Source organism: Schistocerca americana, chromosome 8, assembly GCF_021461395.2.
Source record: "Schistocerca americana isolate TAMUIC-IGC-003095 chromosome 8, iqSchAmer2.1, whole genome shotgun sequence".
Lineage (NCBI taxonomy): Eukaryota > Metazoa > Arthropoda > Insecta > Orthoptera > Acrididae > Schistocerca > Schistocerca americana.
The window spans coordinates 323,725,329-323,797,417 of record NC_060126.1 but is presented as its reverse complement, the minus strand read 5'-3'; positions in this window follow the sequence as shown (position 1 = coordinate 323,797,417).

Below are 72,089 nucleotides of genomic sequence, written 5' to 3'. Positions count from 1 at the left end.
AGTGCTCAGAGCCATTTTTTTTTTTTTTTTTTTTTTTTTTTTTTTTTTTTTTTTTTTTTTTTTTTTTTTTGCTATCAATGATTTCTGGAGTCGTAACCTCCACAGGGGGTCCAGAACGTTCAGCATCACTTGTGCTCATATGACCACTCCGAAAATTTTGAAAGCACTTATAAACTGTTCTAATCGAAGGTGCAGACTCACAAGGCCGTGGTTGCTGACATTGGGGTACTTCCTGCCCCTCCCCATATGGCGCCGTCTGCGCAGGCGAGTAAAGCTCCAACTGTTGACAAGGTACTGCATTCTAAGCCCCCCAAGACAAAGACGCCGAAGCTTCTCTTTAGTCTCCTGAGGCGTTTTGCCTTTCATAAAGTAATGTTTAATCATCACACGAAATACTTTATCATCCATTTTTTGACAATCACTCGACTTCCTTGATTCACACGAATGCCAAACACAAAGGAATAGACCAATATGGCTGAAACTTGGTTTGGTTCTTTCCAAAGATGCTACTAACTAAACATGACCTCGATACGCGCCGGTGGCGCCATCTCTCGGACTTTGCACGGACTTTTCAAACGCCCCTCGTAAGTCATCTCTCGTCTTGCTGTTGGTCTGTGGTTATTATTTGATTGTATCTCATTGTAACTTCGTCCATACATAGAAACAACTGCAACAGCATAGCAGAGCAGGTATCTGAAAGAAATATGCTGTGATATAAACAGAAATCACACTTTTATTCAAAGGCAATAATTACATTGAAGTCACCGCGATTTATGATGGTCCCCTGGATGTTACCAAAGACGGAGGATGGTTATTAATAGCTTGTGTGACCATCACGGACAGCAGTGCATGCTCTGTCACGTGCGCCCATCCTGGGTGCAAGGTATGGCAGGAGTTCTTGTGGTGAGGCGTCTCATTCCACCACCAGCGCTGTTATCGAGTCCTGGATGCTCGTTGGTGCGTGTGGACGTGTTGCATTACGTCTTCCAATCGCGTTCCATACGTGTTCAATTGGGCTTAATTCGTGGAAACGGACAGCCGAGTCCATTCGTCGAATATCCTCTCGATCCAAAAGCTCCTCCACCCTCGCTGTTCTGTGCTGTCGTTCACTGACATCCATAATAGTAAAGTCAGCACCGAATGCACCCCTGAAAATACGCACATGGAGAAGGGCTACAGCGTCACGGTAACGTTGACCAGAGACTGTACTGTGTTCAAAGATCGGTAGTTCGTACACCAATGTAACATTATGCCTCCTCACGCCATAACGACCATGTTTTACAGTGTTCCTGGGTGCCGTTCGCGTTCCTACCTCTCGCTGTAGGGCGGTACATCCAGAATCACTACACTGACTGAATCTGCTCTCACCTGAGAAGAGCAAGCGACCCGGCTCCTCTTTGGTCCAAATGGCTCTGAGCACTATGGGACCTAACTTCTGAGGTCAACAGTCCCCTAGAACATGTTGTTGATGTTGTGGTCTTCAGTCATGAGACTGGTTTGATGCAGCTCTCCATGCTACTCCATCCTGTGCAAGGTTCTTCATCTCCCAGTACTTACTGCAACCTACATCCTTCTGAATCTGCTTAGTGTATTCATCTCTTGGTCTCCCTCTACGATTTTTACCCTCCACGCTGCCCTCCAATGCTAAATTTGTGATCCCTCGATACTTCAGAACATGTCCTACCAACCGGTCCCTTCTTCTAGTCAACTTTTGCCACAAACTTCTCTTCTCCCCAATCCTATTCAGTACTTCCTCATTAGTTATGTGATCTACCCATCTAATCTTCAGCATTCTTCTGTAGCACCACATTTCGAAAGCTTCTATTCTCTTTTTGTCCAAACTATTTATCGTCCATGTTTCACTTCCATACATGGCTACACTCCATACAAATACTTTCAGAAACGACTTCCGACACTTCAATCTATACTCGATGTTAACAAATTTCTCTTCTTCAGAAACGATTTCCCTGCCACTTCCAGTCTACATTTTACATCCTCTCTACTTCGACCACCATCAGTTATTTTGTTCCCCAAATAGCAAAACTCCTTTACTACTTTAAGTGTCTCATTTCCTAATCTGATTCCCTCAGCATCACCCGACTTAATTCGACTACATTCCATTATCCTTGTTTTGCTTTTGTTGATATTCATCTTATATCCTCCTTTCATGACACTGTCCATTACGTTCAACTGCTCTTCCAAGTCCTTTGCTGTCTCTGACAGAATTACAATGTCATCGGTGAACCTCAAACTTTTTATTTCTTCTCCATGGACTTTAATACCTACTCCGAATTTTTCTTTTGTTTCCTTTACTGCTTGTTCAATATACAGATTGAATAACATCGGGGAGAGGCTACAACCCTGTCTCACTCCCTTCCCAACCACTGCTTCCCTTTCTTGCCCCTCGACTCTTATAACTGCCATCTGGTTTCTGTACAAATTGTAAATAGCCTTTCGCTCCCTGTATTTTACCCCTGCCACCTTTAGAATTTGAAAGAGAGTATTCCAATCAACATTGTCAAAAGCTTTCTCTAAGTCTACAAATGCTAGACACATAGGTTTGCCTTTATTTAATCTTTCTTCTAAGATAAGTCATAAGGTCAGTATTGCCTCACGTGTTCCAACATTTCTACGGAACCCAAACTGATCTTCCCCGAGGTCGGCTTCTACCAGTTTTTCCATTCGTCTGTAAAGAATTCGCTTAGTATTTTACAGCTGTGACTTATTAAACTGATAGTTCGGTAATTTTCACATATGTCAACACCTGCTTTCTTTGGGATTGGAATTAGAACTTAGAACTACTTAAACCTAACTAACCTAAGGACATCACACACCTGCCCGGGGCAGGATTCGAACCTGCGACCGTAGCGGTCGCGCGGTTCCAGACTGTAGCGCCTAGAACCGCTCGGTCACCCCGGCCGGCCTCGTTGGTCCAGTCCCTATGCTCTTGGCATGACCGCGGACAGTGCTGCCCATGTGCTGGTGTCACTAAAACACAACCTAGTGGTCGTCGGGCTAAGAAGCCACGTCTGTGCAGTAGCACTGTAAGGGTGAGACTGTATGCATTGCAGTCCAGTAAAACGTGGTTGCAATTGCCACCGCTGTTTGACGTGGGTCCCTTCTTGCCTGTTGCACCATGTAGCGGTTAACTGCTCCTTTGATTTACCGTGGTCAACCACCCACTCTCCTTCTGGCAGCAGTGCTTGTGGTTGGGAACACTCCTCATGCACGTGTAACAATGTGGTAAGCAAAACCAAATCCGTTAGCTATACTCGTCACACTTCGTCCTTCTCCCATTTCCCGTTGTGACATCATCCAAACGTCTCCGTGACTTGTTGTAATTAACACCACTATACTGCACAGTAACTGCACGCTGACTGACACGCACTGTCTTTTCCCACTGCTTCAATTGCTTCGTGTTGCCGGGTCAGTCCCACTTGGCCCTATACAGGATGAGTCACTGTTGCTACCTGGAATAACTCCGAAAGTATGATAGTTGTTGAAACATTTGTGGGACAAAAGTTCGATAAGTGCTGAAGTGATAAGGAATACCACTCAATCCATGGTAACATGATTGCACCACTGTATTGATACCAATGGTCATCACTCGAAACACCTTTTGTAAGGGGACGTTTATGCCACCTTTGTGGCCTTCGTTGACGTTCAAAGACCTTACTGTTTCACATCATTGGATTCGTCTCACTAGCCGCTGTTAGAAAATAAGTACCAAACTATAGCATTCTATTTAAAAAAACAAAGTTGACCTTCATACCTCTCACGTGACCGCACCTAGCAATAAAATAACCAACGTCATATTAAGGCCCCCGTTGTCCCATGCAACATTTGACCCACAAACGTGTAGTCACGTTGATCTCACGCCATCCCTTTAAATCATTTACACCGAGCATTTAATATGTAATGTTACTTTATCTATCTCATTCTTTAGTTCTGCAGAGCAGTACTGTATGATTTGGCCATAGTAGCGTGTCCTTTATTTGATGGTGTACCAACGTCTCCCGGAGGTAACAGGGTAACGCGATAGGTTTGTGTCCGTCCCGTCATGAAACTTTAAAAATCGGTCAAGCACTTTTACGCAAGGAGAGACTGTATTAGGAGCGAGTTTAGTGCGTCGCAGTGGGTTTTAATGGGACCGCACAGCTTCTTTTAACGTGATATCTGCTCACACTGAAAGCAGTTGTAAGAGGACGAGGGATGCAGCGTCTTGCGGCCGTCCTTGGCTCCTGTAAATCGAAAGATTCGGCAGGTGTCAAGAAATGAACACTGGCGAACGAAGATTTTATGACTGTCGTGCCGAAGGATTTATGGCGAGGGATTTGCGGTTACGTTGCTAAATGCAGACCTCATACAACAAGACACTGAAGTAACTCCGTTAGTCAACAAGGGTGAGACAACTCACTCAGTAACTGAACGAGGTATTTCATTGGGCATGAAATAATGGCTGTTGGTAGCAGTGTTCATGTCGATATTACAAGAAGGGCGGCAGGGTGTTCATATCTCTGCGCTTGTCGCTTTTTCTTATTTTTTTAAACGTTTCTTTCACTTTTCGTCTACTGACCACAGAAGCACGACTCATTAGCATGGTGCTAAACATTCATGGCATTTATCGTTGCAACGAGCCGGAAGGTTATAGCTGTTTTATTTATATGGCGTGTCTGGACTCTCATCAAAAGAGAAAACTAGACACCACATGTATTGACTAATTCTAGTGAACTTTCACTACATGGAACGAATTTAGGGACTGGACCTCTCTAACATACAGGATGCGTATTCTACCATTTAGTGGTAACCAGTCATGAACTTCTTACTCAAAAACTTACTTCTGAATAAACTTAAAGTGCTGTCCACTAGCCGACTGTGTGTGCTGTAACATTAACACTGGAAGGAAATCTGAGAACTTGATGGATCGGTGCCTGTTTCATATTGGTTTATCGGCATTAAATTACTAAAAATGCTTAGCTCAGGCTAAAGTATGTTGTTCCGTTAAGTTAATGTCATTCAGCTGTAAATCACTGGCCCAAAAACACAAAACATAACCACTGAAAAAAATTATTAATGGTCATTAATGCGTGGCTCATTTGCATAAAAAAGCAACTAAAAGGTACCATTAAAACCACCTTAGTGCAATCTGGCAAGAATGTTACGCATAAAATACAGTACGTAGTAGACTTAGACCAAATGGATCAAACATTTAACTGAAATAATAAATGTAATTCATATTCGTTTTCAACCATGAAGCAGTTCAGTAAAAGGAAAAATTATGAGCAGCATAATTTAGGAACAGACATTGAACAAAAGGGGTAATAATACGCTAGCAGAAGTTAAATTTAGAAAAAAGTTAACGTATTCAAGCATTTTGTGACTCTAAAAGCGTGTACAGTTTTTTGCGGAAGTCGTTTCATAGAACAATTAAAGCAGCTCGCGATCACATTCCACATCTCACCATCGTGTCGTCCTCCCCCGGTTCCAGTTTCATATTGTCTCCAGAAACATCTCCCTCTTTAATGCTCAGTTTTCGTCAACAACCCTATTATTTCCAGTAACGCTGTCTTCCTTCGCCTGAGCCAGCCCTCAGCGTCTACTCACGCTGACGACTCTCCAGTCGTACTCTCCATTTGACTGCCAGTATAATCTTTGTTTTACCTTGGTGTGAGAAGTTATTGTGGTCGTTTTACATTTTTCAGATTCTGCCCCACTTACAGGTTACAGAATTTTACATAAATTCCTCGCATTATAGAAAGAAAAGAGAATTTTTTAAATAAAAATATAGATATGGACTGAAGAGAATCTGTATATTTGCAAGGTCTATGGGCCACGTGGGTTAGAACGAAAAAATGAAAGGTGGCACAAACACGTTAGAAGAACAGAAGTAGCAACAAACACGCCGACATAGGCAGTTTTCAGGGTAACCAATCGTGAAGGCAGTGGTTAAAACATTGGACACGCATTTAGCAGCACTTTGGTTCAACTTCAATTCCAGCCACAGAGGTTTATGTTCTCGCGGTTCCATGGATAACTTACGGTAAATGTTGAGATGGTTTCTTTGAAAAAGAGGCAACTTACATCCTTCTTCATCCTCTCCCAGTCCCATCCTGCGCTCCGTCTCCTATACACATTCACGACTAGACCACCACATCAGACGAACAGAACAAATTCAAACAAATCTTACACCCAGAGTGTCACTGAGTAGCATCGACATTCGTTTGCTCGAAGCTGGGCTAGAAACGATGTTTTTCTCTAGGGATGAATGGCTCAAAACTGTGTTTAAACAGTGAGAGCACTTTCAGCCTAGATGGCAGTGATAAAACCCAACTAGTGATGTGTCGACGAGGACAGCGACAACTACCGTTGCGCATTAAAGAGCGACGTCCGTGACCAGATCTGGCCATCATGTTATAGGGCCGGTCGGAGTGGCCGTGCGGTTCTAGGCACTACAGTCTGGAGCCGAGCGACCGCTGCGGTCGCAGGTTCGAATCCTGCCTCGGGCATGGATGTGTGTGATGTCCTTAGGTTCGTTAGGTTTAGTTAGTTCTAAGTTCTAGGTGACTGATGACCTCAGAAGTTAAGTCGCATAGCGCTCAGAGCCATTTTTTGTTGTAGGGGGCATAGCCAACGATCTGTATACATACCTGTTGTTTATCGCGGGAGCATGGAAGTGCAGGTAATGTCCAAAATGCCAGACGTCCATTTTGTTGGCATTCGGTAACACGTCAGAAAGAGGTGTTCTTCCAAAATGCAAACGCCTTCGCCACACAATTTTTACTTTAGCCAACACTCTCTCCGTGATGTTAGTCACCTTCTCCGACCAGTATGACCACCCCAGCTGTCCCCATTGAGAATGTGTCGACTTTCATGTTACCGTGTCGTTTCGGCGGTTTCCATTGTTGGCCATACCCATTGCCCCAGATGTGAACATTAGGCAGTTCCCAGCTGTAACAAAATAAAGTGAATCGGACGGTGTGTTGAAAAAGGTCATGCGACAATGGATCGGGTAAGTTCCTAAAAAGTAACGACGATCTGACCCTCGATGCTGGACGTTCGTGAACAGTGGATCGACAACATACGTGATAGACAACCAACTGGTGCCTGAACTCAAAATTTCTCAAAGGAAAATAGTTGCACTTCATAACAACTAACCTTACTTCGAACGAATTGCTATTAAATTTTTGGAGTATTCTGGCTGACCGACTATTTAGTACTAGGATGCATAAAGTAACGACTGTTTGACGAGCATTGATAACGTAAAACAAATTATGTCTGTTGACAATACTGTGACACAAGTTCGTAACAATGCACAGCAGACCGTAGTGGAATAGAACGTGTAAACAACCTCATGCCAGAAACTTCCCACCAGATTAAAACTGTGTCCGAACCGATGCTCGAACCTATGATCTTCTAAGTTTCACGGGCAAGTGTTCTATCGACTTTTTTCCTTCATTCTGTTCGTTATTGTTCTCGTGATTTGGTCTGGGTGGACGTCACATGACACTCCTTCAAGTTGATCGTTGAATGCTCCACTCAGTTTTTTTTAGATAGCAAATAGCCCTCTGACCGAACACATCGAGCGACGGTGTCGGCTGCACCAAGACTGGGCTATCCACGTACGTCCCCGACGTACCCTCACAGCTTTACTTCCAGCAGTACCCCATCTCTTATTTTCCAAACTCGACAGAAGTTCTTCTGCATACCCTGCGGGACTAGCACCCCTTGAAGAAGCGATATTGAGGAGATATCGCTTAGCGGCAGCCTGGAGAATTGTTTCCAGCATGAATTTTCAGTTGGCACCTGAGTCTATGCTGATCTGGAACTTACCAGCAGATTACATGTATGCAAGAGAACTTTGTGACGTTTGGAAGGTACGGGATGTGGACTGGCGGAGGTACAGCTGTCAGGGACGAACGTGTGTCATGCTTGGACAGGTCAGTCAGTAGAGCGCTCACCTGCGAAAGGGAAAGGTCCAAGTTCGAGTCAGCACCAGATTATCTGCCATGAAGTATGAAATCAGCACACACTCGGCTGCAGAGTAAAAATTCTTTCTGGGACCTTATGCCAAATTTTAACTCGTACTCGTAAAATGCATTTTAATACGAGGGGCGTTGAATAAATAATGCAACAATTTTTTTTCTTACAGCAGGTTGGATCTATTTAGGATTCCACTATTTTTGATACAAAACCCTCTTTTCCACCATAATCTTCTTTCAATACGACCTTACTCCACCTATTTAGGGGGCCTATATGCCCGCATGGTTCCACTCTACTGGTCGCCACGTCAATAACCTCCCCATCATCCACGTGCTGCTTCCCGTGGAGCGAATTCCACATTGGTCAATGAGATTGAAGCCGGAATCTGCGAGATCCGGTTTGTAGGGTGGATGAGGAGCAACAGTCGAGAGAAGTTTTGTGAGTGCCTCTTGGGTGCGCAGAACTGTGTGAGGCCTTGCGTTGTCATGGAGAAGGAGAAGTTAATTTGCATTTTTTTTTTTTTTTTTTTTTTTTTTTTTTTTTTTTTTTTTTTTTTTTTTTTTTTTTGCGACGAACATGCTGAGGAAGTTTTTCAATTTCTGAAGGTAGCGCAGTACACATCAGAGTTGATCCATCCACCATGAGTATGTCTGCACTGCCAACCTCCAATTGTGCTGCGAGGTGTTTGATTGCGATTAGGCGATCACCTCGAATGAGAGTGTCCGCACGTTCCAACACTGCAGTAGTCACAGTTCTGTGCGACGGGCCAGTACGCGGGAGATCGGACAGGTTTACGTGATCTCGTTGCGATGATGACAGATGCTTACCCTACGACTGGCCGTGCTTTTGTTAAGACTCTAGACATTCTGCAAGCGCCTATGAATATCTGTGATGCTCTGGTTTTCCATCAAAAGAAACTCAATGACAGCTCTCTTCTTGGAACGCACCTCCGTTACAGACACCATTTTGAAGGCTAAGTATAGTGCCGCCACCTGTCGGTAATTCATGAATCTATGGGGACTGAAGCAGGAATATTTCACGATGTCCCACAACAAATTCCGTTTGTTTTCAATCGAAGTTGGCCGAGAAAATAAAGTGTTGCATTTCTTATTGAACCCCGCTCGTACAACAGACGTTCGAAAATACACGCAATTCTATGTCTGAAATCGTATTTCCAGTGCATTAAAAATGTGGCTGAAGCCAATTTGTTGGATGTCCCACCCGACAACACAATACGACATTTACATTTCTTTACTACACTATCAGAATACTGCTGCGCGGTGTGAGATCCTTACCAGGCAGGTCTGACGGAGTACATCGAAAAAGTTCAGAGAAAGGCAGCGCATTTTGTATTATCGTGAAATATGGGAGAGAGCTTCACAGAAATGATACAGGATTTGGGCTGGAAATCATTTAAAGAAAGGCGTTTTTCGTTGCGACGGAATCTTCTCACGAAATTCCAATCACCAACTTTCTCCTCGAAAATATTTTGTTGACACCGACCTACACAGGGCCGAACGATCACCACGATAAAATAAGGTAAACCAGAGTTCGTACGGAAAGATATAGGTGTTCAATCTTTCCGCGCGCTATATGAGATTGGAATAATAGAGAATTATGAAGGTGGTTCGATGAACCCTCTGCCAGGCACTTAAATGTGATTTGCACAGTATCCACGTAGCTGTAGATCTACACACAATCCTATATGGTTGTTGTCATTATCTATTCAGAACTGCTAAGGGTTAATTTTCTTCTGAAACATAGCTAGTGCAGCTGCGATAACCTTGACACAGCGCGTGGCCTGTACCGAATCCTATGTGGATAAGCCGCCTCCGACGATTGTTGAGAGGGGTAGGTCGATTTGCTTACGGCCTATTACGAATACTGGATGAAGCTGCGCCCCTCCTCTCTTGGCGGAAAGTGATGATGCTGCGTAACATGACTTGGGTAATGAAATTCTATAATGTCCTTTCTACCTTTCCTTTACGTCGCCGCCAGGGCTTTCGCCGCGGGCACGACGGCGTCCATGTGGGAAAGCACAGGCAGGCGAGGCGCTCCGGTTTGCATAACCGCTGCCGCGCATGCGCAAGAAGAGTTGTCCGTCCAGCGCGTTTTGCCGCTCCCGCGGTTTCTTGTGGATCCGCGGCCGCCACTCCTCCAGCTGCGAACAGCCGCGGCAGTCCGGCGCGGGCCCGCTTTCCAGTGAAAGTCGCCCAGCCGGCCACTCGTCCCGGCAGGGTGGGTGGGACGGGCGAGACACTCCGCCAGTTTCACTCTCGTTTGTTTATCCGCGCCAGCGCCGGCGCGCACCGCCAAGGCTGCGCCGACAGGAGCGCCCTTGGGTATGGAGTTACGGGGGACGCGCCGTTAGGATCAGGTGCGGGAGAAAGTGGACGAGTTTGCGTACCTTTCGGTCGCTAACCTCGCCATTGTCTTGTAGTAAGCACTTCTCGTACTGCATTGGTATATTGGTACTGCTTTTTGTGGTGTCACCGCCAGACACCACACTTGCTGGGTGGTAGCCTTTAAATCGGCCGCGGTCCGTTAGTATACGTCGGACCCGCGTGTCGCGGACCCAGCGCCGCCACACGGCAGGTCTAGTCTAGAGAGACTCACTAGCATTCGCCCCAGTTGTACAGCCGACTTTGCTAGTAGCGATGGTTCACTGTCTACATACGCTCTCATTTGCCGAGACGACAGTTTAGCATAGCCTTCAGCTACGTCATTTGCTACGACCTAGCAAGGCTCCACACTCAGTAATTAGAATTAATTCTGAACAGGCAATATTGTGAATCATGTACCGTTATTGTGAATCATGTACCGTCAAGAGCGACGTTCATCATTAATGGGCTAAACTTAAGTATCAAACTATTTACGTCCGCTTTCTGAATTCTAATTCCTTGTCATGTTCCAGACCTCACGTCAGTATAGTTCTTCCCTCCTCACGCCAGCCTACGTGAGCTAAAACGCGTGCATTTCGGCCTCCTGTAGTAACACGGTGTTGGCTCTTCAGCCACTTTTAGTGTATTAGTAGCTGACAAATCCGGCTATTCAGTTTCACAACTTTTTATTAGCAAACGGAAACAAAAAAATGAGCTGTATTTGTAGTGAAGTGTCGACTGATGCGTGAGAACATCATTGAAATCATTAGTGCAGTTGTACAAAGAAATATGCGTAATGCTCAAATGTATAAGTACAGTATCCAGATTAAGAAACATAAGCCTGGACACTTTCTGTACGCTGGGTGTAGCTGCTTCGCGTCTCTAGAAAGCGATTTTGTAAGCGTCTCTATGGCAACGCCTCTTCATAGTTACATAAACGGCTATCGTTTCCGCCTAGAGCCGTTTGCGCTTCGCCGTTGAAAGCTATCAGAAGTGCTGCCAGGTGTTACAGATTTCTTTAAGTTGTCTCGACTGTAGGAGTGACTTAGTAGTAAAGAGTATGTATTAAAACTTCATGCATGATAAGGCATTTTTTCACGCATCTCAGTGTTTATGACGACATCCGGGCGATCAAAAAGTCAGTATAAATTAGAAAACTTAATAAATCACGGAATAATGTAGATAGAGAGGTAAAAATTGACACACATGCTTGGAATGACATGGGGTTTTATTAGAACCAAAAAAAAACAAAGTTCACAAAATGTCTGACAGATGGCGCTGGACAGCAAAACGTCAGTGACTGCGTATGACAATCGTGTATAAAAGGAGCTGTAATGAGAGAGAGAGAGAGAGAGAGAGAGAGAGAGAGAGAATCAGATGCGCCATGCGCCAGCAGTTGCAGCATGTTGACGTTACCTGAATCTGTATTATCAGAATGGGGAATGTGCTAGTTCAGCGTTACGATCCTATCGCCATAGGAAGGGGATTCGAACGGGAAAAGGTCCGTTGACAAATGCAGCTGTGGCGAGAATGATTTCGAAGTTCGAAGCCACGGGTTGTTTAGACGACAGATCCCGTAGTGGCCGACCGAGCACAAGGCGTAATGCTTCTGAGACAGTTCAGGAAGAAATGTAGACTGTAGCGGGTTCGTTTATGCACGGGGAAGTCAGCGCTCGTGCAGTCGCACGTCGCACCGGCATTCCATACACTACTGTTTGGTTGGCACTGAGGCGTACCCTCCGACGCAATCCGTACAAAATCCATCGGCGTCATGAACTGTTACCTGGCGATTTAGTGAAGCGGAGGGCATTTGCGGTGTGGGCGTTTCAAAAGATGGCGGAAGATGACGATTGGTTGAGTGACGTGTTGTGGACCGACGAAGCTCATTTTACGCTCCAAGGGTCTGTCAACAACTGCAGAATTTGGGCTACCGAAAATCCTAGAACTGTCTTGGAAACTCCACTGCACGACGGGAAAGTCACGGTGTGGGTTGGATTTAGCACATCTACTGTTATCGGGCCTTTTTTCTTCAAGAAAAGCATGATTCTGGTTTTGTAAGTGCTGCCGTGACGGGTGAGAGTTACGCCGATATGTTACAGAATCGCATCATCCCCAGCCTGGCTGATAAACACCTGCTGGAACGTACGATGTTTATGCAGGATGGCGCTCCACCCATATTGCTAGACACGTGAAAGATCTCTTGCGCGCGTCGTTTGGTGATGATCGTGTGCTCAATCCCCACTTTCGTCATGCTTGGCCTCCCAGGTCCCCAGACCGCAGTCCATTCAATTATTGGCTTTGGGGTTACCTGAAGTCGCAAGTGTATTGTGATCACTGACATCTCTAGGGATGCTGAAAGTCAACATCCGACGCCAATGCCTCACCATAACTCCGGACATGCTTTACAGTGTTGTTCACAACATTATTCCTCGACTACAGCTGTTGTTGAGTAATGATAGTGGACATATTGAGCATTTGCTGCAAAGAACATCATCGTTGCTTTGTCTTACTTTCTCATACTAATTATTGCTATTCTGATCAGATGAAGCGCCATCTGTCGGACATTTTTTGAACTTTTGGTTCTAATACAACCCCATGTCATTCCAAGCATGTGTGTCAATTTGTACCTCTCTATCTACATTATTCCGTGATTTATTCAGGTTTCAAATTTATACTCACTTTTTGATCACCCGGTATCTCTTGACCTACGTATCGTACAATGATATACAGTGTTCAAAAGAATTAGGAGAACACCTGTATCAACGTCCGATATGATAAATCTGTTTTGATACATGTGGTATCTGTGGTCTTAATGCATGGGTTTAGTTCTTCGCTTTCAATGTAGGCAACAATTAAAATCATTCGACATCTGTTGGCTCTGTTACGCATTACAATGACTGGTGAACCCTCAGAAGCGAATGAGTACCAGTGCCCCAGTGTTTTTAGTGGGGTACACAGATTGCAGTTGTCATTTGTGGACACTCTTCTTTAACCGAGGACATGCAATACGACATGTTAATGTAGTGCAACTTGCAAGGACGGTCTGTTTGATCAAAAAAGGATGGATTTCGGTCGTGTGGCTGCAGGTTCAACTCAATTTATTGCTACGAATTTTAGACGTGTTATCTGGAAAGTCTAAACAGGTCGTACATATTCGTTAATCATGGTGACATACAATGTTTTATATTATGTATGTAGCAGTATATCATGTTAACAGCAGTCACTAGTAATTTAATGCAGAAATAAAACAGAACATTTGAAAAATAAGATTCAATTAAAAATAAATTAAAAAAAATAACATAAAATAAAAGGAATTAACTCCAGTCCCAAGTAAATAACTTCCATCTTACATTACCAGAAATATTATTGGCAGCCTCGGAAGAAATCAAACTTTGCCAAGTAACTACATCGGTACTACTTCCAAACCTATTGTTGCTACATTATTCAGCATTGCCTTAGCAATCCTTGAGTCTACACATATCACTATGGATGGCAATATAATTGTTTCTTTTCTTTTTGTTTTCTGTTTTTCTTCTTATTTATGTACATACGTTTTTGAAGTTTCTCTTGATTACATTTATTTATTTAAATTTATTTTATTTTATCTGTAATTGAGGAAACGCTTCTTCTGACCTATTATTACTTTGATATTCAGAGTGCCCACTTGATCTTATAGGCTGAAAGTTAAACAGCTGCCTTTTAGACATCCGATGTGCTATCATACTGTTTTTAGTCCACGAGTTTTGGTTTTGCAAAACGCATTGTGATTGTCTGCTTTCTCTCTTTGCCTAAAAAACTGGAAGTCTGCGAACGACGTGATCAGAGAAACCTTCCTCTCCCTATTCGTAGATTGGTGTGTTACTACATCCCACCCAATGCAGATGTTTGGGATATGGACAGTACCCTGTTATTAGGTGTACCATACCTCAAGGAGGAGCAATGTCGCACAGTTTTAGTCTGTTCCTAATGTTTGGAAACATGCCATAAACACACCTTGCAGTACTCCTAATGTCCCAGTCAGACGGCCATTCATCTAGCTTCCGGGCTCATAAATGTCTATTATTAGTAATATGCGTTCCTGTGATCTTGTACACCAGATCATATTCCTCACGCCCCAACCGATACAGGGCTGCCCTGTAAAGTAGCACGACATCCATCGGACATATCCCGAGAATCACGAGTAGACCATCTACAGGTGTAGTGCGAAAGGCACCGGTGAGCCTCAGAAGTATGCTCTGCTGAATTCGTTGTAGTATTGTTTCGTAGCTGTCTAGTTTAAGGCGATGCGCCCAGACGCTGGCACCAAAGATAGCTTCGTGACTTGACTGCACCATATGCAACGGTAATTTATAGCCAGCAGTGCCAGCACGGTAGACTCATGGATAATTTTGACCGCTTTATAAGTAACATATTTTAGATGTTCTAGAAAGTTCCTTTTCTCTCCTTTGGCAGCTTTCTGAAAGTATTTTCTGGTCTAGAAGAATGCCTAAATATCTACACTACTGGCCATTAAAGTAGCTACACCAAGAAGAAATCCAGATGATAATCGGGTATTCATTGGACAAATATGCTAGAACTGACATGTGATTACATTTTTACGCAATTTGGGTGCATAGATCCTGAGAAATCAGTACCCAGAACAACCACCTCTGGCCGTAATAACGGCCTTGATACGCCTGGGCATTGAGTCAAACAGATCTTGGCTGGCGTGCACAGGTGCAGCTGCCCATGCAGCTTCAAAACGATACCACACTTCATCAAGAATAGTGACTGGCGTATTGTGACGAGCCAGTTGCTCGGCCACCATTGACCAGACGTTTTCAATTGGTGAGAGATCTGGAGGATGTGCTGGCCAGGGCAGCTGTCGAACATTTTCTGTATCCATAAAGGCCCGTACAGGACCTGCAACATGCAGTCGTCCATTATCCTGCTGAAATGTAGGGTTTCGCAGGGATCGTATGAAGGGTAGAGCCATGGGTCGTAACATATCTGAAATGTAACGTCCACTGTTAGAAGTGCCGTCAATGCAAACAATAGGTGACCGAGACGTGTAACCAATGGAACCCCATACCATCACGCCGGGTGATACGCCAGTATGGCGATGACGAACACACGCTTCCAATGTGCGTTCATCGCGATGTCGCCAAACACGGATACGACCATCATGATGCTGTAAACAGAACCTGGATTCATCCGAGAAAAATGACGCTTTGCCATTCGTGCACCCAGCTTCGTCGTTAAGTACACCATCGCAGGCGCACCTGTCTGTGATGCAGCGTCAAGGGTAACCGGAGCCATGGTCTCCGAGCTAATAGTCCATGCTGCTCCAAACGTCGTTGAAGTGTTCGTGCAGATGGTTGTTGTCTTGCAAACGTCTCCATCTGTTGACTCAGGGGTCGAGACGTGGCTACACGATCCGTTACAGCCATGCGGATAAGATGCCTGTCACCTCGACTGCTAGTGATACGAGGCCGTTGGGATCCAGCACGGCGTTTCGTATTACCCTCCAGAACCCACCGATTCCATATTCTGCTAACAGTCATTGGATCTCCACCAACGCGAGCAGCAATGTCGCGATACGATAAACCGCAATCGCGATAGGCTACAATCCGACGCTTTATCAAACTGGGGAACGTGATGGTACGCATTTCTCCTCCTTATACGAGGCATTACAACAACGTTTCACCAGGCAACGCCGGTCAACTGCTGTTTGTGTATGAGAAATCGGTTGGAAACTCTCCTCATGTCAGCACAATGTAGGTGTCGCCACCGGCGCCAACCTTGTGTGAATGCTCTGAAAACGTAATCATTTGCATATCACAACATCTTCTTCCTGTCGGTTAAATTTCACGTCTGTAGCACGTCATCTTCGTGGTGTAGCAATTTTAATGGCCAGCAGTGTACAAACAGTGCTGCGCTGTATAGGTATTCTGTGAAGTTCCAAGTTACGATTTCTGGCAACGGAAAGTATTCCCTTCAGAAGTTTGTATGTGGTTTATGAACAGCTACAGTCAATTTGCTGCTCTTGCATCATTGCTGAATCTGAGGAAGCACATAATTTGGCTTTTCCTCAAGTCTCGTCGTGAAGTCTGCAGGTGCCAAGGCCTCTCCATGTGTCATAGACTGTGACCACTCTTTAAGGAGACAGGGCATTGCAGGAGACGTGTTGGACAAGGTCGCCGACACATTACAACTCCATGTCAAGGCCGATATCTGGCCACTTCTGCGTTGCGGCGTCGTACGGATTAAGCCAGAGCACTGCGAGGCGATTTCAGAAGGGCTACTGGGACCGCTGCATTCGATCAGACTGCAATGAACAGTGAAAGTTCTGTTTAAATAATAAAAGTCCTCATTAATATAATTAAAAATATGACTGAAGTACTGTTTCTGATTGTAAGCTCTGAGTTGTAATAATAAAGGAACTGTCGTAATGAAACTTTTACTATCGTAATGTGAAAGCAAAGCTGCACTGTAATAATAATTAATTGTCGTAATAAAAAGGGATGTACTTCATACTGTAAAATTGTACAATCTTACTGCAAGAATTCTGAGCAGTATAAACTGCCTGAATAACGAACTTTGACATAAAACCTACTGTAATTGGTTTTGCAAAACTAATCATCAAAACTGTCTCTGAATGACATAAGTTGGCCCAGACTGGGTAAATGAAAGCATCAAAATATTTTGTCCTTACCTCTACTCTGCGCAAATCAGGATGACGCATTGCAGTACTGCTCTGACTTGCGCGCCGCTATGCTAAAGCTGCAGATTACTTTATCTACAAAGAGACACTCGAGAGGTGCAATGAGTTCTCTGTTCATTGCAAATCGAACTGTTTTTTGAACACTTGGTTCCATAATCCATTAAAAACTGTAAGAGAAAGGTTGGTAAAAAAATGAAATATGTGCATAAATGACAATACTAAGTTTCTGTATATTGTGAGAAAGTGCTCAAGGCAGATTTTAAATATAATGAACTTCTTAACATCCAAACAATATACTTTCCTATCTCTCAAATCTAGCAACTCTCAGTACAATAACCAAGTTAGTCTGATGACGCAGCAATAGCGAAAAAATGTAACATCATCATAATATTTACCTCTGACATTCCATTAGACTTCCTCCTTCACGAATCAGTTTCCATTACAATCTTGATATAATCATGTTGACTGAACAGTTTAGGAAGTTGAGACCTTAAATTTGAAAAATGCTATTGCCATTGCTTCCTCACTCTAACACAGCTTAATATGGTCAGCCGCACTCTAACACAGCTTAACCTTGTCTACCCACTGCGCCCTCGCATACATCAGAGATACTAGCTTAACTTCTGTGATACAGCTTGACAACATCGCTGCTCGCTCACAATCTATTCAAATACCAATATTATACATGACACCTATCAACAGGTTATGAGGAAGGATCTTATGACCCAGATGTCCTGTTCGAGCACCCCACTTGACACATCATCTTTCAGTTCGCCTTCAGTTGCGCCATTGCCATATCAACTGGCAACTTCGTCATTGGTGAAACATGTTATCCACAGTGAGTCCAGATGCCCCCTGATACAAGATGTTGGACGAGTTCATATGCAGAGACCCTTTGTGAGCAGCGCTTGTCAAATGTTGCCAAAGAATCTATACATTTCCAAGGTTCTGTGAAGTTGTAGGGAGGTTTTAGTGTTGAGTCCCAAGATCTTGTCATTGTCCACAGTCATCTTACTGTGAGGCAGTACATCAAACAGATCCTGTTGGGGCACGTGGTGGCTGCTGTATACAGTGGTGGTCCTGAATTCCCTCTAATACCAGGGTCTACATGGTGGGTGTGAGCAGAGATTTCTTGCAGAGATGGGACACTGAAGTAATGGAAATTTCAACAATGAGTCCTGACCTTAATCCCATTGTGCATATGTCACACATGCTTGATTGATGTGCTTGCTGGATATAAAGCTGATTTTATTGCATATTTAAAACATTTTTGGTAGTAATTTTTAACTTTAATGCTACCTTTTTTTATTCGTTATGGTAGATCCATATAAGAAGAACAAAAGCTCACATTCTGTCTATTACGACATAATTGTAAATTATTTATAGAATATAAAGCCCATCCAGTTTTTTCTGTGCATTTCTTCCTTTTCTATTAACAGTTTATTTGTCAATCTTCGGTAAGACTTTCTGAATCTATTGTTCTTAAGAAAAACTTCATTACTTGTTTTAAAATTAAATTCTTGTATTTCTTCTACAGTAAAACTTCATATTAACTTTAATCGATGACCTTTGAATCAAAATATTCTGACTAGCGATTACTTCTTCTTTGATTTGATTAAAAAATTCTTGTGGTTCCACATACAGTATTATCAGTATTACTAATTTCATAAGTTGTTAGTCTAGATTGAAAAGCTCAGTTTTTCTGTTAATTAGTTTTTCTTAAAAATTCGTTGTATCTAAAAAGTTATAAGCTGTAAATTTTTCTGATAGTTTTTTGTTTAATTTCTTGATATTTATCCACTAGAAGCGTTTGAAAATAATTATCAGTCACTTCATTATCATTACATTTTTCAATAAGTTCGAGTAATTGTTGTTTATGAAATTTAGAGTACATTGCTAAATTATTGGTATTGTTAATATTACCCTCGTATTTTTCAATAAATTTGATTTATTCTCATTCACTAAGTTTTAAATGTGTTTTAAATTTCTTGTGTTACAGATTTCATTAGCTTCTTTCAAAGATTTTTTTGCAAGTCTGTTATAATTATTATTAACATTGCCATTATTGTTAACAATAAGATCGATTGTTTGTTGTTCATTAAGATTAGCCTACTGTTTTAGTTTTTTGTATTAAAAATTTCATGAAACTCGTTGTAGGATCACCTTTGTGTCATTACAAGAAACGAACTAATAGGAACAAATAAAATAAATTTATTCAGTTAAAATTTAATATTTAAGAAAAAATTAAAATAATTAAAGGTTTTCAGTTAATATTCTGTTTTTTAAATCGTATGTCAAATTCTATTTACCATACAGGACCACATATGCAAGTGTATCATTACGAATAGATTTTTCTGTTTGTGTAGTTAAAACTTTCATCTTTAGAGACATATTTATATCATAGGTTGGGTAATTTTCTATAAAATTCAAATGTTTATATTAACAACATTGTTTAATTGTCTTACTCTTTTACAACTCGAAAATCATCGTAAGTGTTTAAAAAGTTGTTTGGTGGCGCCAGATGCCATAATTCTTGAGGGGAAAAATCATTTCTTCCATTTTTATATAGATATTTTGTAATTTAACATGATCGAATAAAGAAGACTCATTAAACTGATTATTTTTATGGCTCATTTGGAAAACAGAACAAATAAATTAAGGCATATCAAATTCTGCAAAATCATAACAATTGGTAATATCTAGTTCAAATTTCTGTTTCCACTTAATCTTGCACTCTATGATTTGTTGTTCAAAAATAGATAGTGAATATTCTGGTACATATTTAACCATTGGAATACGGATTTCCATCTATTCTATGACAATTTTACCTTCTTTTGGAAGTATATCTTTTATTTCAGCACCAGAATCATGTTTATCAGATCATCTAAGAATAGTATTTCCAGAACTTCAACGCCAAGTGAAAATTACTGGTAAATCTCATTCGCAAATTATTCCTTTAAAATCTTAAAAAAATACATTGTATAATTCTAATGGATAAAATATTTCATTTTTCTTACATTTCTTTTGCTGTTATTAAGAATATAACCTTCATAATTAATTTGTATGATAGAGACGAATTTAACTGAATGACAGTTGATGAAAAACCAAACGTATGTTCTATTGTAGATGGAATATCGTTTCTTTTTTTAAATTGTGACACTTTGAACAGTTTTGCTAGATATTTACCGATCAATTTTTTATTGATTTTTCCATTGTGTTTTGGATAATCTGTACCATCATTTCCAAAAATAGTGAAATTCATGTAAGGTAGTGCATGATTAGTATGAGTACATCACTCTCCAATATTTATATTGATTTCTGTTTTCTTGTTAGGAATTTTTAAAATATTTTTAGTTCACTCATTAACAGGTAAAGAATGAAAATGGTAGCTTAGAATCTTATTCATTTATAAAAGGATAAATTTTAAAGACATTTTTAAAACAGCTGTTACAACTGTACCATTAAGGGCAGTCAAATTATCATTTTCATTAGGTATAGGATTTATTAAATCCTGTATAATATCTAAAATTGGAACATTTATAGGATAATGTGGTTCAAAAGTTATTGGTCCATCAAATACTGCATTTGATTTAAATGAAGCAATAATATTTGTTTCTCCATGAAAATAATCAATATGTTTAACAAACATTCCATCAACTAGATTAAAGTTTATATTTGTTACTTTGAGTGGAATAATTTTAGGAACATCATTAGGAACTGTTTTTTGATTTGGTTCAATAATTTGGTTACTAAATCCTGATACACTTCCAATACTATCTTCTTTGTCTGTAAATAATTTAACATCACTCTCAATAATAACTCCATTTAAAATATTATTTTCTATAATGCACATATAAGGCTTTTTATGTCAATAAATTTTTCCACATTTTCTATCTTTTCTCCATTGGTATATAATTTATTATTTTTCAGTGTAATGTTTGGAGTTAAAGAAGTTGAATACAAACTGACTACTGACACATTTTTGTAATTGCCTCTTATAGGAAGTGTTCATATTTCATTGAGAACATGCGAATTATTACTTAATTGAAATAATGTACTCATTCCTTATTAATAAACAATTGCATACATGAATGATAGATTGGGAACCAAAAAAACGAATTCCAGAGAAAAGACTGAATAATATAAATGGTAAACTTATACTGATTTGTTACACTGTGCAGTACCTGATCCAAGTGGTTGTGGAAAACAACATTAATGATTGATAATTATACTTTAGCCCCTGGGCGATTGCACTGGAATAAAATTAATCATTTTTATGTTTATACTAACTGTTTAGATCAACCAAAATAACAGAATTTGGGAAATGGTGTGAAAAATAGAATGTAAATATAGTAAGAAGTTTGCTACTTTTATTGAAAGTACTGATGAAATTATTCTGTTAGATGAAGATAATTCAGCTATTTTATTTCATGGTTCCATTCTTGAAAATCTAGATGTACTTAGCAAATATTTACTAGAGGAAGGCACAAAGGACAGATTGTTTTTATTTAGCTCAAGCACGTTCAGAAATACTGGAAAATTAGTTAGAGATAATCTCAATTTTTAAAATATTTCTAGACAGGATGATATAAATTTAAATCATATTGATCATTAGTTCACTGGAGGTGATTTAAATTCTATGATTTAAAAAAATTGTATGAATAACATTGGGATAATCATGAATTCAGTTGTATTATAGTAGATAGAAAAATTAGTACCTGTAAATACAAAGAAAGGATTGAAATTTTTTTGGAGAAGTAAACATTGAACAAGAACGTTGGACATACACATGTAACCACGAATGTCAGCATAATGCTTATTGTTTTTTATCCCTCACAAATGTTTGTAAAATACGATGCAAATATCGTTAAAAAAACTAAACAAAATAGGAGAATAAGAGAGCAATTAAGAGAAAAGTTTAAAAATGGAAAAAACAACCAAGAGTGGATTACAAAAAATATAAACAAATTCGATCTGTTATAATTAATCGAAAATTTACGGGAAATTGTTTTAGAAGTGATTGAAGAAAATATAGAAGTAGGAAAACAGATGGTTCTTTGTTAACAAAGAAAATTATTATGATATGTTTCGAATTCCAAAAACATGAACAGAATCCTAATTTGAGAAGAGTTTATTTTATAAAGATAATGATATTGGAAGTCCATCTCCAGAAATCCAAAAACAACTCAAAGATGTTGTGAAAAATGTAGAAGAAAAGGGAAAAAAAATTCGATAATAAATAAATTTTATCTAAAATTACCTGTATTGGTCCAATAATATCAAAATATATTGTTGCTCTAAACGATAATAGTTTTGGTTTATGTTTTGCAAATGGTAAACATTATATAGGAGATTCAGAAGTTAAATTTAATAATGGTAACATTTTAATCAAAGAAAAATATTGCAAAGCAAGTGATGATTTAATGACATAGAAAATATTCTTGAGGAGTGTGATAAGGATGCTTAAGGCAAGTATGATGACAGGTTAGTATTAACAAAAGCTATATTTCTAAATAATGAACCCAACAACAATGAACCATGATCTAGTGAGCATGAAATATGATGTGTTAATCAGACAGTGATTGCAGACAAAATATGAAAATTGCTGAAGTTTTAGTTAGAAAATATACAGAAAAACAATAGAGGGATGAAGTTTGTTTGTCAATTAATTGATAGATTATTAGTGAAGAATTAGTTGGAAAAGAAAAGTTATCCCAATCAAAGAGTTGGAATATGAAAAACATGGACAAATAAATTAAGCGATTTTATTATTAATAATTCAAAAGGAATTCTGTATATGATTAGAGTTCTGAATAATCTTTCTCACATGTTTTGGCAATTGGAGATATACGGAAAAGTATTAGTTAATACTTTCATTCAGAAACTGCCTTTGAAAATATCTTTCTACTTATAAATATGGTGGTCCTGGAAAAATTACAAGAATGTTATCTCAAGGTAATAAGGGAATTAATCTGTTACACAAACCTTTTAAAAACATGAAATTTTCTGTAGAGATAATAAAGATTTCGAAAACAGGCACAAAGCAGATGGAGAACATAAAATGGCAAAAGAAAACATGTATGCTAAAGATTCTAGAGTTGGTGAAAAATTACCATCAAGAGTAGTGACTGGCATAATGTATGGAAAAAGAAAACTAGGAATCAGTTCTTAATTTGATGAAAATGGATGGGGTTTATATAATTATTTATTAACTTTCTCATCTATATAAATCAATAACTTTAGTATTTATTATACTTTACTTCCAAGTGGCAAAACTAAATGAAAGGAAGATAAAATTGAATTGAATAAAGAAATATTAAATGGGATCGATGATTTTTTAACTGATAGTCAAAAAAAAAAAGAGAGATGGGACGAAGATTCAAGATCCCCACTGCATGCTAAAAAACATGGTAGATGTTTACTTATAATGTTAGGTATTTCTGTTGTGAATTAAATTGTATAATATCTAATGAATGAGAAAGAAGGTTCTGGACTAACAAAACATGGAGGAAGATTTTTACCAGTTTGATTACCAATATTTGGAGCAATCAGTTCATTAGCTGATGGGTTATATCCTATTGTTTCATCCATTCATAATAAACAAAAAATTGCTAAGTAATTGATAGTTGAAAAGAAAGAAATAGGAATAAAAGAGTAGAAAAAGAAATATTCAAAGAAATAACCCATATGTATCCTAATGCATTAACTAACTTTGAAGCAGAAAAAACTTGTTAAGGAATTAAAAATTAAATTCTTTTGTGGTGTATTTATGAATGATAATTGGCTATTTGTCGAAGAAAATATCATTGTGGGATAGTTAATTTAGATGTGTTCAATAGTATTGGCACTCACTATATTTGTTATTATAAATCGAAAAATACGAAATTCATTTCTAATTAGTTCTTTGGAAATATACAAAAATAGTTAGTAAATTAACTAGGTAAAAGTGACTTATAATGCTGAAAGAATACAGAATTTTAACGAATTTATTTGTGGTCTTTTGTGTTTATTTTTATTAAAACTATAATCGAGTGGTAACAACTTTAATGAAATATAAATTTAATAAATGGACATTTTTGAGTCCAAAATAAAATGTAAGGATTTAACATCAACTAATGCCAAATTAAATCAGAAAATAAAATCAAATGTTAATACATGATTAAATTCATTAGAATCAAGTGTTAAAGAAAAAGTAGAATCAAATGCTAATAAATGATTAAATTCATTAGATTCTATGGTAGTTTCAAAAAGAATTAGATAAGCTTTTTCAATCAGCTAAGACTAACATTTCTTTCAAAGAAGAAGATTAGTAGAAGAGAGTGATCTACTTAGTGGTTATGATGTTGTTACTACAAAATATTTAGAAAATAAGTTAGTGTCAACTAAAACGGACAATGGTCAACAAATAGCCAATCCTGTTAAAAAAAACTGAATACTTAAGTAATCTAACACAATTCAATAATTATGTCACTACCTCAGATTTCAATGAAAACATTAATAAACTTAATAAAACTAATCTAACTACAATTTTACAAACAACAACACTGAAAAAGCGCTTTAGGATTACTTCACAAAGACAGATTTAACTCTGGTCATAAACCAATTAACTAATGTTCAAAGTAAAAGATGTGACATACAAACTAAATTTTCGTTTATAAAAGGAAATGAACAAAATGTTATTGCTTTGAAAATAATTTTAAGCTTATGATAATCATTGTTATTGGTGAAATGTAGGTGAAAATTTATTGCTTAGTAATTTCATTATTGCAATAAGAAATCATAAGTTAAACAAAATGAATTAAAAGAATTACTTGTTGATGGGAAGCAAATTCTATTATAATCGTTGTAAAAATAAATTTAGTTAGTGAACTGTTGTTAGAATCAAATGATAATGGTAGAGTGGAAAATAATTACTTAATTTTTAATCTGTATAAATGGAGAATCAGCCAGTAATCCACAACTACCACATAAGGTGCTTAAAGTGTAGAAAATCCACTGAAACTAATAAACTTCATAGTAGTAGTTAAAAATGGAAGTAAATGAATTGAAAGCCTTTGTTCAATACATAAAACTAAAAAGAGTAAATTCATTACAAATGTTGTAGGTAATCGTGTAAATTTTCCTGAATAAACTATTAATGAATTACATAAACAGCACAGAAAAAAAATAAAAGAAGGAGTGTCACTTCTCATGGCACTGACTGTTTGGCAATTGGATATAGTCGAAATGGGTTTAGGTACTTTAAGAGGAGTTCCAACTGTCAATAAAGTATGTAAATATTTACTAGCATTATTACTGTGTTTTAAAAATTTGCCTAGATCATTCCAGTTAAAGATGAAAAAGGCACAAATGTTGTTGATGCACATGAAAAAAATACTTAAAATATGTCACCCTAGACATTTAGACAGAGAATGCTAATGAATTTTATAATAAACATTTTCAAGAACTTGTGAAAAATACAACTTTAGTTACTAATCAACTTTTTATGAATTAAAAGCGTCCATCATGGATAGATTTAATAGTATGTGTCAACTGTAAATGTACTGATTTAGTAAAAATGTTTTTGAGGATATAGTAACACAAAACATTCAAATATAAAAGTGAATCCAAAAGATATGATTAAAGAAAATGAAAAAAAATATTATTGAAAACTGTTTCTATAACAAATTTTCCAGACACTAAACATTTATATGAAAGAGGTGATGAAGTAAGAATCTTCAATAAAGGATACACAGCTGATTGGTCAATGAAAGTATCTGAAATAGAGGATGTTATTCATTCTAATGCAATCAGTATAAATTCATAGGTTTTAATGGAGAAGAAGTGAAAGGAAATTTTTGTAAACAAGGATTTTTAAAACAAATTATCCAGATATCTATCTCACTGAAGAAGTTTTGAAAACAACAGGTGATAAAGTGTATGTTAAATGGTTAGGTTTCGATCACTCACACAGTAGTTTGATAGATTAAATTAAAATTGTGTTATAAAAATTCTTTCATATAAATGGAACTTGTTATTGAAAATATAACCATGTTCCATATTGAATATAATATTCATTCCATTACTCGGTTTATTAAAGACGATATTTTAATATTAGAATAAAAGTTAATAAAAACAATTGAAGGTAGGCATTGTTTGAGACTTTAAATCTGACTTATTTGAGTCAGATGACTTCAATGAGTTTTGTTTATTAGGTGGTTACAAAAATCTTTATAAATGTTGTGTACAATTTAGATATGAGAAAAAGCTGTTGGATCTTCCCTTTTATTGATGAAGTCCAATTATATTGTTAATCAATTGTTCTTGAGTGTAATCACTCTAAATATATAAAAATAATTATGTCAGCAAACAATGAGTAAAGTTTCTTTCATTCTTTGATATAAATTTATTGAAGTAGGATCATAGCTCAGTCTTGAAATCTCTCTGCTAGAAGGATGTCCATCTACAATAATGTTTAACTATTTTTGTAAATTTTTTCTATGATTTCTAATTATATAATAAGTATATTCACATTCATTATCATATAACATTAAAACTACAAAAGTTGGCTCTAAATGCTCATTAATTGTTTGAGGAACAAAATGAGGTAAATTTTTCAGTTATTATCTCTGAAGTGACATTAACAGTTTCTCTTACATTTTCTATTCGTTTCCCCTCCAATTTAATGATTTCATCAATTCTTTTATTTAATTTTTGAAGTTATTATATAGAATAACTTTTGTATTCTATTTGGTTTCTGTATGGATTTCATATTTCTTTTCTAATCCTATATTCAACATATTTGTGAATTGAAAGTAAAATTTCTTCATAAACCCAATCTTGATATTTTTCTGCAAAAGGCGTTTTGGAACTCATAATTAATGAAGAAATTTGAGGTTCACTAATTATTTTGTATGAGGATAAATATGTACTGAAATGATTCTATTGAAATTTTTGTATTTTTTACAATATTTTTGCTTAACATGGACTTTAATTCCTTTCTTACAACAGTTATATTCTAAAATATCAGTGCTGTGATCTGCACAAAACCAAGAATTATTCTTTTCATCAATAATCGTTAACATTTACTTACTATTGTACTTAATTTTGCTGTTTTTAAGATCTAGAAACGATGCCATTTATTAGAAAAATTTTAATATAATTTTTATATATAAATGGATACTTCAAATATGTAGTTTGTCGCTTGTGTGAAAAAGAAAAAGAAATTAATAATGAGATAAAAATAACAAAAATGAATTTACCTTCAAAAATGGGTTGTATTGATTTTATAAAAAGGAAATAGAAATAATCTAGAAAAAATTTAGAACATATAGACAAAATGATACTTAAATTGATGTAAAAATCTGTAAATAAAGAGCATAAAAAGCATCCAATATGCTCGAAACTGTCTCCAAAGAAAGAGAGAAAATGTTTAAATTATGTCAATAAAGATTGTATAGATGTCTGTTATCAAAAACACTTGGGTACCCACTCTATAAGCACAATCTCTCCCCATGCGATTATTATACCTTCAGTCCCTTAAAAAAGGCCCTGAAGGGTCGTCAATTCCTGTTGGACAAGAATGTGCAGTAGGTTACGGACTTCTTCACATAGCAGGACACAGTGTTTTACCAGACAGGTACCTTCAACCTGGCGCATCGGTGGGATGATTGCCGCAAGGCTCTTGGCGATTTTGCCTGACTAGCATAACGAATTTCAACAAAATTTTTTGGTCACCTGCTATATATTTACCAATTTCCAACTAGAGCTCAACACAGTTTATGTCAGTCACATTTCGACAGTACATAAGCTGTAGCCGCTCCCTGTCCACGTTGCAACATATTGTGCCTGAAAGTGTTAACAATGTAGGTAGCAAGGTGAGTGCTCAATAAAGACCAAAAAGTCGAAAACACACCTCTATATTCTGGAAGTCCTTCAGTGAACATCACGAGTTGGCTGATAATGGATAAACAGGCATGTGTGGCCAAAACTAATTTCTGATTGGCCACTATTGCACAAGTAAGTTCACAATGTTTTTTGCGATTAATACTGTAATAAAAGTTATAAGTAATCATATTCGCTTGTACATAAAAACTGTGAGCTACCAACATTTTTCATTCATTAGCAAATACAGCAGACTTCAGTAAAAAAATTTTCGTCCGATTCTTCACAATATTCATACTACATTGTCATGAAACATTAATAGAAACACTATCACTATCCACACAACACGATTTACATTACAGTGGTGGTGGTATATATGGGGTGCTCAACAGAAAGGTTTATCAGTGCCATACTCAACTGGTGAGAGACGAATGCGATTTTGCTGCATGAAAACTATGCAACTGATAGTAAAATCTAAAATGTAATCATCAGCCAAATAGAGACACTCTCGCTCACACACATGCATAACACCAAAATATGTATGCCTCAATACAAATGGTTCAAATGGCTCTGAGCACTACGGGACTTACCTTCTGAGGTCATCAGTCCCCTAGAACTTAGAATTACTTAAACCTAACTAACCTAAGGACATCACACACATCCATGCCCGAGGCAGGATTCGAACCTGCGTCCGTAGCGGTCGCGCGGTTCCAGACTGCAGTGCCTAGAGCCCCTCGACTACTCCGGCCGCTGCCTCAAGACAGCCTGTGGTTATAATAGACAGATTATAACTATACAACGTCTGAAATAGTGTAACAAAGGACTGTGCGTGGTTCAGTGATTGGAAGATAAAAGATGAAGCAACCGCACTGGAGACGCAGTAAAATCTCCTACTGTCTAGCTGCTCATGCAGTTCCACACACACTGACTGCTTGGTGTCCATGCTGGCGAAAATGACCAGCTCCGGCAATAATATGCCAAATCAACTTGCAAGACCCATCGCCCTCCTTATACATTCAAATATTGGCTATGGTGGGATGATAGCGCGCCTGCAATGGTCATATTAAGGATCTATTGACCCTTGAGTTGGACCTGTGTTGCAGTCCATAAAAGGGGTAATTTTGTGATAATTAACCTGCAGAAGCAGCATTTTGGAGCAATTTTTCGAATTAAAATCCTATAACGCAGAATTTGAAGTCTGTTTTTTAATTCTATGAAGTATGACGATATGATTAATGAATTAATTAATTGATGAGATTTTAAAAAATGAAAATAATTTTCAAAAAAACAAGGTTTACACATGGGTGTATTGTTACTTTCTTAAACAAACAGAAACGGACGATCCTCAGGTACCTGTATCCCACAAAAGAAGAAAAACTGACCATAGTAATTACAAACGTAAACATAATATACTAATCACCATTCTTGACCTAGTGTATGCACAGTGTGTCCCAGTTCCTTTAGGTCTGTGACTGTGAAAAATAAGTCATGGATTATGAGTATGTTCACAAAGTCATTGTATTTATTCAAAATAGTCTTCACCTTCATCAGTACACTACTTGTATCGTTTTTAAAGCATGTTAAACCAGACACTACACTCATTTTTTGGAATTGCATTCGGCACTGCAGTACAGCTTTCTTAGATGTCCTCAATAATTGCATTGTAAGTGTGTGCTGTCATTGCCAGCTTCAATTCAGGGAACAACCAGAAGTAGGCTGGGATCTAATTCAGCGAATACAGCAGGAATTCCAGGACTGTGATCCATTTGCTAACCAAAACCTTGCACAGTCTTCAGTTTGTGTGCTGGGTCATTGTCGTGGAGGATCGACCAGGAACCTGCATGTCGGTACTCGGGTCGAATTCGATCAGTTCTTGCTCACAAACTGTGGAAGACTTAAAAAACTTGATGTCGCCTTGCTGCTCTACTGCCATTTTTGGACAAGTGTCTGAAACATACTACTACATTCGCGATCAGGACGCCTGTTGCAGTGACCTGCGCTTTGACCTTTTACATGGCTTTTTTTTGGAACTTCACAGATTGTAATGCCACAACTCTCAACAAGATAGCATTGCAGTTTGGAATTTCACAAAAGCAGTCAAAGCAGTCTTAGCGGAACTAGGACACACTATCTACTTATGATATGACGTCATGAATCATATGCATGACAGATGATAATTACTGTAAACAAGCATCATGCCGTAACCATAAACCAACGTGTTGAACCCAAGTATAATTACTGCAGTACACACACCCCCCAGTATGTAACGTGGCGGAGTATGTAACAAGACTATTATTATTTGCGTGTCCAGGACAGTACAATACAGATATTTACAAATTCAAAATAATAAAATACAAGATAATATCTAATACATATATTAGAATTTATACACGTCAAATCGATTTTGTGGCCGATAATTCAGCAGTCTTGATTGCTGGAACACTGTGTAGGCTTCGGGCAACTTCGGGCAGACCAAGAGGTGTTCACTACCTTGAAGTTCTCCACATACAGCGGTTGTATCTCCAGTAATGAAGCCCCATCGCTTCAAGTTTTCTTTGCACTGCACCACTCTAGTTCGCACTCTGTTTCTAAGTCTTGCACATCTGGTACGGTAGTGGGAAACCAGCAGCAGGTTCTTCCTTTATGTTTTGTTTGTTACTTCCAGTTGCCTTGTTTCGCCGCAGTTCTATTAGTGAGTGGAAGGTGATGATCTAATGGCTTCAGTTGTTCGGAGAAACTTCTTTCTCGACTTCAGCTTGGGACTTAATGCTTCGCTCCCGAACATGGGATGCCTGGAATCATTTTCCTGTTTCTTCGTCTCAATCCCTGTCGCTGTTTTACGTCTGATATTCAGGGGTGCTAGGCTTATAAGATGGCAGATTTTGTCAACTGGATTCCCTCGTAGGCAACCAGTTGTAATATGACCTGTCTCGGTAAGAGCGGTGTCAACGTGCTTGGTGTGTGCGCAGTTCTGCCAGACCTGTGCAGCATATTCCGCCGCAGAGGAACATAGAGATAGGGCAGACGTACGCAGAACATTTGGTTTAGCTCCCCATGTGCTGTTTGTCAGCCTGCGTATAATATTATTTCTGCTGTAGCTTCATGTTCTCGCTATGATCTTTGGAAGTAAGTGTGCAGTCGAGCTTTACTCCGAGGTATGTAGGTGTGTCCGAGTGTTGTAGTTGCTTTCTCCTCCAAGTTACGTTCTAGCTTGCCTGTTTCTCAAGTGAAACTCCAGAACTGTGTTTTGGGTGGATTAGGCTTTAGGTAGTTATTGCTATAGTATTCAGCCAGATCTTCGAGGGCTACAGTCAGTTTCATTTATATCTCCTCGAGCATTCTTCCTTGGGCTGCGATTGCTGTGTTGTTGGCATATATGAAAAATCTTGTTTCTGATCCGACTGTTTGGCCAGTGGTATAGATATTGTATAGCAGCGGTGCCAACACAGTGCCTTAAGCAAGATCGTTCTTCTGGATTCTCCATCAGCCTTTTTTGTTGTTCCTCCTACTTTGTCGTAGAGTTTGGATGAACTGCGCTAATCGCTAGTCCTTGGTGATTTTATGAATCTTCCTTGCGAATTTGTTACGATTTACTGTATCCTACGCCGCTGTTAGGTCCAAGAATGCAGCGCCTGTGATCTGCCCCCTCTCATATCCGTCCTCATTAGGTTGTGTTAGGTTGAGGGTCTGGGCTCAACATGATTTTCCTGGCGGAATCCCGCCTGTTGTTTAATAAGGGTCTGATCTACATGTACAGATACATGGTTCAGAATCATTCTTTCCAACAGTTTGTATATGTGACAGAGAAGCGAGACTAGTCTAAAGTTCTTGGGGTTGTTAGATCATTTCCAGGTTTCAATATGGCTATCACTTAGGCCTTACGTCAGATTTAGGTATCTGTAATTTTGAGATGTAGTAGTTAACTAGGTTTAAAATACATTTTTTGTTACCTGATCCGAATCTATTTGTTCAACTCGTAAATCCCCTAGACCTAGAGCTTTGTTGTTCTTCATGCAGCATATGGCGTTCTCCAGTTCTACTAATGTGAAATGGCTAGCATACATTAAGCATATCTTTGCAACTTTGTCCTCTCAGATTATCTTTCGGTTTTGCCCCTTAGTAGCAGATGGTGAGGTTACATTAGTTATTTCAGCAGAAACCCTAGTGTGGTCACCACTGAGGTTCTTCAAGAGTTTCCACTCTCTATGGCTGGTATACTTCATGTCTGTGTTACTAGATTACAATTTTCTTCTAGAGGCACATATTGCAGACATCAGTTGCTCAACGGTTTGAATTGTTTATTCAGGGAAAGGGTCTTCACTGAATAGTTGTTCGTATTTCTCCAGCAGTGCTTTTGAAATTTTGTCAATTCTTGGGATATAGGTAGTTCCACAGGCCATAGGGATATGTTTCCGCGAGATGGTTTTCACTAGGGTGCAAACTGACCATACTTTCGTGGGACAGGTTCCACATTCCCCACTTCCACACCCAACTCTTCTGCGAAATTGGTCCACTGTGCTCTCTTAAAATTAAATCTTCTTATGAATCGGTCTTTCTTTGATACCACAACTGCTTCCACAATACAGATGATAAGTGGGTGCTAGAAGTGTGAGACTGGTTCCATAACATCTTTTTTCGATTGATGTACTGTATTTTCACTTGCAAAGATATCCAGAGCTCCTTCTCCTACTATTGACAGAGGGTGACTTCTTCGGATAATGTATGAGCTTCAATTCCATACTTTCGGACCAGACTTCGAGATGCTTTCCTTTTTTTGTCTCTTTTCCTGTAACCCCACAGGTAGCTGCGGCAATTGGAATCACCCCTGACTAGTTTCGTTTGTACTGCAGCAGAAGTTTCCTGAAACTGAAATCTGTCTTCGGTGGTTTATACACTGATGTTACTGTGCGTAATTGACTTTGAAAGTCAGGATTTCTGTATCTTCTTCTGTCGTGAGGTCCGTGGATAGGATAAGAAGGTCCGGTTCGGCAAATATTGCACTTCCGTACTGTGTGTTTAGTCTTTCAATGATCAGTTTCATGCCGTTTACCTTTGGCCTCCAATCATAGGAGCTCCTGTGGGTCTCCTGTATAATAAGAAAGTCGCAATTTGTGTGTATGCAGATGTCTCATGGCACAGATTCTTGTCATATGATGTCGCCGCAATGTTAATGTAGATTACCGTCAGACTGAAGCGGCATGTGATCTTCAGTCATAAAAACATCGACAAAACTGTTAGAACCGTAACCAAAGGTACTATAGAGGAAAAATGAATCCTCTTGCAAGTTACATTGAAGTGACAGAAGTCAAGGGATACCTTCTAACATCACGTCGGACCTCCTTTGGCCCGGTGTACCGCAGAAACTCGAACTGCGATGAACTCAAGAAGTCATTGGAATTTCCCTGCAGAAATATGAGCCACGCTGCCTCTACAGGCACACTTAAATGCGAAAGTGCTGCCGGTGCATGATCTTGTACATAAACTAACCTCTCGAATATGTCCCATAACGTTTGGTGGGATTCATGTTCGGCAGTCTAGGTGGCCAAATCATTCGCTCGAATTGTCTAGAAAGTTCTTCAAACCAGTCGCGAACATCAGTGGCCTGGTGACATGGCACAGCAGTCATTCATAGAAACGGAGTCTGTGAATGGCTACAAATAGTCTCCGAGTAGCCGAACACAGCCGTCTCCAGTCAATGATCGGTTCAGTTGGATCAGAGGAGCCAGCCCATTCCACGTAAACACAGCCCGCTTCATTATGGAGCCACCACCAGCTTACACAGTGCCTCGTTGACGACTTGGGTCCGTAACATCTTCACGTCTGTGCCACACTCTAACCCTACCATCACTTTCCACTGAAATCCGGACTCATGTGACCAGGCCACCGATTTCCAGTCTTCTAGGGTCCAACTGATGTGGTCAGGAGCTCATGAGAGGCGCTGCAGGTGACGTCGTGTTGTTAGCAAAGGAACTCGTATCAGTCGTCTGCTGCCACAGCCATCAACGCCAAATTTCGCCGCACTGTTCTAACGGATACATTCGGTATACGTCCCACATTGATTTCTGTGTTTATTTCATGCAGTGTTACTTGTCTGTCAGCACTGAAAACTCTGTGCAAACGCTCCTACTCTCGATCGTTAAGTGAAGGCCGTCGGCCACTGCTTTGTCCGTGGTGAGAGGTGATGCCTGAAAATTGGTATTCTCGGAACACTCTTGACACTGCGTATCGCGGAATATTGAATTCCATAACTATTTCCAAAATGGAATGTCCCATGTGTCTAGCTCCCATTACCATTCTGCGTTCAAAGTCTGTTTATTCCCGTCGTGCGGCCAGAATCGTGCCGGAATCCTTTGCACATGAATCACCTGAGTACAAAAGACAGCTCCATCACCGCATTGCCCATTTATACCTTCCGTACGCGTTACTACTGCCAGCTCTATATATGAATATTGCTATCCCATGACTTCTGTAACCTCAACGTATATCTCACGCACCAAACCGAAATGTGGTCAGATTTTGTATCCTTGACTCAGTCACCAAATTACTAGGACTAATTGAAACAATGTAGACATTATTATACCAACAGGAAGATAAAATGCCACTTTGTCAAACCAAACAAAATTTGTATTCAACTTACGGTTACTAATATGATAATTTCGGCTGCAGATAGGTCCTCTCAGATTTGTAGAGCAGTCTGAAAGCATGTGCTATCACCTTCACAGCAACTTCCTGAATTTGTACTAGAACTGCCCCTATTCTAAACCCGTTAGCATTAATGTGAAGTTCTGTCTCAGCGTTCTCTTCATACAATGCTAGGTTCTGGAGAAGATGTTAGCGCCTCCTTAAAGACAAGGAAAGATCTTTCTTCCATTTTATTCCAGGATAACTTGTCGTCTTTCTCAGTAATTCTTGCCAGGGATGTGCCTCGAAACAGATGTAATTAACGAATAGTGGTTAGTAAGAGCATATTTCGAGAAAACTTATATCATGAATGTGTCGAGGACTCAGAAAATGTATGATTGCTCTTATTTCCTCTGAATCGGAATGGACTCCATCGCCCTTCACTAGATGCCCCAAGAGTTTCATTTCTTGGGCAACGAAGAGGCACTTTCTCGGCTTCAGGAGGAGTCCTGTAGAGGACCAGCTTGACATCCAGGCGACACAAGCCGCCACTTGGGACGCCAGACTGAGAGGGGCACCAATGGTGCCGAAACTGCAAGATCACAGAAAATCGAAATCAGGATGGTTGGAAATATATTTGAACCGTCGTCCTCCTGAAAACGAGTTCAACGTGCTGACTGCTGGGCCACGTTGCTCGGTATATACAGAGTCAAACAGATCCCCGCAGACAAACTTTCAGAGGTGTAAGTATGGACCAAAACAAGAAACAAATGTTTAGTAAACATGACCTCTAAAATGTGTTCATTAAGAACTACGAGCACTTTTTAATCTGCGTTACTGTAAGACATACCCCTTCTGCAGAAAGCTCTTTACTTCTCGTATTTTGAGAGGTGGTAGTATTGACTAAAAAAAAAAGTCCAGTAAACATGGGCTCCAAAATGAATGCCTTAAGAACTGTGATCGCTTATTCATCTTCGCTATTGTGAAGCACATATCTTCTACTAACCAAGTACTCATAGCTCTTACGGTATGCACTTCAGAGCCCATGTTGACTGGAATATTTCTTGTATTGGTCCATACTGCCTCCTCCCAAAATTTGGAAAGCAAAGAGCTTGCAGAAGAAGAGACGTGTTCCACAGTATCGAAGATGATCAAGTGCTCACAGTTCTTTAAGTTTCGGTACGCATTTTAGAGCTCATGTTTACTAGACAAATTTCCCTGTTTTGGGCCATACTGTTGTGTCTGCCTGCTTTGGCGAGCAAGAAATGTACACGTATACGTGGTAGAACGATTTTAATTAACAAGGAAGAATACATCTTCAACAATTTGAGTGAATTACAATGTAAGAATTAATTACTTTACAAAGACAATTTCTCCTTAAATAACAATAAACATTTTCTGAAAGAAAATCTGTTCTCAAATATGGAAATAACAGTAATATTTATATTGAGTCAAAAGGCCTGAACGAAACACTCACTTTTCGGGTGAAGAAAAAATATTAGTACTGAGTGAAGGCTGAAGGCCTGTAGGAAAATAAGTACTATTAGAAAATGTCACTAACTGGTAAATACACACAGCACTACACAAGCAAAAGTTCAAGTCCCAAAGGGGCAGTCCAAGGAATATTGTGATAATTGTGAATTTAGCATCAGTACAAGTTAAAGTCCCAGAAAGACAGTCGGCTATCAGAGTTCCAGTATGACAGAACACAATCATGTCTGGAGTATCACTAACGAAATAAAGACCTGTATTCTTGCAAGCCCACAAACTGATCACTGACTCGGAAATCGGCGTCGTCATTGTGACGGCTACAATGTGAGTTCATGATTGGCGGAATGTTACTGTATTTGTTGCCTGGCTCAGGAAGCCCATTCGAAGTGAACTGCTCGTCTTGATTTTTTTCTCTATTACTATTTCGTCGCACTGCACCCCATATTGGCGGGTGGGTGGGCTGTTAGCGGTACAGGCAATCAGCCGATGGGTGATAAAAAAATAAAGTAGATGAGAAAAAAAAACAAGAAACAGATAGCGGAAATATATACACTAAATTTAAAACTTTTTAAAGGTGTGTTTGAGATCTAGGATGGACGATTTTTTGCACTGGTAGTTAAAAACAGTAATAATAAAAGGTAAAATGAAACATAATAAGCGCACATTTAAAACATGTTGCTGAAACACTTACATGTGAAAGAAGCACTTATCTGTCACTAGAAATTGGAAGGACCTGCCTTAGGATAGGGGATCAATTGTTGAAGGGGGAAGAAGTTGGCCTGTGAAGAGGGTAGGAATGTTGTGCTATAAGGATGGAGGAGCGATGAGGTAGGAGTGGCTGTTAGGGCAGAAGATGATGTGGAGTAGAGGGGGCAATTGGTGACGTTAATAGTTGTTGGGAAAAGAGGGGTGGGGAAAGAAAGGCAGAAGGGAAACAAGGGGGTATGGAAATATGGGGAGAGGAGAGACAGGAAGCCCTGATAAGGTGGATTGGGTGGCCTAAATACAGCTCGGGCACCGACATACTGTAGGCACTACTTTCAGTCACGTGGTCAGTGGAGGGGAAAGGCCTGTGGGGCAAGCGACCTCTATTGGTACCTGAGATTCCGTCTGGTGGCCGGGTAGATCACGGTCGAGTTGGTCTGTCCGCGGGAAGGCTAGCCCCTGTGAACTACATGACTGCTTCGCATGTGTGTAATGTTGGTTGCCGTCCACATAGGCGCAAGGCCTACCCACAGCATATACTATCACCTCCGAATGTTTATCGATGTAGTTCTGGTTCACCCTGCGTATTCATTTCAAGTGTTTCTAGTGGTATCACCGTTTTGATTTTCTCAGAAACATGTAAAATTTCACAGTCTGCATCACATGAACGATTTTATATCAAAATATTATCCGCAAAGGTTCAATTTATCTTTTACAGCAGCCATCTTCTCTAATGTTCTCTAATGTTCTGATAACATGATTGTACAGTTCTCCTTAACTGAGCTTTAGATACTTTTATTTACTATGTTGGAAGCTCAAATGATGTAGGAATGGTAGAAATGTGTTTAACTGTCTGGAGGTACCAGTCCAGCCTGCGTACATCCTTCCAGAATCAGATCCCTCACTTTCTGAACGTTTTCCAGTGGGATGGCAGTTGATGGCCGACTGGAACAGTTATCATCAGCCGATGTTCGTCCACTTTTGGAACGCCTATATGAGTCATAAGACTGTGTCCGTCCCGAAGTATTGTTTCCAAAAGCTTGCCTCAATATTTGAAGAATTTCCGCAGCGTTTTCCCAAGTTTAAAACAAGACTTTTTAGAGACAGGTCAGCCACCTCAAAATCATGGCAATACAACAGTGGAAATGTGCTCGCCAACTGTAACTTAACCGATTTCCTCTGAATGGATCTTCGTAAAACTGCCCAATTCTCAAAAACGATTACGAAACAAACTAATTCCTAACTTAAACTCGGACTATACTGAATTATTCAAAGACTTAATATGATTTGCACAACACTGTCTACAAATTGAAGCTAACTGTTTCTATAAAAATGCAGTGCTACCCTGAATGTAACCTAACTTTTGAAATAAATGTGAAACTTAACTTCGAAATTGCAGGCCCTAAACTGCATTTTCACTTACCTCGTGTCGTGAAAACGTTTTTGTAGATTTCTCGAAAGCAGCTCACAACATACAGCAGCAAAGCAACATTAAAAACAACGACTGAATATTCCATACCACAAAGTGCGATGTGCATACGTTCAAAATAAACTGTAAGAAGGGTGGAAATTTTAACTGGTAAGAAATGAGTTCTGACAAAATTCAAATGAAACTCAATATTGAAAAGTAATGCTTAAAAATCAAAAGAATGTTCACAATAGTATTTACATAACATGGCTTTAAGAAATAACTTTAAGCAAGAGGAATCTCATCTTCCTATCAGAGCAATCCTTCTAACAGTCCAACTATCTGAGATTCCTTACTACAATCTCAATAATACAAAATAATGTTACTCACTTGAGTGCTTGCTTCAATCTCTCAACATTCCAAAACACTCACAAGTAATCTCGTCAGCTCCTCTCTTCATAATAGCATCAAAAATGTTCATACTCCAATTCCATCAATCTGATATCGTACTTATAAAGAAAATTTCCCGATCACTCTTCAAAATACATCTGCTACTCAACACTGCTCAATTTAGAATGCGTGTAACTTTGCTAGCGCTCTCAGGGAGAGCCAGTGTAGCAACACAAAGATATTGTAGCTATAGTCAAAGATCACTCAGCTGCATGGTTTTGCTATGTGTGTGCTATGCATATCAGTATTTACGTAAGAAACAAAATTTACAGAGTAACGAAGATAATATGGATACCTCACAAAACAGCTAATAAAACCTCTCAGCTTGCAGCTACATGATGCACTGACTCAAGAAAGATATGTGGGGAGCCACCTACCAGTACTTCAGCGTAAGCGTATCCACATGGGCACAAAATCCGAAGCTTGGGAACTTTTGGATAACATCTCTCATCAATGAGTCTTGGTTGCATCAAAGCATGGCTACTATGGAACATTCCGAAGGAGTGAAAACGTTGCATGTCGGTAAGTAATTTAGAACACGTGCAGAGCTATTAATCAGACACGACTTCGACGCAGGACGGCTGTGATGGAACGTGTCGAGGGAACCAGTACATTTCAGATGCACGAATAACAATCCTGGCTGCTACAGTGGCCCGTGGGTCTATGTGCACCGTATCGGGATGTGCTATCCTGCCACTTACGAGCCGTTACTGCTGCAATACGTAACCCGCACAACGGGCGCACACCACTGTACGAGTATAATTCCGAAGATGAAATTAGTTAGATTGCATGTTCTATTTTGGCGGCAGGTCGTTGGGGGCTTAAGCTTTTGATCATTAATAGTAGTTGTAATGTTTAAAATTTGGATTGCTTTACCAGTCTTGTTTATTCATTGTTATAGAAACCCACAGATATTCACTTCGTGTGAGCTTCACGCAGTTCACCATGGTCTGCCAACATTCAGTTTTGGAACTGTCTAGAACCAACCCACGAAATATAGACCCAATTAAACTTATGCAATCTATCATAAGAAATACTTTTAGCTTGAAGATATTATTTTATCACAGTTCTTTCCTATGCACGACGAGACTCAGCATTAATATCATATTTGTCTTAAACTATAGCGCAGGCTATCTATAGCATCCAACGACATTAGTACTGTTCTTAAGCTTCGCCTACTCGCAAAGATAATCTCTGTATTGTTATTTCGAAACAATCATTAAACTGCTTTTTCACAGTTAAATTTGACTTTCCTCAGTCCAGAATTGATTGGTCAATCTAACATTGGAAAACTATCCTTCGTCATACTTTCACTGAAACATTTTTAAAGGGAAGTCATATCAAATTCAACAGTGTATATACAATAATTGACAGATGTTACTATTCAGTATCAATTCTGGAGAGATATATTTCAAATGGCATTTCAGCTTTGATACCTGAAAAAAAAACTTTCAGCTTAGCCAATGATTTCTGAAGATTTTCTTCGTGTAGTATTACTTAAAATCTTAAAAATATTTATGTTCACTTTCTTAATCTGTATTACCTACATGACACCTACACACGAAGATATTGCCATATCTCAAACATTAATGAATTGCATCAATAGCATCCAATTAATCGTGGCCCAAGCTGATCATGAGTTGAATACATCGTTTAATGTTTCACAGTTCAAACTCCATTTTTTGTCATCATTATTAATGGAGGGTCAGGCGAGCTGTTTCACGACATTTTTTCTGGATGACGGCTCTCAGTTCGACGCTAATGTAGCCCAGCGACGATGGCAATATATGAAATCTCTCATTTTTGTTAAAATCACGACACTTGCAGGTATTTCCTGTATATGTATAGTGTGGTGGAGAGTTGTCAATGGTACAGCCAGCAGCCCACCGTATCATCTCACTGCACAGGATCATCTGTGCTTAACAGGTTGACGGACAGAACTCTAAGCTGCCTACTACAATGCAAGGCACGAATAATATTCATTTGTTTGAAATTTCTGGAATTTAGCACACAGAAAGAAAAAACATTGTGCTAAAAACGGAACGTCTCACACCGGTATTCAAAAACGGACTGAATCGGGAAAATTCGTATTTCTGTTGATGAGTCTTCCACTATTAAGAGTTTAATGGGGTCCAATATGAAAAGCATCATTTGCTTAATTGATGCGACTCAGTAACAGTGTTATTTTAACGGTTATATTCAATATCGCGCATCTCTATTAGAGGGAGATTCAAATGCTTCCAGGCAGGAAGAAATCAGTCGGTAATGTGTCATGTTCCTGTCTAAGAAAGAGCAACGACCTTTAGCCTCGAGCACGTTTTATTGCATCTGAGATATATCAGACGAATTGAACAGTAGCAAGGACAGTGTTAGGCCGCTATTAGCAGAGGGTATTTCCCCGCGCCACTACTGTTTGTTCACAACGCCCTGAAGTAGGGCTCCCTAGTTCACAATTGGCAGAAGTCGGTTGACTTCGGCCAACTAATGTTAAATGACCGAACGCTGCCAACATTGGCGAACGAGCAATACAGTACCAGTGTGTACCGTAACCGTTACACAGTGATTGTAGTGCTAAATCAGTAGGCGCACATGTAGTGCCAGCATAGCGCGAGGAAAGCGGGGCGTGTTCTCACCGCACTGGCTCCGCCCTCTCGGCTGGCTGCCAATCTGTGGGTGGAACTTGATACCTTCGCTTCGTACAACAGCCTGAGAAATAGTTCAGGACGTTATAAACAAACTGTAGGGATGCCGGCGATATGCGGGGAACCGTATCAATTGGATTGTCAAATGGACCCAGTTAGCCACCGGAAAGATGGAAGTTCTTTCCTATAATATGGGGTACATTGTACTTGATGTAGTACATTAGTGTACTATCGCGTAATTTTTTGATAATTATCAAATTCCTATGGGTACTTGTTACTATTGCATAATATGTTTAAAAATTATCAATAACCGCATAGAATATCAAGTAAAATTTAAAGAAACGATTAGCACGAATTATCTCTCTGTCTCGATAAGATTTTCTTTTGCTGCGAAACACTCGTTTGCTTCTGTGTCGCTTCCAGTATATCTTCTTTTATATAGCCAAGCTACTCGCAAAATGACGACTTTGACATTCAAAGAGAACTGAAGAATCTGCGCTTAAATCTTCAAACAGTATATGGTAGTATAGTTTGTCACATAACAAATGTTAAGATGGTTTTGTATTTTGCTAACCCTTAGATTGTTCTACTTCGATTGGATTGCAAGGCGGAAAACTCTTCGTAAGACCCCATTCTCTCAAGTGACTGTTGCCCGATGAGAAATTAACAATTTTGGAAGTTGTACCACCAGTTGATCAATTCATGAACCCTCTGGCATTTAGCGGCGCTAATGCTGACAAATCCTTTGGGTTTCCTTGTGTAGACACTGCATGTGTCACCAATAGACGTTACATTCGGGTATGCACCTCAGGAAATTTGCAATGTTCATTTTGTCGCTGGATAGTATTGATTCTACTGGCTACGATTGTTTTTCTAGCAGAATGTTGAAGTCTTGTGCTGACTTGATGCGACTGCTCTTGAACTATCATTGTGATCAATCAGTGACTCGGAGCATGTTTCCTGACAGACTTGGATGTGCTGTGTTACCTTAACACCCATCTGTGGAACTGAAGATGAGTGGACCACCTACAGTTACAGACCTCGTACATCACTCCTTCCACTCTTTTCAAAGGTGTTCGAGAGGATGGCCGATGATAGACTTCTTACTCATTCAACTCAGCAGGACTTGTTAGGAAACTTTCATTTTGGTTTCCACAACGGCAGAGAGTGAGTTACTGTGAATAATTCAGTGACAGAGTTGCGCTTATAAGAATAGACAGCAAACCAGCATGGGCAACTATAGTTCAGACATACAGGCTGATTATAATTAAAGTTAAACTTTCAAATCGCCGTAGAAATAACACCACTGATCGGAATGACGTCAAATTGCATGAAGGGAGAAAAAATATGGGAGTAGAAAAATAAATAGTTAGAAAATGAAGCAACAGATGGCGCTGTAAGCATCATAATTTAATAGTGGTAGACTACAAATGACAAATAAATCATACAACAATGCCTAAGGTGTACGTTTGACGTTAAACGAACTGTACTACTCTGTATTCATGGGTGTACAGGTGTGATACTGTTAGTTACGTAAGCCCATCCACCACGGCAAGCTCACATCGTATCAGATGGGAAAAATTGGTTGTTAATTATCCTGAGACCAAAAACTGCATAAAAAGCATCACTCACATTGGTTTTTAATTGTCCTGAGGACAAAAACCGCATAAAACGCATCAGTCACATCTGTTTTTAATCATCCTGAGGCAAAAAAAGGCATAAAAAGCATCAGTCAAAATCAAATCGGATTATTAATTTCCGTGTGACTGGTGCAAAACATGTTCAATATGCTGTCCACAGTTTTCTGCAACAATATGAAATCGAGAAACAGCATGTTCCACAACTGACCGAAATGTTTCCGGGGTTCCGTTCAGAATGTGTTGCGCAATGCGTGCCTTCAATGCAGCTAAGTTTGCAATCGGAATACTGAACACTACATCTTTCAGATAGCCCCACAGCCAGAAATCACACGGATTAAGATCAGGTGATCGGGACGGCCAGGCTTTAGAGAAATGGCGCCTGATAATTTTAGCGTTTCTGAAATGGCGCTTCAGCAGCTGCTTAACTGGATTTTCAATGTGCGGAGGTGCGCCATTATGCATATAAACGATCCCATGCACACATCCGCGCTGTTGGGAGCTGTAATGGCGTGGTTGCGCAAAAGACACTCACAGTGATTACCAGTGACGGTACAGTTAACAGGACCGGAATCACCTACCTCTTTGAAAAAATATGGTCCTATGATAAATGATGCCGTAAACTCGCACCACACTGCGACCTTTTCAGGATGAAGTGGTACTTGTTGATTTGCTTGTGGATTTTCCGTAGCCCATATTCGACAATTCTGTGTATTGACAAATCCTATCACATGGAGGTGGGCTTCGTCTGTCCACAAAATCTTCCATAGCCAGTCATTGTCCACTTCCATGCGAACAAGAAATTCTAAAGCAAAGGTCTCTCTTGCTGGCAGGTCAATAGAAAACAACTCGTGCACATGTGTAATGTTCAATGGATAGCAAAGAAGGATGTTTCGTGGGATTTTACGCACCGTGCTCACGGATATGTCGAATGTTCGGGCAGTTCTCTGTGCACTACACGTTTGCACACCACCACTTGTGTCCTCCTGCATTGGTGTGGCCACTGCTTCCACTGATGTCGAATCAATTCGTTTCCTCCATCTACCAGGTTGCACACCAAAATAACCTGTCTTTTCGAATTTCCTAATCATTTTCTCCAGACCCACGGCAGTCATCGGACCAACGCCTTTTTTCAAACCCTTCAGTGTCCGGAACTTCTGCAGAGCATCGTTATTCTTGTAATGTAGCTGTACAAACAGAGCGCGATCCTACATTGAGACAGTCGTGGCGAACGTCGCAGATGCGGAAGGAAGAAAAGCCGTGTACCCGGCATGTTTATACCAACTTCAGTAGGTCGTGCGCATGATAGGTGTTTCCATTTATCTATTCTGACCCATACAGCGCCAATTTTTACACTATTTTTTTCCTCTGCCATACGTTTTCCTCCGTTGCAATTTGACATCATTCTGACCAGTGGTGTTATTTCTACAGCTTTTTGAAAGTTTAATTATAATCACCCTGTATATGCCGGCGTCGCAAACCGAAGACGAAGAGCTAGGGAAAGTGTATGAGGAAATTTATTGGGTAATTCAGTACGTGAAGAAAATGTAATAGTCATAGTGGATTGGAATGCGGTTGTAGCGGTAAGAGTAAAAGAAAGAGTTACTGGAGAATTTGGGTTTGGCACTAGGAATGAGTGAGAAGAAAGACTGAGTTCTACAATAAATTTCAGCAAGTAGTAGCGAATACTCTGTTCAAGAATCACAAGGGGGATAGGTACATTTGGAAAGAGTCAGGAGATATGGGAAGATTTCAGTTAGATTACATGATGGTCAGGCAGAGATTCCGAAATCAGATACTGGACTTCAAGGCGTACCCAGAAGCAGATACAGACTGGGATCACAATTTAGTAGCGATGAATAGTAGGATGAAATTTAAGAGACTAGTCAGAAAGAGTCAGTGCGCAAAGAAGTGGGATACGGAAGTACTAACGAATGAAGAGATATGCTTGAAGTTCTCTGAGGCTATAGATACTGTGATGATGAATAGCTCATTAGGCAGTTCAGTTGATGAGGAATTAACGTCTCTAAAAATGGCAATCACAGAAGGTGGAAAGAATTAAATGTAGGTACAAAGAGGGGTAACTGCGAAGAAACGATGTGTAACAGAAAAAATACTTCAGTTGGTCGATGAAAGAAGGATGTACAAACATGTTCAGCGAAATTCAGGAACACAGAAATTCAAGCCACTTAGGAATGGAATAAGTATGAAGTGTAGGGAAACCAAGGCGAAATGGCCTGCATGAACAATGTGAAGAAATCTAAAAAGAAATTATGGTCAGAAGGACTGACAGAGCATATAGAAAAGTAAAAACAACCTTTGGTGAAATTAAAAGCAAGGATGTTAACGTTAAGATTACAAGGGGAATCACACTGTTAAAGGCAGAGGAGAGAGCAGATATGCGGAAAGAGTGCACTGAAGGGCGCTATGAGGGTCAAACAGAATTTGATGTAGAAGACAAAGGGAATCCGGTATTAGAACAAGAATTTAAAAGAACTTCGTAAAAATTAAGATCGAATAAGGGGTAGATAACATTCCATCAGAATTTCTAAAAACATTTGGGGAAGTGGCAACAGAATGACTATTTACGTTAGTGTGTAGGATGTATGAATCTGCCGATATACCATCGGACTTTCGGAAAAATATCATCCACAGAATTCGGAAGATGACAAGAGACGACAACTGCGAAAATTATCGCACAATCAGCTTAATAGTTCAAGCATCCAAGTTGCTGACGAGAATTACATGGAGAAGAACTGAAAAGAAAATTGAGAATGTGTTAGATAACTAACGATCAGTTTGGCTTTAGGAAAGGTTAAAGCACTAGAGAGGCAATTCTGGCGCTGCTGTTGATAATGGAAGCAAGACTGAAGAAAAATCAAGACATGTTCAAAGGATTTGTCAACCTGGAAAAAGCGTTCCACAATGGTAAGTGGTGCCAGATGTTCGAAATTCTGGGAAAATATGGGTAAGCTACACGGAAAGACGGCTAAGATACAATACGCACAAGAACCAAGAGGTAAAAATAAGAGCGAAGGACCTAGGGCGAAGTCCTCGGATTAAAAAGGGTGTAAGACAGGGTTGCAGTCTTTCGCCCCTACTGTTCAATCTGTACATAGAAGAAGCAATTACGGAAATGAAAGAGAGGTTCAGGGGCGGAATTAAGATTCATGGTGAAGGGTGTCAATTATAAGAGACCATGACGACATTGTTATCCTCAGTGAAAGTGAAGAAGACTTACATGATCTGCTGAATGGAACGAACAGTCTAATGAGTCCAGATCACTGAAGTGTAAATCGAAGAAAGACGAAAGTAATGAGAAGTAGCAGGAATGAGAACAGCGAGAAGTTTAACATTAGGATTTGTGAACACAAAGAACATAAAGTTAAGGAATTCTGCTATCTAGGAATAGTGCATGACGTACAGAGCACGGAGGGCATAAAAAACAGACTAGTGCTAGCAAAAAGGGCATTCCTGGCCAAGGGAAGTCTACTAGTAACTAACATATGCCTCCATTTCACGAAGAGATTTATGAGAATATACGTTTGGAGCACAGTATCGTATGGTAGTGAAAGATGGACAGTCCGAAAACCGGAACACAGGAGAATCGAAGCGTTTGAGATGTGGTGCTACAGAAGAATGTTGAAAATTAGGTGGACAAGTCAGGTAAGGACTGAGGGGGTTCTCCGCAGAATCGGCGGGGAAGGGATGTATGGAAAACACTAACAAGAAGAAGGGGCAGGATGATAGAACAATTGTTAGGACACCAGGGAATGAATTCCATGGTACTAGACGGAACTGTAGAGGGTAAAAGCTGTAGAGGAAGACGGAGGTTGGAAAACATCCAGCAAATAACCGCGGACATAGGTTGCTAGTGTTATTTGATATGAAGAGATTGGCAAACGAGATGAAATCGTCGCGGACCGCATCAAACCAGTCAGAAGACTAACGACTCCAAAAGATTCTCGACACGGAGGGCGATACGGGTCTTCACAGGCGAGGTGCTGGGAGAGTTGAACGAGAGAGATTGTCCTGACCTTGCCAAAGCCTTTGATTATGTGGGTCACAAGAGTCTACTTGGCATACCAGAATCGGACATGGCCAGGAGGTGGTGTCTGAGGGCGTCAACGCTGAGACACTAAAAACCATGAAAGACGACAACAGCAATGGACATACACGAAGACAACGCATAATGAAATGCAACACCTACAGCCATCGTTTTGACATTATTTTATTGTATTGCAACACATTATATTACAATACAATATTATATTGCAATACACTGCAATATAATAAAATAATATCAGAACCCTAGCTGTAGGTGTTTCGTTTTATTAATTAAGTGAACAGCTGAAGTCTCACAGACCATCAGTCACAAGGATTGGCATACGAAAACAAGACATTATGACAGAATTACAAGTACGGAGGGTAAACTAAAGTCAAGGGCCTAGATGTAGCAATATCGAACCAAGCAAAACTGTATACGAGGATAGATAAAAGAGCGCCGTCGAAACACAACAGAGATCCAGGCCTCTGCACTGCTAGCTTTACAATGCGATCACGTGCATCATTAGGCTGGCATGTGGGGCGTAGCCCACGTCAAGCGCTGAGGTGACGACAGCAGCCTAGCGGCTGTCATCTAGGTACTATGCGTTCTGGCGGGCCTTATAACTCGTTGAGCTGGGATACCAGAGCCCTCCTCCTCAAAATGGACGCAAAGGGCCTGAAGCACCCTGCACAATGCTTAGGAAAGTGAACCGGTGGCACAGTTGGTATTCCAGTGGAGGAGCCCACCAGCTGGGAGAAGGAATGCTGAACGTCAGGCAATGCATTGGAGAACAGCGTCATGGATGACGACTGTTGAGGGGATGGATGCTGCAGTGAGGGCCAACCTCTAAAACTGCACTCACAGGAATCAACGATGGTGCCCTGGAATGCAAACTGCACCTGTGTGGTTGAGGGGTTTGCAAGGGTGGGCACTCCAGCTCCAAGTGACCACTGATGGAGGTGCAGTCAGTAGGCAGGCATTGAGCTGATTGGTGTGCCAATGCTCAAAGCTCCAAGAAGAATCGACCATGAAAAGGTGCTCCCTACAGGTGACCACCATCAAGTTATTATCAGTAACCAAAGCTAAGAAACTATCACAATATTGTGATCGTTTCTTAGCCTGTGAGTTTAATTTGTACACCAAGCACTGAATTTGTACACCAAACACTAATCGATTTTGCTAGCAATAAACCATCAATATTATGGCCAACGCTGACCTTCCTTCTAATTTCATGTATATGGTCGTTGTGCATGCAGCACTCCATGGAGTCGCCAATCAATTGTGAGTGCTGCTGTTGTGGTAGATGTACCCACTGCTTTCAGCATTTGCTGTTTAAAAGTACATCCACTCCACTTCGCTATTGGAGGATGGATGAAATGGTGGGCTCAACAGGTGTTTAATGCCATTGACATTGCAGATCTGTTCAAAGTTCATCGCCATGAATTGTAGCCTGTTACTGGACATCAGGGCGCAGGGAATCCCTTCGATGGGTAAGTGCACTGAGTGTGGCGATGGTAGGGGTGGATGCCACAGTAACCACTTAGGGGTATTTGGAATAAGCGTCCACAACAAGGAACCACATAGAGCCCAGAAAGGGACCAGCTGAATGTGATCCCAGGGGAATGGGCCAGTAGTCAAAAGAATGAGAGCCTGATGTTGGGCACATGCAGAACAGCTGCCCACCATGGCCTGCATGTTTTTGTTCAGTCATGGCCAGCAGGCATGTCGTCTGGCAAGTGCTTCCATCCATGACATTCCAGTGCCCACAATAGAGGAGTTCCAACATACGAGAGCCTAAGGTAGTCGGGATGATGACATGGTGGGTATCCGCCTCTGAATCCAGCAGGAGAACGTTGGTGGCAACAGATAAACGATGAGAAAGGTGAGCCCAGGCCCAGATTTCTGGAAAAATAGGCAGGGTACCCAAGTATAACATAGCACATGACACGCCATAAGATAAGGTCAAGACATGTGTCTGTAGTATTGTGAGTAGCAGTAATGGGAAACCCATCCAAGGTGCTTTAGTGTGCTATGTCAGTGTGGAAACAGGAAATCTCCAACGGTCAGATGCCAAGTCTGGCCACAAGGGTAGACGAGAGGGTGCATCCGTGTTGCATGGTAGGCTTATATTTAATGGTCTAATTGTACTAACTAAGGAAAAGAGTGCAAAGGTGGAGTCTTTGAGCCGTCTAATCTGGAAGCAGAGATTGTGTCCCAAAGAGAGCTACCAACCGTTTGTGGTCAGTTATGAGGGTAAACTTAGTCCCAAAGAGATAAACATGGAATTTTTTAACGGCAAAGATGACCGCCCAAGCCTCTTTTTCAGTCTGTGAGCAGTTTCTTTGAACGAGTCTCTGGTGCATAGGTGATGGGTTCCTCAGTATCATCATTGTTATAGTGCACCAGCTCTGCCCCAATGCCATAGGGGAGCAGTTCAACAAGAACGAACAGATCCCCCCAAATGTGACTCCAGCCGGATTTGAGAGGGGAGCAAACTTCTTTAATAAGAAAAACGTCTACGATAAAGATCAGGAAAGTAAGAGCGACTATTGGAGAGCTGCAAATGCGAGTCCCAATGTTCTCCACTGTCATTAAACGGCGGAAACTTGGGTGGATGGGACTCTGGCTGTAAAGTGATCACAGCCTGAACTGTCAACCCTGCACCTACAAGTGTTCTGACAAAAACTGAATTTTCTGACTTCAAAAGCTGGCTTGCTACTTCAGTGCTTTTGGAACTGGTGTTGCAAGTGCTGCTGTAGGAGCGGCTACTGCCTTTTCCACGAGTTGCACGAGTTTCGCGTCCACAAGACACTGTTAAACTTTTTCCTTGTCGTTACTTATAATCACCAGAATAGAACACAACCAGGAGGCACTGGCCAACCGACTGAGGGTGCTGATGGTGAGTCACCAAAAAGCATTACAGGCAACAACAGCGATGGACAAACAATAAGCCAACACAACAGAGTGACAAGTCACGTAAATCGAAATCAGGACCCCAAACGTAACAAGCAACAGTGCATACAAGGAACGATACAAGAGTGCAGTTAGAACATGACTAAGGTCTGGGCCCCAGTGCTGCTAGGTTTACAGAGCGCCCACAGGTGCCAATATTCTGGCATGTGGGTTGTGGCCCACACCTAGCACTGATGTGGCAACAGCAGAACTCACAAATACTGGGAGCACCACCTAGCAGCTATTGTTTAAGTCCACGTATTCTGGTGGGCTTTTGAATACTTCAGGCCAGGATACCAAATGGCATGATGAAGTATTATGGTTTTAATGGCAATCCTCTTGCATGGATGGAGTCTTTCCTCCATAGTGGAGAACATACAACATACTGAAAATCTGTACATTAGGAATGAGCGTAGCTTCAGAGTGAGAGCACACAGCATGAGGAATGCCATAGTGATTGATACTGCCGCCATTATTGCTTGTATCCTAAATAAATGATCTTCCAATGACTTTAAAGGGCAGTTCAGGAACTTTAATTTTTGTTGATGGCACAGCTGTGCTGATCAGGGGTCCAAACTCAAACCTGGCAAATGCAGCTTGGATGATGGCTGAACAAACCTGGAAGTGGTCCACAGCTAGCAGTTTTACTTCTGTTTTCATCAGAACTCACATTGTACAATTTCAAATGGTCAATAGAGACACTTCAGAACCAGAAGTAGACATTCATGGTCTTGTTCTGAATGGGGCACAGTCCATGTGGTCCACCTGTTGAAGTCAGCACTTGGCTGAATTAATCAGGGTCCACAGTTCAGAAAGTTATGTCATTATAGGCACCCCCATTGTGTTGATGCAGTGATGGGATTGTGGACTTGTTTGCCACTTTTCTCTCCCTGTTGTTTTATGGAGTTGTATTCTGGTGTACTGAACCTAAAATAGGTGTGATGTTTGTTCAATAGAAGTGAGCGGTAAGAATATGGTGCAAGGTGGATAATTCTATGTCTTGCAGAGGCCCTTTTAGCAATCTTGAGGTTCTTGCACTCACTTCTAACTAAATTTCCTCCTTTGTTGTTTTAGTTTCTGGTAATAGGGCTCAGTTTCAACTGTGAAGTACACAGTTGCAATAAAAGACCCAAAAATAATTTCCCTGTAGGCTTTGACTCTTTTCCCAGGGTTCAGAGTGGTGTTATGTGGTCTGGTCATAGATATTCAACTAGCATGCTTCTAACATAATGCATGGAAATGGGAATACCTACTAATTCTGAAGCAAAGTTAAAAATGTACCTCATTAGCCACTCTTTCTACAAATCATCTACACATCTTAATTCAGGGGTTGAAAATTTTTGTTGGCTACACAGCAAGTAGCAACATTTGTTATCAATGGAGACCTAATATACATAGGATCTAGTATTTATAGATGTAAAAACAATTTTATTTGAAAAATCCTATTGTAATCATGTAAATGTTAAGGTAATAACTGCAGATAGAAAGCAGCTAAATAATAAAGCTGAGAAGGCAGGAGCTTTTTTCAACGTAGGAAGTAGTAGATGAGATGCAATATATGCTGGAAATATGCAGTAGTTGAAGTTCACCCCATCTGCATCATAATTTGGCATACATCAAAAGACATGTGACATTATCACTTTGGTCAGTTTCAAAAGATGCCTCTGTCAGCAACATATTTATTCATTTCTTCAATGGGATTTTTATTGTGTGCATCTAGCTATTTCTTCTATTCAACTTTAACATTTTGTTACATTTTACATCATCGCCTTCACTGTTAGTAGTATCTTTCCCTTCTCCTTCTGATTGTCTACAGATTTAATGACGTTAACAGCAAGTCATCATGACTGTTCACAAAGGCATTTCCGTAATCGCTTTGAATGTATACACTGTGATATAACAATGCACACTAGTCTTAACTGAAATATGGCTGTACCTGGTCGCATTGTAATGACACGTTGTAACAAGATCAACTTTTTCCTGCTATGGACAGCACTACAGTTTGCTTCGTCACCTACTATAAGTCAACCTGCTAGAGTCTGATGACACTGTCTAAAAGAGAATAAATATACACTACTGGTCATTAAAACTGCTACAGCAAGAAGAAATGCAGATGATAAATGGGTATTCATTGGACAAATACATTATACTAGAACTGACATATGATTACATTTTCACGCAATTTTTGTGTATAGATCCCGAGAAATCAGTACCCAGAACAACCAACCTCTGGCCGTAATAACGGCCTTGATACACCTGGGCATGAATAAAACAGAGCTTGGATGGTGCCCATGCAGCTTCAACATGATACCACAGTTCATCAAGAAGACTGGCACATTGTGACGAGCCAGTTGCTTGCCTACCATTGACCAGACATTCTCAATTGGTGAGAGATCTGGAGAATGTGCTGGCCAGGGCAGCAGTCGAACATTTTCTGTATTCAGAAAGGCCCGTACAGAGCCTGCCACATGCGGTCGTGCATTATCCTGCTGAAATGTAGGGTTCCGCAGGGATCGAATGGAGGGTAGAGCCACAGGTCATAACACATCTGAAATGTAACGTCCACTGTTCAAAGTGCCGTCAATGCAAACAAGAGGTGACCAAGAAGTGTAACCAATGGCACCCCATACCATCACGCCGGGTGATGCGCCAGTATGACGATGACGAATACGTGCTTCCAATGTGCATTCACCGTGATGTCACCAAACACAGATGCGACCATCATGATGCTGTAAACAGAACCTAGATTCATCCAAAAAAATGACATTTTGCCATTCGTGCACCGAGGTTCGTCATTCAGTATGCCATCGTAGGTGCTCCTGCCTGTGATGCAGTGTCAAGGGTAACCGCAGCCATGGTCTCTGACCTAATAGTCCATGCTGCTGCAAACGTCATTGAACTGTTCGTGCAGATGGTTGTTATCTTGCAAATGTCCCCATCTGTTGACTCAGGGATCAAGACGTGGCTGCATGATCTGTTACAGCCATGTGGATAAGATACCTGTCATCTTGACTGCTAGTGATACGAGGTCGTTGGGATCCAGAATAGCATTCCATATTACCCTCCTGAACCCACTGATTCCATATTCTGCTAACAGTCATTGGATCTCGACCAATGCGAGCAGCAATGTCACAATAAGATAAACCGCAATCGCAATAGGCTACAATCTGACCTTTATCAAAGTTGGAAATGTGATGGTACGCATTCCTCCTCCTTACACGAGGCATCACAACGTTTCACTAGGCAATGCCAGTCAACTGCTGTTTGTGTATGAGAAATCGGTTGGAAATGTTCCTCATGTCAGCATGTTGTATGTGTCTCCACTGGCGCCAACCTTGTGTGAATGCTCTGAAAAGCTTATCATTTGCATATCACAGCGTCTTCTTAATGTCGGTTAAATTTCGCGTCTGTAGCACGTCAGCTTCATGGTGTAGTAATTTTAATTGCCAGTAGTGTGTTTTAAAATCTTAATCCCACCAACTAATTATACACTTAATAGGAATATTTTTATGCATAATCTTTTCATTTGTGTACTAATGTGAATATATTAACTGCACTATCATGTATCAATACCAACTCATGAGCATTACAAAGCTGGCAATGGCAATGCAAGTTTCCATCAGACAGTGATCATGGCTGCACATGATCTGGTGGACCCATTGGTGCTCACTTGGTAGGCCACACTTCCAGTGGCTCTGTAACATGAGTGCCCTCTGCTGTTGGGAAATAGGATGGTGAGTGGCAGCTACACAGCCCATTCACATGTGGAGCCACTTTGCTACATGACACTATGCAGACACCATATAGTCATGCCTCTGACACCATCATTTGTGCTTTAGTTCAGAGAGCCTCACCCTTGTAATTCTTGTATTAGCTGGACTCTCTCTTAATGCATTATTGTATTGAGTCTTTGTACACTTGGAGAAATGCAAATGAAGTAAACCTTCTGTTGATTACATTGATTGCTAATCATTTCTGCTCCCATCCAGATTTTCTATGATGAAATTTGCTTCACCACTCTGTAGCCCACCTCTCTTTACCATTGTGTACAAAATCACCCACAATATGAACCATGTATCCTGACAAAATAGGATTACAAAATTGAGGCATAATTTACCTACTTATTTATTCATTTGTTCATTTTTATGTAGGGTAAAAATAATTTTAAGCTGGTGAGTTAAATTAGGAAAATATTTTACTTTATTTATGGAAAATCCAGAGTGGAATGTAACAATATTGTGAAAAGGAAAGTTGCTAATACTCACCATATAGCAGAGATGCTGAGTCACAACAGAAAGACTGACACAAATATCCTCCCAACTTTGTACAAAACCAAATCTCCCACACCTTATCTGGCCAGTCTTCCACCACCTCACAAAGTCCCACTGTCTGGCCACAGAGGAGCATTCTCCCATAATTCAGTACCACCCAGGACTGGAGCAACTGAATTGCACTCTCTGCCAGAGTTTTGACTGCCTCTCTCCATGCTCTGAAATAAGAAATGTCTGTCCAATATCCTTCTCACCCATGCCACAGTGGTATTCCGCTGTCCACCCAACCTAAACAATATAAACGTCCATCCATACACAACCCCTGCTCCCAGCCCCTTTCCTCATGAATCATACCCCTGTAATAGACCTAAATGTGAGACCGGTACTATGCATCCTCCCAGCACCACCTATTCAAGTCTGGTCACAAACATCACCTATCCCATCGAAGGCAGGGCTACCTGTGAAACTAGTCATGTGATCTACAACTAAGCTGCAACCACTGTGCTGCATTCTGTGTGGGCATGTCCACATGAATGCCGCCAACAAACTATGGTGAAGAAACAAGTGTAGAAGAGTGAGAGAAACTTTGTGATGGCAATAGTATGAAGGTGGAGGTTTTTGAGAAACAATGTGCTGAAAGTAGATTTAAACTTGAGAACCAAATTGATCACATTAAAAATGATTCAGAAACTTAGATAGAAACCAAATGTGCAGTAGTGATAGAGGAAAAACCAGCAAAAGTAAATGAAAATGTAGATTCAAAATTGTCTAAAATAGAGAAAAAAGTGGAAGAAGTACCAAATCTAAAGCATAGTGTAATGGAAAGTGTGTCTAATTCTGATTGTAAGTGTAATGATGATAGCAATGATGAACCCAGTAGTGAAAAGAATGGGGAATTTGAATCTATAATCAATAATGAGGGCAATGTATTAAGTAAAGAAAGGGTTGATGAGGATTTGTTGTATGAAGTTCATCACATGGCAAGTAAAAAGAAAGTGTGTCAACCTATAATAACAGCAAGTGTACAAGGTGTACATGTTAAGTGTTTCCTGGATAGAGGTTGTGATTTGAATGCTACTTCACAGGCATTTTTTGAATCTATTACGAATATGGAGGGTATAGTAGTAACGCACATTTCGGGAATGAAAATTATTGGTGCTACTGGTAAGCTCTCAAAAAGTGTGAAACAAGAGGTATTATTAACTGTGGTATTGGTAGGACAGCTGTTGGAGTGCAATTTCTTGGTAATTCAAAATCTTAGCATTGATGTATATTTGGGACTAATTTCTTGTGCAAATGGTGTGTAAATATTGATTTTGCTAGTGGTAAATTTAGCTTTAGGTGCAATGGAAGTAGGCAAGGGTGTATCCAGGATCTGAACTAGGGGGGGGGGGGGGGGGGAGGTCATACTAGTCTCAGGAAACAAGGACTCGAGACAACATGCAGCACTTCTTATTAAATAAAACAGTAAACCAGTCAAAAACTGCTTTTAATAAACATTTCAAATACAAGAATGCACTTGTACAACAATCTGAGAAAACATGCAGCATTTCTTATTAAATAAAACAGTAAACTAGTGAAAAACTGCGAATATCTTCTGGAGGGGGGCAGCTGCCGCCCCCCCCCCTCCCGCCCCTCGCTGGGTACGCCCATGGAAGTAGGTACAAAGTACCATTTCTGGAAGGTATAGACAAGTGTGTGCAAGCTGAATTAGATTTGCCATTAAGACTTTTGATCACTGAGCAGGTTATTGAAGAAGAAGAGGAGGAGAGAGTAAGGTTGGAAATAATAAAGAGAGTTGAGAATATTGAAAGTATTGCAAACAGTCAAAGGGAGGAATTAAAAGGTATTCTCCTGAGCAACTGTAAGACATTTTCCGACAGTCCTGATTTGGTAAAAGATTCTGAGCGCAAATTAAAGTTTAAGGATCAAGATCTATTTTTCAAAAAACTTGTATTATTCCATTCTTGAAAAAAGGAGCAGTGAGGAAAGAAATTCGAAAGATTGGCTCATGGGGGATAATTGAAAGGTCAAACAGCAAGTATAATAATCCACTTGTGGTTTTAAAGAAGAAGAATGGTGGTGTCTAGTTGGTTCTGGATGCCAGGAAGTTAAATGAAATTGTAACAGGAGAGAGTGACAGACCAGCTAACATAGATGAAATTTTGCAAAAGTTCCATGGATGTAAATTTCTGACTTCTTTTTATGTGACTTGTGACCATTGGAACATCAGTTTGGTAAAGGAATCTAGGCAATGTACAGCACTTTTACATGAAAGAACATGAAGAACCACGGTCCACCATCTAAAAACTGATCCCAATCTTATAATCCTACCTGCAGACAAAGGCTCCACCACCATAGTTTTGAACTGCAAGGATTACATGACAGAAGGATTCTGTCAGCTGTCAGATACTTCCACCCACAAACCATGCCACAGTGACCCCGTTACAGCAATCCAGCAGGATATCCAGTCACTACTCAAATCCTTAGGCCCATCCCAGAACCTCTCCCCAGGTCCACCTCTCTACTTACCCCTACCACTCCCCACACTCCCACTTTCTACATGCTTCCTAAAGTCCATAAACACAACCACCCAGGACACCCCATTGTGGCCGGCTACTGTGCCCCCACTGAGAGAATCTCTGCTCTTGTAGACCAACACCTTCAACCTATTATCTGGAACCTATCCTGCCATATAAAAGATACCAACCATTTCCTCGCCAGACTCTCTACAGTTCCTTTCCTGTACCACACGGTGCCCTGCTTGTCACTATTGATGCCACCTCTCTGTACACTAACATTCCTAATGCCCATGGCCTTACTCCTATCGAACACTACCTTTCCAGACTCCCTATGGATTCCAAACCAACAACCTCCTTCCTAATCTCCATGACCAACTACATCCTCAGCCACAATTACTTCTTCATTGAAGGCATTACCTATAAACAAATCCATGGTACGGCTATGGGCACCTGCATGGCACCATCCTATGCTAACCTATTCATGGGCCATATATAGTAATCTTTCCAAAAAACCCAGAATCCTAAACCCCTCACCTGGTTCAGATTCATTGATGACATCTTCGCTATCTGGATTGAAGGTGAGGACACCTTATTCACATTCCTCCAGAACCTCAACAACTTCTCCCCCATTTGCTTCGCCTGGTCCTACTCAACCCAATAAGCCACCTTCCTAGATGTTGACCTCCACCTCAGAGATGGCTACATCAGTACCTCTGTCCATATCAAACCTACTAACTACCAGCAATACCTCCACTTCAACAGCTGCCACCCATTCCATACCAAGAAGTCCCTTCTGTACAGCCTAGCCACCCATGGTCGTCGCATCTGCAGTGACGAGCAGTCCCTCTCTAAATATACGAAGGGTCTCACTGAAGCCTTTACTGACCATAATTATCCTCCCATGCTTGTACAAAAACAAATCTCCCGTTCCAGTCTCCCACCAACTCCCAAAGTCCCACAGTCCAGCCACAGAGGAGCATTCCCCTCGTAACTCAGTACCACCCGGGACTGGAGCAACTGAATTACATTCTCCGCCACTGAACCTACACAATATACTTGTCCATCCTTACACAACCCCTGCTCCTAATCCCTTACCTCACGGCTCATACCCCTGTAATAGACCTAGATGCAAGACCTGTCCCATACATCCTCCTACCACCAACTTCTCCAGTCTGGTCACTAACATCACCTATCCCATCAAAGGCAGGGCTACCTGTGAAACCGTCATGTGATTTACAAGCTAAGCTGCAACCACTGTGCTGCATTCTATGTAGGCATGACAACCAACAAGCTGTCTGTCCACATTAATGGCCACTGCCAAACTGTGGCTCAAAAGCAAGTGGACCACCCTGTAGCTGAACACACTGCCAAACATGATACCCCTCATCTCAATATCTGCTTCACAGCCTGTGCCATATGGATCCTTCCCAACAACACCAGCTTTTCTGAATTGGGCAGGAGGGAACTTTCCCTGCAACACATCCTATGTTCCCATAACCCTCCCGGCCTCAACCTTCGTTAGTCACTGTCCTCACCCATCCAGACCCCTCCCTGCTCCCATTCCAGCACTACACAGCTGTCATTTCACTGCCACACCTGGTCTTTTAATTTATTTTTATTTCTCTCCTTTCCGCTACTTACCCCCTCCCCCCTCTGCACCATCTCTCCTGCCCTCCGTCTAAACTGCAACACTTCACTGTCCGCCACTCCCACCATACTATCCCTCCCCCTCCCTGCCCCAGCCTCCTCCTTACTCCCACCCAGTTGCCAGTTCCATCATGCACTGGTGCTGCTGCTCACAGTGTAGTTTCAGCTCTCTGAGACTGCAAACGTTGCGCTTGTGTGTGTGTGTGTGTGTGTGTGTGTGTGTGTGTGTGTGTGTGTATGTGTGTCTACTGCTGACAAAGGCCTTAATAGCTGAAAGCTATGATTGTGCGAATCTTTTTATTGTGCCTATCGTGACTCAGCATCTCCTCTATATGGTGAGTAGCAACTTTCCTTCTCTTGTATAGAGTAAAAATGTATAGATGTAAAAAAAATATTGAGTTGACTAGCATTTTGAGGCTTGTTGCATTGAAGTCCCTGTCAATATACTGCCTATTTATGTTATTGTTGTCTAGAGAGCTCCCTCAGGAAAGGTCAGTGAATCCTCAAGCAAGTAGTATCATTTTTAACTTACTTGTATTCAAAAACCAAAGAAATAATAATGCTTGGTGATTTTAATGTACATTTTCTTATCTGTAAAAATGAGAGAACACAGTTTGAGAATGTAATGAATTCTTTCAATCTGAGGACATTTGTTGACTTTCCCACTAGGGTAACAAAGAACTGTACAAGTCTGATTGGCAATATTTTTTTAGATAATAATAGAATAAAAAATATATTTGCAACAAAAATTTTAAATGGTCTCTCTGACCATGATGGGCAGCTGTTGGAAATACACGATGTAATCCCTTCTAACAAAAGCAGTTCTATTAGTAGACCATACAGATTAATCAATAGTGAGAATCTGCAAACCTTCAGTAGGCATTTGGAGCAGTTAGACTGGGAGGCAGTATATCAGGCTGAAAATGTAAATGATAAATTCAACCTTTTCCTAAATGAATTTGTTACCCTTTTTGAAGCTGTATTTCCTAAGAAAATTTCAAAAAGCACAAACCAGAATGACTGTAGGAGACAGTGGCTCACTAAGGGAATAAAAACTTCATGTTGAAAAAAGAGAATGCTTTATGTTTCACTCAGAAATTCTGATAAACCTCAGGGTAGGGAACACTACAGATTGTACTGTAACATCCTAAAGAATGTTATTAAAAAATCCAAGAGTATGTTTATCAAATCCAAAATTGACAAATCAAATAATAAAGTAAAAACAAACTGGAAGGTGGTAAAAAGGGAGACAGCAAAAGTTTCAGAGGATTCAGATAGTATCCAAGTGTGTCACAATGGAAGCATGGTAGATGAAGGGGAAATAGTTGCCAATATCTTCAACAATCATTTTCTGACAGCAGTGGATCAAATTGGTTGTAAAGGCTCTATGGATGAAGCCATGAACCTTTTACAAAAAGCAGTGCAGAGAAAAATTAGCCTGATGCATGTACCCTACATTACAGCAGATGAGATCGAGAAGGTGATATGCCAAATGAAAAACTAAAATTCCACTGGTGTGGACAATATATCTATCAAAGTACTGAAACATTGCCACAAATATATTCTTAAAGTTCTTTGTGGCATATTTAATGAATCTCTAAATCAAGGTACTGTCCCTAATAGACTAAAATTTGTAGTTGTTAAACCACTCTTCAAAAAGTGTGATAAAGCAGAGGTTTCTAACAATTTCATTGTTAACAAGTCTTTCAAAAATCTTTGAGCAACTTATGTACAATAGAATCATGGCCCACCTTAATAAATATAACATCCTTAATAAAAATTAGTTTGGATTCCAAAAGCGTGTTTGAGCTGAACAAGCCATTTTCTCATATGTCAACCAACTCCTCGAATCAATAAACAAGAAAATGTCACCAGTTGGAATCTTTTGTGATCTGTCAAAAGCATGTGACTGTAGATCACAAGATTCTACTAAGAAAAGCTGAGCATTATGGCTTAAAAGATAAAGTAGGGAAGTGGCTTGAGTCGTATCTAGATGACAGAAATCAGAAGGTAGTATTAAACAATTGTGCAAAGGCACCTGCCAGCTCTGATTGGGGTACATTAAAATGTGGAGTGCTTGGTTCTTGGTCCCTTACTTTTCTTAATCTTTGTAAATGACCTCCCATGGTGTGTGACCCAAGAAGTACACTTCACCCTATTTGCAGATGACATAACCATTATGATTGACAAGGTACACAACTGCAGTCTAGAGAACATTGTGATAGCTATATTCCAAGAAGTTCTAGATTGGTTCACTGCAGATGGTCTGTCCCTCAATGTTAATAAGACTCATTTCATTCAGTTTCAAACAGTAAACATAGAATTGGAAAATGAAATAAAATGGGAGACAAAGAACTAGTGAAAGTTTTATCTTTTCTGGGTTTATATATTGATAACAAACTAAACTGGTCTTTCCACATCACTGACCTACGTAAAAGACTAAATTTAGCAGCATTTGCCATTTGCACAGTTGCATCTGTTTGTGACATGGAAACAATCAAAACTGCATATGTTGGTTATTTCCATTCACTTATGACATATGGCATCATATTCTGGGGAAATCAACCACAAGCAAATAAAGTATTTGTTCCACAGAAGAGAGTTATCAGGATTATGAGTAGAGTGCATCCTAGATCTTCTTGCAGAAATTTATTCAAACAGCTGGGGATCCTCATCATGCCTTGTCAATACATCTTGTCACTAATGTGCTTCATGAAAAAAATTATGCAATTTACAAAATGGTGCATTCCATGATCATGATACAAGGAGAAAACATGATCTTCACAATGATTTACAAAATCTCAGCATGGTACAGAAAGAAGTTCATTATTCAAGTATAAAAGTGTTCAATAAACTTCCTGTCCATATCAAATCAGTCATTGGGGATCTTACAAAATTCAAAACAGAGCTAAAACTTTATCTTTTTGATAATTCTTTCTATTCTTCACAGAAATTCTCTGATAATGTGTAATACTTCTTGAATTTGTGTTTAATTAATGCATTTCTAATAGAACTGATTATGTAGATTAGCACATCACTTGTTGGGAGAATATTTTTTTAGATGAATAACTTTAAATTTGCTTATGTAGTTATCTATGTCATTACTGCACTATTATTTATGAAATCATCTATGTCATTACTGTACTATTATCTGTGTTGTTATCTGAGTTTTTGTGTGTAATTATTTGACATGTGGATGTCCTTTTTTCATGTACCGCTTATATATGTTAAATTGGTTGCCTCATGATCATCTACATGTGGCTACTACTGTAATAACCTGACACGTTCTACATCCTAGTGATACATTTGCATAAAGGATCCACAGAACTTGAAAATAAATAAATAAATAAAAACAGGGCCAGGGGCTCTGCCTTCTGAAAAGACATCTGTTCTGCTCGAGGTCTGGATTACAAGAGGGAGAGGCAACTGTGTTCCACACCACAGAACACTTCAGCATCCACACAGGTGACCTGTATGCCATGCATGCTGTTGGCTAAAACCAGTGGTGTGAATTCACTAGCAGTTTCAGCAGAGATCTCATGGTGTCTCTTGTCAGTAGCTTTAACTGGACAGAACTGCCTCAGTTTTGAAAGACAGGCAACTTGTGTCATGTAGGCACAGCATAAGTTGCTCTACGAGTAAACTTGTAAAGATTTGACTGGGCCTTTGAAATAAATTTTTTAAACCAATTCCCTAAAATATTCCTTGACTGGATGCCACTATGTACATAGCCTGATCACCCCATCCTGCAAGATATCAGCCTGCTTAAGCCTCAAGATTTTCATTTTAGAGGCAGCTGAACAAGAACAATACCAATCAGATGTATATCATATTGGATCACACTAGTCACTCCTAGCTTATTAGACTAGACATTGGGAAACTTCCCCAATAGATGCAACAAATGTGTGGCCTTCTTTGATTGAAGAGGAGCCATATAAAATTCCCCAGTCCCACAACTTATAGATTTAATCATGCTCAGATGGCGACAAGAACAGAGGGTTATCTTCTCACATGGCAAGAAATTAAAGAAGAGACAGCTACTAAAATATGTGACCAACCCAGTTCTTTGAATAAAATCACTGAAAAGCAACAAATTAACTGCTAGGTTCATTACAAAAAGGAGAGTAACTAACCAGGAGAAATTGCAAATGCACAAGCTACCACACATTTCCCCAACAAGAGGCAACTCTTGCACATTGGCCACATATTGTTGAGAGCAGGGGCACATGGGAGATGATTTTCACAAATGGTTGAACTCCAAATCCCGCTTACTGTCAAGTAAGAAGACAGCACTCAGAACTGTTGGAGTCCAATAATACACACAGAGTTCCTGTCCAACACCCCCCTCTCCGCCCCACTGGCACCATGCCACCAGCTGTTAGGCCTTGGGGCCCTCACAGCCAGACACTCATGTACAAGATGTTCATGTGCACCCACAATGAAAACAATGCCTGAGCATGAATGAATCAAATTTGAGAGAGGATTTGTCACCTCTGAAAACTGAAGGCACCAATCTGTCATGCACTGCTCATCAGCAAAAGTGAGGGCCTCAACAGAATCTACTACTTCTTGCAGATCACCAAAGTTGGTGGAACACACCAAACATAATTGAACCTTGGTGCATGTGCTCTCTAAGATGTTAAAAATGCTATAAGACTTGGTAACAGGCATACCAAGGGCTAGCTAGCATTGCTGTGCACATTCGCTCCATGTATTGGCTCAACATTTCCAATGATGCCTGAACCAGTCAATAATACTTCTGCCCAAGCTCATTGTGCATATGCTTTAGCACTTTTCCACCTATAATAAGAGCCCTGAGCAGCCCTATAGAATCCTGATGTCTCAAGGTTTCTAAAACCAAAGTATCCATTGTCAGGTTAGCTAAAGGAAAAACCAAGGACAGGATGATGTGGTGCAGTATGGATAAGACATCAGCATGAAACTCAAACTCCATAGGGAGCTAAAATATTTGCTGCACTTTATTCAAATTATCAACAAATAATTCTTGAATACCAGTCAGGAACCACATAAATAGATTGGGTAGCTTAGCAAAGTGACCGGAGGGCAAACCACCCAGACCTCGGGCCTTGGAGTGCTTATCATCACTGAGCTGAGTGTGGCTTAAAATTTCCTGCCCCGGGCCTACATCCTTACTTTCTAAACTCAGGGATGCCACCATAGTCTGCGTTTACCTTGCCCAACAACTCAGCTGCTTAAAGTTCAGTCTTTAGTGGCCACTAAGTTCAACACAGCTCAAGTCCATCAAGAGATTTCCTAAATCTGACAATTAGTACCCCCCCTCCCCCCTGAGAAAAGGCAAAGAGGTCAACTAACCAGCTTGAATTGACTAAGGTGGACTCTGAGGGTCTTACCCATAGCTAAATCCCTGACCAGCAAATTAACTGGCCCCAAGACCTTAACATTTGGTTTCTAAATCAAAGTCTCTATGTTCCACATAGAACTGTAATTTTTCTAGGATGAACAGAATGGCCAATGCCTCACATTTGTACAAAGAATAATTTAACTCGAGGCCAATCAGCCTCCGTGACACAAATGCTAAAGGGGATCTTTGACCTTGATCCTCCTGCAGGAGAACCAGAGCAATCCCTACACTGGGCACATCAGTTCGCACAATAAATCTCTTGTCTAGTCAAGCTCAGCCCAGACCAGAGGGTTCATGATGGCAGTCTTTATAGCTTCAAAGGCACACTGTAGGCTTATATCCAATATAAAGCTTTCTCCCTTTCTGTATATTAAGAGGGGCAGCAATCTGAGCAAAATTGGGAACGAGCCTGCGGAAATTTTGCCCATTCTGATAAACCTAGCTAACTCCTTTCTAATTCGAGGTTGGGTAGTGCTCTTCAAGTCCTTCATTCGGTATTGGTCAATACAAATGCCATCTCCTACAACCAAATGTCCAAAAACGAAACCCGACACCTGGAAAAAGTCATATTAGGCAGCTTGATGGTTAAGCCAGCATTACAAAGTTTCAAAAACACCTGCCTAAGATGAGGAAGGTGTTCCTCAAACAAACCACTATAAATCACCAGTCATCCAGGTAGTTAAATAAACACATGAATTTCAAATCCCCCAAGATATTATCCAACAAACAAGAGAGAACAGTGGCTCTGGTGGCCAACCCAAATGGCAACCTACTGAACTCTCAGAAATTCCAGTTGGTGCAAAAGGCCATGATGAGCTTAGATTTTTCAGTGAGATGGATTTCATAATAGGCTTGATTCAGTCAGGCACAGTGAACCACTAACAGGCTTACCAAGAGCTAGCACTGCTGTGTTCATTTGCACCACATGTTGGCTTAACATCTCCAACAATTCCTGAAGCTGCCAATAGTATTTCTGCTAAAGCTCATTGCAAATACACACCTATAATAAGAGCACTGAGTGGCCCTATAGAATCTTGACATCTCAAGGTTTCCAAAACCAAAGTACCCAATGTACCTTTAGCTAAAGGACGCCTCCTTTCTCTAGAGACTCCCACCCGAGTTCCTGAAGCATTTCCGTAACACTCGCATGATGATCAAACCTATCAGTAACAAATCTAGCAGCCCGCCTCTCAATTGCTTCTATGTCCTCCCTTAATCCGAGCTGATAGGGATCCCAAACGCTCAAGCAGTACTCAAGAATGGGTTGTATTAGTGTTTTATAAGTGGTCTCCTTTACAGATGAACCACATCTTCCCAAAATTCTACCAATGAACCAAAGACAACTGTCTACCTTCCCCACAACTGCCATTACATGCTTGTCCCACTTCATATCGCTCTGCAATGTTATGCCCAAATATTTAATCGACGTGACTGTGTAATGTGCTACACTACTAATGGAGTATTCAAACATTACAGGATTCTTTTTCCTATTCATCTGCATTAATTTACATTTATCTATATTTAGAGTTAGCTGCCATTCTTCACACCAATTACAAATCCTGTTGAAGTCATCTTGTATCCTCCTACAGTCACTCAACAATGACACCTTCCCATACACCACAGCATCATCAGCCAACAGCCACATATTGCTATCCACCCTATCCAAAAGATCATTTATATAGATAGAAAACAACAGCGGACCTACCACACTTCCCTGGGGCACTCCAGATGATACCCACACCTCCGATGAAGACTCACCATCGGACAGGACAACGTACTGGGTTCTATTACTTAAGAAGTTGTCAAGCCACTCACATACTTGGAAACCAATCCCATATGCTTGTACCTTAGTTAGGAGTCTGCAGAGGGGCACCGAGTCAAATGCTTTTACTTGTAAACCAATCCCATATGCTTGTACCTTAGTTAGGAGTCTGCAGTGGGGCACCGAGTCAAACGCTTTCCGGAAGTCAAGGAATATGGCATCCGTCTGATACCCTTCATCCATGGTTCACAAGATATCATTGCATTTTGCAGGAGCGATGCTTTCTAAAGCCATGCTGATGCATGGACAGCAACTTCTCTGTCTCAAGGAAATTCATTATATTCGAACTGAGAATATGTTCAAGAATCCTGCAACAAACCAATGTTAAGGATATTGGTCTGTAATTTTGAGGATCCATCCTTCTACCCTTCTTATATTCAGGCATCACCTGCGCTTATTTCCAGTCACTCAGGACTTTATGTTGGGCAAGAGATTCGCGATAAATGCAAGCTAAGTAAGGAGCCAATGCAATAGAGTGCTCTCTGTAAAACCGAATTGGAATCCCATCAGGACCTGGCAATTTATTTATCTTCAACCCATTCAGCTGCTTCACAACCCAGGGATGTCTATCACTATGTACTCCATACGGGAATCTGTACGAGACTCAAATAGTGGTATGTTTGTATGATCCTCCTGCGTGAAAGATTTCTCAAATGCTAAATTTAAAATTTCAGCTTTCGTTTTGCTGTATTCCATTGCCAGGTCAGACTGATCAGTGAGTGACCAGATGGAAGCCTTCGACCCGCTTACCAATTTTACGTAAGACCAGAATTTCCTTGGGTTTTCAGCAAGATCTTTTGCTAAGGTATGATGGTGGTAGTGGTTGAATGCTTTTTGCATCACTCTTTTTACAGCAGCATGAATCTTTACTAAGTTTTGCCTGTCCTCATTCTCCCGATCTTTCTTGCACCACAAGTGCAACTGCCTTTGCTTCCTGAGCATTCTCCAAATTGCGCTGTTAAACCACGGTGGGTCTTTTCCATCCATAACCCACTTTTTCAGCACATACTTGTCCAATGTGTGATTTACTATGTGTTTAAAATTTGCCCATAATTCTTCCACGTCCATCGTACCGGAAGTAAATGAAGTCGATTCATTTACTCTTCCCACAACTCGCTACTATTGGACCTTAATCCAGCCAGTAAAGCTTGCCTCTGACTGATTTAACCACTTTCAGCTCCTTGAAGGCTGTACCAGACAGCAGTAGTCCCACCCATTTGCACCCCAGCTGACTGTCTGTACCATGGCCCACCAAAAACAACAACAAACTCCTTACCCAACGTATGATCAGGATTAACATCGGCAGCCCAAGTAGTTTGTGGTACCAGCAGAGTGAATATCTGCAAAAATTAAAGCCACCTTGGCTCAACGTACCCCCCCCCCCTTTAAATCCAATTAGTCCTTCCCCCCCCCCCCCCCCTTGATAAGTGGCAGAGAGGTTAACTTGACTGAGGTGGACTCTGAGGGTCTTTCCCATGGCTAAATACTCAACCGTCATATTAACTGGTGCCAGAACCTTAACAGTCAGTTTCTAAATCAAACTTTCTCATCATATTAACTGGTGCCAGAACCTTAACAGTCAGTTTCTAAATCAAACTTTCTATGTTCCAGATAGAATGGAATTTTTTAGGGGGAACAGAATGGCCAATGCCTCACATTTTTATACAGAATAATTTAACTCAGGGACAGGCAGCCTCCTCAACACAAATGCTGAATAGGATCTTTGACCATGATCCTTCTGGAGGAGAACTGGAGCAATCCCCACAATGGCCGCGTTAGTCTGCACAATAAATCTCTTATCTGAGTCAGGCACAGCCAAGAAAAGAGGATTTGTAATGGCAGTCTTTATAACTTCAAAGACACACTGTTGGCTTTTGCTTTCTCCCTTACTGTGCAGAGTGTTAAGAGGGGCAACAAGCTGAGCAAAATTGGGAACAAACACGTGGAAATAGTTGCTCATTCCAATAAACCTAGTTACCTGCTTCCTAGTTCTAGGTTCAGGAATGCTCTTGAAGTTCTTTGTTCACTCTTGGTCGATACTAATGCCATCTCCTGAAACCAGATGAAAAAAAATGAAGCCTATTACCTGGTGAGAGTAATCTTAGACAGTTTGATGGTTAAGCCAGCACTGCAAAGCTTTGCCAGCACTTGCCTAAGATGCAAAAGGTATTCCTCAAATGAACCACTAGAAATGACAATGTCATCCAGGTAGATAAATACATAGACAAATTTCAAATCCCCCAAGAAACAATCCAACAAATGAGACAGACAGCAGCTCTGGTGGCCAACAAAAATGGCACCCTATTGAACTTGTAGAGATTCCAGTCAGTACGAAAGGCCCTGATGTGCTCAAATTTTTCGGTGGGATGGACTTTATGATGGGCTTGATTCAAGTCAAGCGCAGTGAACCACTGAGCCCCAGGGAACCACGTGAAACAGTTGTGAAGATCGGGCAAGGGGACTGGCTCTAAAATAACCTTTTTATTCAGCAGCCTGTAATCCATGACTGACCTACTGCATGACCCTGAGCATTGGGGACAAGAAAAATCAGCAACACATATGGAGAAATATATGGCCTGATCATCCCATACTGCAACATATTAACCAGTCCAAGCCTCAAGATCTTCATTTTTTTTTTTTGGGGGGGGGGGGGGGGTCAATAAAGAGACAGCTGAACAAGAACATAATCAATCAGGCATATATCGTATTGGATCACACTAGTCTCTCCTAGCTTATTACACAAAACATCAGGAAACTCCCCAAACAGACTCAATAAGTGTGGGCCTGTTCTGACTGAAGATGAGCCACCTCAAATACCCTGGTCTTGCAACTTATAGAAATAATCACTCTCATCTTGTGAAAATTTATAGAAGGCATGACTAGCAAAATATGGGACCAATGCAGTTCTTTGAAAAAATTGCAGCTGAGCAACAAATTAACTGCTAGGTCCTTTGCACCAGAGAGACTAACTGGCCAGCAGAAATAGCAAATGGACAAGCTACTGTGCACCTCCCCAACAAAAGGCGACTCTTGCCCATTGGCCACATGACATCTCTGAGGGTAGGGGTGCATGGAAGATAATTTACACAAATGGCTGAATTCCAAATTTAATTTATAATCAAGTAATGAGACAGAACTACCATAGTCCAGTAATGCACGCAGAGGTTCCTGTCCATTGTGGGCACAAATATAAGGGAGAGATGATATTACCACAGCACGAATACATGTACACCAAGAGGTTCATCTTCTCTGACACGTACAAACCACCGGCCCCCTCCCCCTCCCAATGGTGCCAGCTGTTAGGTCTTGGAGCCCTAACAACCACACATTCTCATACAAGTTAATCATGCAAGCCACATTGAAAACAATGCCTGCACACGAGTGAATAATATTTTTTTTGTCACCCCTGGAAACTGAAGGCAGTGATACCAAACATACATCTACACTACAATGCTCATCATCAAAAGTGAGGGTCTCAATAGAATCTATTAGTTCTTGCAACTCACCAAAGTTGCTGTGATGGTGAACAAGCAGCAAGTGTTATTGATTCTCAGGTTGAATGCCCTCTATGCTGTTAGAAATGCTATCAGACTTGGTAACGGGTATACTAAGGACTAGCATTGCTTTGTTCATTTGCAGCACATGTTGTCTCAACATCTCCAATGATTCCTAAACCTGCCAACAGTATTTCTGGTTAAGCTCACTGCACATACGCACCTATAATAAGAGCACTGAGCTTCCCTGTAGAATCCTGACACCTCAAGGTTTCCAAAAGTAAAGTATCCAGTGTACCTCTAGTGAAAGAATACAGAAAAGAAAGGATCACATGATGCAGTATTCATTATGCCTCAGCACAAAATTCATCAGAATGAAACTCAAACTACACAAACAGCCACAACATTTGCTGCACTTGATTCAAACTATCAACAGATAATTCTGAAATGCTGATCAGGAGTCACATTATCAGACTGGGTAACTTAGCAAAAGTTATCAGAGGGCCAACTACCTGGACCTTGGGCCTTGGAGCACTTCTCATCACTGGATTCCAGAATGAGATTTTCACTCTGCAGTGGAGTGTGCGCTGGTATGAAACTTCCTGGCAGATTAAAACTGTGTGCCCGACCGAGACTCGAACTCGGGACCTTTGCTTTTCGCGGGCAAGTGCTCTACCATCTGAGCTACCGAAGCACGACTCACGCCCGGTGCTCACAGGTAGGTAGGAGACAAGGTACTGGCAGAAGTAAAGCTGTGAGCACCGGGCGTGAGTCGTGCTTCGGTAGCTCAGATGGTAGAGCACTTGCCCACGAAAGGCAAAGGTCCCGAGTTTGAGTCTCGGTCGGGCACACAGTTTTAATCTGCCAGGAAGTTTCATCACTGGAGTGATTACAGCTTAAAATTTCCTGCCCCAAGCATATATCATTACTTCTAAACTCATGAATGCCACCTTAGTCTTCAATTCCCTTTCCTGATCACTCAGCTGTTTAACATTCAGGATCTTGTGATCATTAAGCTCAACATGGCTCAAATCTATCATGGTATTTCATAAATGCACAAGATGCACCTGAATTCTACTGACCTGCTTAGTCTTGTGCACAGACAGCTTGTTGGTTGTCATGCCCACACTGAATGCAGCACAGTGGTTGCAGCTTAGCTTGTAGATCATATGACTGGTTTCACAGGTAGCCCTGCCTTTGATGGGATAGGCGATGTTTGTGACCGGATTGGAGTAGGTGGTGGTGGGATGATATCCTTTCAAAGGAACAATTCCAGCATTTTCCTGGAGTGATTTAGGGAAATCACAGAAAACCTAACTCAGGATGGCTGGATGCAAGTATGAACTATTGTCCTCCCAAATGCAAGTCAGTGTGCTAAACACTGCACCACCTTGCTTGTTGTTATTTAATAACAGAAAAAGCTAATGCTACACTGTTCATTCATTTTTTCTATACCAGTGACTGCACATGCTATTAGCTGACACCACACTATGATAATAATAGGAAGTTTCCATTTTGTTTACTACAAAATCCCATTTGCTTGCTATGTGACTTGGAACAGCCTTCCCCTTTCCAGTATTACCCAAATAATTCTCATTTCCTCTATGAAGAAAGAATACATGAATTCTGAAAGCTAATATTTCAAGCAATGGAAAATCGAGGATGGAACAATAACAATATTATGAAAAGGGTATATTGCTACTCACCATATAGCAGAGATGTCGAGTCACAGATAGGCATAACAAAAAGACTGTGAAACAAGAAAGCTTTCAGCCAAAAGAGGGGAGTGAGGAAGGGGGGAGTGAGGAGGAGTGGAAAAGGAGAGAAGTAAAAAGACTGTGGGTGTATTGATGGAATAGGCAGCTGTGTAGTGCTGTAGCATGAAGTGGGGAGGGATAGGTGGGTGAAGGACAACAATTGGTTGAGGCCAGGAGGGTTATGGGAACTAGGATATATAGCAGGGAGAGTTCCCACCTGTGCAGTTCACAAAAGCTGATGTTGGTAGGACGGATCTGGATGGCACAGGCTGTGAAGCAGCCATTAAAATGATCTACTATCCTTTTCACCCCTCTCACAATGGTATTCTGCCACTCACCAGACTTCCACAATGTTCCCATCCATCCCTACACAACTCCTGCTCCCAACACTTGCCTCATGGCTTGTATCTCTGTAATAGACCTAGATGCAAGACCTGTCCCATACATCCACCTACTTCCGTCCAGTCACAAGCATGACCTATCCCATCAAAGGCAGGGTTACCTGTGAAACCAGTTTTGTGATTGAGAAGCTAAGCTGCAACCATTGTGCTGTGTTTTATGTGGGCATGACAACCAACAAGCTGTCTGGCCAAATGAATGGCAACCAACAAACTGTGGCCACCCAGTTACTAAGCATGCTTCTCACCACAATGTTCTTCTGAAGAAGGATTCTCTTATTGTGACTAACAATGATATACATCAACACTTTAATATCATAATCATCTATTATACAGGGTGATACTTTGGTGTGTATGGAAACATCAGATGCAGAACGTCCAGTATGGAAACATCAGCTGCAGAAAGTTCAGATAATTTGCAGGAAAAATTCCTCTTCCATTGTGCTGTTTGGTTAGTGGTTTAGTCAACAATTAATGACACAATTTTTGTTTACTGAAATGACCTTCTGAAACTTCCTGTGCCTGGCACAGATCACTGCCTTGCATGGATGTCAGAACCAGCAGCCACATAGGAGGTTTTCTGCTGACAATGTACAACAGATATTTTATGTCCTTGTCTGAAGCGTATTCATAAGTGATGAAAGTGAGTGGTGAGTCATGAGTGACAATTCCTGGGTAGTATGACTATCTACTTTATCAGTACAGCACATGGAAGTTGAGTTCAACATAATGCGACATTTGAATGATACAACTAGATAATGACACTAATATGTAATGAACAAGAGTCCAACCCTGTTGGCTGTTGGAGTGATGGCATATCACAGTGCAGTGTAGACACAGTCCCCAGGCTGGGAAGAACAGTGAAAATTATCATGGGCAAAATACAATCGAAAAAGACGCTGGGCTTTTAAACT